General features: G+C 39.3%; 2 protein-coding genes across 2 annotated transcripts in view; both read right to left on the reverse strand.

The window, feature by feature from the left end:
* ADGB (androglobin) overlaps positions 1–30 on the reverse strand; it is a 160083-nt gene extending 160053 nt beyond the window's left edge. The window contains exon 1 of the mRNA XM_047769989.1: positions 1–30. This exon is cut by the window's left edge and continues 320 nt beyond it. The gene's annotated coding sequence lies outside the window, so the exon portion shown is untranslated.
* Positions 31–35371: 35341 nt separating this feature from the next.
* Positions 35372–58610, reverse strand: RAB32 (RAB32, member RAS oncogene family). Its single transcript, XM_047769990.1, has 3 exons — positions 58136–58610; positions 41088–41365; positions 35372–36540 (listed from the first exon to the last, which is right to left on the reverse strand). The coding sequence occupies exons 1-3, from the start codon at positions 58389–58391 to the stop codon at positions 36394–36396; spliced, it is 681 nt and encodes a 226-aa protein (XP_047625946.1). The 5' UTR covers positions 58392–58610; the 3' UTR covers positions 35372–36393.
* Between the last annotated feature and the right edge of the window lie 5067 nt (positions 58611–63677).

The following is a 63677-nucleotide window of genomic DNA, read 5'->3' on the forward strand; positions in this document are numbered from 1 at the left end:
GATAAGGTGCCCCTGGCGTGGATTTGGCCGTAGGCTTGATGGCCAAATCATAAGTTGGATAAGTTGGAGCTTTTCTATCAGGTTGATTCTGCCAGACTTTGCCCTTCAAAACCACAGACATATGTGGACTCTCTCTTGGATTTTCAACTCTTTGAAGATATTCTATGAGAGTTCCCTTCCCTGGGTCTTCTCTGCACTGAACAAGTTGCTGTAGTAATAATTAAGGAGACATTAGGGACACACTGAATTGGCCAATGGCCTGGAAATTGTGGGTCCAGTAATGAATGCAGGGGGAGCACTTCAGGGCAGGCAAGATCATGACACTCTCAGTCTCTTAAGGTTTGATAATGACGATATCTCTGATGAAATAGGTCGGGTGTCTGGGTTGTTCACATGAAAGAATAAATTCAAGTCATGGAATGGAGTAGCTCTTGATAAACTAACATGAGAAGGCAGTGGACCCAGATGTCACAGATTCAAGCAAACCAAGACCCATTAAGCCTGGAGTTTAGTCGTCAGCCAATCCTCGTGGTGTTTATAAGTTATCTTTCCTTGGGCAAGTTCTTCCTTTTGAGCCTCAAGTTTATGTGCTTGTAAACAGAAGATGCTAATACCTAACACAATTCTATTTTGAGGATAAATAAGATGTACGTAACATGTTTAGCACACAATGAAAGCACAGCGAATAGCAGCCCCTATTTCAGAGATGACAGCTCAAATGCCTTCAAGGAGCAGGCAGATAACATGAATCAATGAAGCTGGGAAATGCTTAGACTGGAAAAGCTTTAAAGTACCTTAAAATAAAACCAAATATTGCTCTGGTCCAATGCAACCTCACTTCAGAGAGACTTAACCATAAACAGGCCTGAGGTTTAGAACCCCTTTAACGAGATGACCTCTTTCTTGAGCCTAGAGATAATTAATCATCTTTAAATAAAGACATTCCCTCTGTACTTGGAACTGCTCAGTGGCCCAAATCTACAGGGGAAAAGCAGGTTCCTGCAAAGCAAATCTTTCAACTGCTCTGACAAATGAATGCCTAGCCTTCTCCACTCAGCATAGCTTTTGTTTTGTCAGCCTATCCCAAACTTATTATCGGTTGTTACATAGAAGACAATCAGATAGCAATTTCCCTGTATTCTACATGCAAGATAAATAACTTCAAAGTCATCAGTGTTAATGATATGACTGAAGAAATGCCCTACATACAGCGGTATATGTGAAGACAATGAAGACATCTGGAGGGCTCTGCCTCACTTAGATTTCCAGAGAACTCCCCTAACTGAAAATAAAGGAGCAGGAGTTCCCATTGTGGCTCAGCAGACACGAATCTGACTAGCATCCATGAGGATGCAGATTCTGTCCCTGGCCTCTCTCAGTGGGTTAAGGATCCAGCATTGCCATGAGCTGTGCTGTAGGTCACAGGCACGGCTTGGATCTGGCATTGCTGTGGCTGTGGTGTAGGCCAGCGGCTATGGCTCCAATAGGACCCCTCCATATGCCATGGGTACGGCACTAAAAAGACAAAAAAAAAGGAAAGAAAAGAAAGGACCAAACTTCAAGGAAGTATTGAATACTAAATCTAATCAAAATCATTAATGCAAAGCCATGAGCATATACAAAGACTACGGGGTAAAAATAGCACAATTTTAATCAACCAGCCCATGGACAGGTGAGTTTCCTCTTGAGCAGGGGCTATTGCTGAAGCCATGGCTACAGACTGCAAGATGCCAAGGCCATTAGAGAAGAAAAGTCCTGGAAATCAGAGGGTCTACATCTCACACATATTTTACAGGTGAAGAACCGCAGACCAAGGGAAGAGAAATGTCTTGCCAAAAGTTGCTTGTCTATTTAGGTAGAGTTTGGAGAAGAGGCATTAAAAAGAGGGGCACTGGTTTAAGTCAAACATTTCACTACTTCATGTGGAGATTGTTTTCTTATCTATTAAATTGGTGGTGGGGGGGTAGTTGACATCAAGCTGGAATGACATCATGAGATAATAAAAATCTCTTGCTAGGAGTTCCCGTCGTGGCGCAGTGGTTAACGAATCCGACTAGGAACCATGAGGTTGCGGGTTTGATCCCTGCCCTTGCTCAGTGGGTTAACGATCCGGCGTTGCCGTGAGCTGTGGTGTAGGTTGCAGACGCGGCTCAGATCCCGCGTTGCTGTGGCTCTGGCGTAGGCCGGCGGCTACAGCTCCGATTAGACCCCTAGCCTGGGAATCTCCATATGCCGCGGGAGCGGCCCAAAGAAATAGCAAAAAAAAAAAGCCAAAAAAAAAATCTCTTGCTAAAGTATAAAAAGCTTATTAATTCCTCATGCAGTGTTCTTTCGCTTTTATTACATATGTATACAGCATACAGAAATGGAATTTCTCTTTTTTTTCTGAAGCCAAACTCTGGTCGGGGCATGAGAGTAAGCAGCAAATGTGTTCCTCTATAAAGTGAAGACGGTATTTGTATATGCCAGTGTAAAAAGGACGATCGGCCCTAAATTTATTTTTTTTAAACTCATATTCTTGTGTGCAGGGTCAATGTCATTTTGAAACGTTAATAATAGCTGTGATTCACTAAGTTCCTGTGACATGCCAGGCCTCGGGAGGGAGGTGTGCTAGATCCTTAAACCATAGGCTTTAGAGACAGACCTGAGTTTAAATACCAACTCTTATTAGTTGAGTTACACTGGGTAAGTCACTTAAACTTTCTGAATTCCATCTTCTTCATCTGCAAAAGGGAGACAGTAATGCTTACACCAGATTTTGTGTTTGGAATTTTATCAGCACTCAAATAATGACAGCTAATGTTTTCTTTATTTCACAGGTGAAGAAACTGAGGTGCAGAGAGGTAAAGGAACTTGTCTGACATGGGGCCAGGGGCAGAACAAGAATAGCCCGACTCCATTGCCCTTGCTGTCTGTAGTCCTCCAGACTAACTACCCAGGCTGTAGGCTTTCAGAGACGCCCCTGAGCACAGCAAATCCAGATGACTGCCCTGCAACTCAGCTTAGGGCTTTCCAAGCTCTCTGGCTGTCTAACAACTTTCAAGGGCTGAGAAGCAGGGCTTGTATTTCGTTAGAGCTACCCAGAGTGGAGCCTTGCTGCAGGTTGTGCTTAACTTTTTGTGGAAGAGTTTTGTGTCTTCACACAACAGTAATCCCGCTCCACAGGGAAGTGGTTAGAAGTACTTACTTCCTGGTGCCAGCAGAAACAGAACAGGGAAGGGCTCTCTCCTTGGACTGCATAGGGATCTGACGAAATAGGGAAGTGAATTTTGGTAACCACTTCTCCACCCGACACCAGGAGTTCCAGATGACAGGGCAAGGCGAGGGACAGGGTTTCTGCCTCTTAAAGCCATAGCTCTGGGCAGCTTCAGACACCTGGTCCCACAGCCACAGCAAATTATACAGATGGCGCTACTCAGGCACCTCTTTGCAATTAGGTCAATTACAAAGTTGTTTAAATGTAACCAATTAAATGAGGAAGTGTAAATTCTACCTGTTCTGCTTGCAGTTAAGTTTAACTGCCTGTTCATGTTCTGTCCTTCCATTGTTTCTTTCCTTGGAAATTAATATCCTTCTCCTTATTTTCCAAAGAGCTTTGTTTCTTTTTAAAATTCCTACCATATTCTACACCTCCTTTTTATCATTATTTATGCCGTGGCCCTTCTCATTTACTAGACTGTAAGGGCACTTAGAGCAGGACCTCTTCTCTTTACCAACTTCACTTCAAACTTTGCAAACCTCTTCAACATCTAATAGTTAGAACTCACATTTATTGAGCACTTACTGTATGTTTGGCACTCTACTACACTCTTTTTCTGTATTGAAAACATTTAATCCCCCCATAAATACCCTAGGGATGTTATTATTACAATTTCTCTTTTGTATATAAGAAAACCAGATGAGATCCTAAATTCAGTTGGTAAGTATTAGGCAGGATTTAGGCCCATGCAATCCAGCGCCAGACCCATGCTCTTTATGACCCCTTATTCAGCGTCTGACTCCCTCAGCAATCACAACCCAAGGGATATTACAATCAGCCTATTTTGTAGAGAAGGGATATGAGCTTTTAAAAGCATAGCATCCTGGGAGTTCCTGCTGTGGCTCAGCAAGTTAAGGACACATTTTCTCTGTGAGGATGTGGGGGGAAAGCTCAAAATCATTTTTTTTTTCTTTTTGCCTTTTCTAGGGCCACACCCAAGGCATGTGGAGGTTCCCCAGGCTAGGGGTCCAATCGGAGCTGTAGCCGCCAACCTACGCCAGAGCCACAGTAACCCAGGATTTGAACCGCATCTGCGACCTACACCACAGCTCACAGCAATGTTGGATCCTTAACCCATTGAGCAAGGCCAGGGATCGAACCCTAAACCTCATGGTTCCTAATCGGATTCGTTAACCACTGCGGCACGATGGGAACTCCATTTTTTTTTATTTTAATGTATTGATTCTAGAATCATGAAAGTATTAACAAAAAAGCTTAAAAATCTCTAATCTCATCTTCCAGAAGTAACCACGCATAATTTTTGATGTATAGGGCTTTCTCATCATTTACACAACAATTTTTATAAAATCGAGGTTATATTATTTGGCCTTTTTTTTTTTTTTTCCTTAAATCTTTTAAGGCCGCACCTGTGGCATATGGAGGTTCCCAGGCTAGGGGAAGAATCAGAGCTACAGCCGCTGGCCTACGCCACAGCCACAGCCACACCAGATCTGAACGGCGTCTTCGACCTACACCACAGATCCTTAACCTACTGAGTGAGGCCAGGGATCGAATCTGTGTCCTCATGGATACTAGTCAGATTCATTTCCGCTGAGCCAGGATGGGAACTCCTTATTTGGCCTTTTTCACTTAGCCATGCTGCCAATACTTCCCATGTCATTTAATGATTTTTCTGCAGGATGATTTTTAATAGCTATGTAGTAAGCCATCATACAAATATATGTAACCACTGTCCTATGGCTGAACTTTCAGGTAATTTCCTGTATTTAATGGATGTGAATAACAGGCTGATGAAATACAGGGAAGTATAGATAAACAGGGATGGGAAACTGGAGACTCGGACTCTGGGGCCAGCTCTGAGTGGTTGTGGATAAGTCATTCCACCTCTCTGAGTTCCAGTTTCCTCATTTAAAATTGTAAGGCTGAACTAGATGAAGCTCCAGATCTGCTTTGGTGCCAGCACAGACACCAGCACTTTCAGGATTAAAGAACGGTTGGGTGGGGGAGGTCTGAGTAGAGTGCTATGCTGGAGAACTGCAGACAGCTAGAAGGCAGTGTAAGGTCTACACTTCGTGGGTTGTTTGCAGAACCAAAACAGCAAGAAGTGATCAGTGCACTGGGAAGAGTGGGAGAGCATCAAAACACCTCTGATTCTGCCATCCCTCTCCTCTCCTCTCCTCTGAGAGCTAAGAGGGAGTGACACCCATCTTGAGCCTAGACGCCGAGCACGTATTGGCATTAGAGGAGGATGCTTATAAATGCAACTGGGTATCTTACATTGTTTTGTGCATATTCTCAGCTTCATACATAAGTTTTTAAAAAACAGTTTTAAATGCACATTAATTTAAAGATAACTCAATTAAAATAAGTTTGCTTTATCAAGGAGTTTTTTTTTTTTTAATGGAGTTAAAGACTGGAAGGGGAAGAAGGTCATTAGATTATAAAAGTTCAGTCTAATAAACAGATCTACTCCTTCTTTCATTTAACAAATATTTAGTGACCATCTATGTTCCAGTCCCAGTTCTAGGGGATGGGAAGATATAGGGAGGGCACAAAACAGACAAAGCCCTAGACCTCATGAACTTACATTCTAATAGAGGGGGATAGATAAAAAAAAAAAATATACACATAATATATCATGTTGTTCCTGTATGTCTAATGAGGTTCACTACTAAGGCGGCAACAGGAAGTAGGGTAAAGTAAATAGGAAATGTGGAAACTACTGAGAAAGTTGCTATTCTATATCGAGGGTACAGGAATGGCCACTCTGGTGCTGTGACATTTGATGACAGACCTGAGGGGTGTAAGACATCAGGTCCTGCAGACGTCTGAGGGAAAGAGTATTCTAGGTAAGATGAATGGCAAGTAATTTTTTGAGGTGGGAGGGTATGTGGTGTGTTCTCTGCCACTGTGATTAGAACAAATAGAACGAGAAGAAAAGTAGTAAAAGATGAAGTCAGACAGGTAGCAGGGTGGCAGAACCCACAGGTCCCTATCAGGAGCATGGCGTTCATCTGAGTCAGATGGAAGAGATTAGATGACTGGGGAAGAGACATGACATGCTCTGGTTTAGGCTTTAAAATGATCTTTGAGGATGGCTTTATTGAAAATACATATGGGTGGGTATTGAGAGATGAGTAGGACAAAAGCCAGGAAAAAACTAGTTAAAATGCTGTTGTGGTAATTCTGAGAAATGCAGTATTGGCGCCACTAGGGCAAAAGTGTAGGAGGAGGAGAACGACTCTGATGCTTGGTGCACCTGATGGTACAGCCAAAAGGATCTGCTGAGAGGTTGAACAGAGGTGTAAGATAAAAGAGGGATCAAGGATGACAGCAAGGATTTTAGCCTGAGCCGCTGAAAAATAGAACTGCCAGCCACTGAAGTGAGAAGGACTTTGAGAGCAGAATGTTTGGGGAGAAAATTAAGAGTTCAAGTTTGAACATGTTCGGTTTGAGCTGCCTATTAGAAATGCACGTAGAGAGTTCACAGGCACTTGGATAAATGAGTCTGGAGTCCAGGGGACGGGTCTGGACTAGAGAGGGAAATTTGGGTGTCTTTACCCTAAGAAGAATTCCATAAATAACTTTACCCATACCATAAAAATTTCTTTAATATTATAAGACTGTATGGTAAAAACTCAGGTTAAAAAATGATTAAATAAGGATTTACACTTGAGGCTTCCTGCAAGTCATCACCCAGGTAATTATTTTTAAATCAATCCCATGCTGCTTAAATGAAATTCTACTTTAAAACAATGTCTTTCATTGCTTGAGATAATTACTCCAGCTTATGAAAAACATTTCTCTAATGTTCTCCCTCTACACTGTTGACTTAAATGAAACTCGTATCAGAAAGGAATGAGGTTTCACAAGCAATTATTGTATGTGAGATCTGGAATGGCCTTAATGACTTCATTTAATCTAGGAGTTCATTTTACAGAGAGAGGAAAAAAACGGAAGTTCAAATGGTGAAGTGGCTTCCCAAAGTCATTCAGCTAGTATACTTATTATTTACTTAACATGACAAATTAAGTTGGGTGGTAGTCGCAGGGTTGAAGATAAAGCAGTCAGCAATAAAAACAAAGAGCATCACATGGATTTACAGTAGCTTTGGGGAAGTTAGAAAACAAACCTGTAAATAAATGTACGGTATGACACCAGAATTAATGAGTGTTTAAAAAAAAAAAAGAGTCAGGGTAAGGACAGGGTAATTTATTTATTGGATAAGTTATTTAGTTATTTATTTATTGGATAAGTTATTATTAAGGATAAGCAATTTATTTATTGTTTAAATTGGGACTTTTTTCCTTTTGTTTTTTCAGGGCCCTACCGCAGCATATTGACGTTCCCAGGCCAGGGTGGAATCGGAGCTGCAGCTGCCGGCCTACACCACAGCCACAGCAATGTGGGATCTGTTGCATTGGTGACCTACACTCCAGCTCACAGCAATGCAGGATCCTTAACCCAATGAGGGAGGCCAGGGATAGAACCCACATCCTCACGGATACTAGTCAGGTTCATAACCTGCTGAGCCACAATGGGATGTTTTTTAGAATAAAAGGAGTTGAAAAATAGATGGGAAGTCTGCGCAACAGGTGCAAGCTGGGGCAGCCAGCTTGGACAAATGAAAATGTAAGATCACCCAGTTAAGTTGGATGGGGCGGTGCTGAGGCGCTAAGTCAGGTTTACTTCACACTAAGTGGTCAGGAGTAAGGTGATGTGGTGACGTCTGTAGACACTGAGGGAAGAAGCCACACACCTGTTTGGGGTAAGGCTGTGGCAGGCCAAGGAAACAAGGAAGCCTCTGGGAAGGGAGACATTTGGAGCTGAGGATGATTGCTAGAGAGGGAACAAGGGGAATAGCGGTAGGAGAAAAGGTAGGAAGGTTAGGCTATTAAAATGACTTTGGTGCTTTTATGCTTAACAGAAGAAGCCATTCGTTGGACATGATGTGAAGAGGTCATCTAATTTTATTTTTAATAATAGCAGTTTGGCTGCCCTATTGATGACAGGTTGGGGTAGGGGTGGGAGATTAAAACAATGCCACTTACAATGCCAGCAAGAAAAATTCTTGGTAATATATTTAACAAAAGCTGCACAAGGCTATAAGCTGAACATCTACTGCTAAAATTAAGGAAGGCTTAAGCAAATGGAGAAATACACCATATTAGAACTACTGTAAAAATGTCAGTTTCTCCCAATTTCTCCCAATTTCTATAGATTCAACACATTTCCAACCAAAATTCAAGTAGATTACTTTTTGGTATAAATTGGCAACCTGGTACCATTTATAAAGAAATGCCAGAGACCTAGAATAATTTTTTAAAATATTTAAATAGAACAAATGTATAAGATTTGTATTCAGAATTGCTATAAAGCTATAATAATTACTGATATGGAATGCAAGAATATATTAGTCAAAGTAGGACATCCAGAAATAGATACACGCACAATAAAATGTAGTGAATTTATGTCTATAAAAGTATCGGTGAAATTTAATGTGAACAAAGAAATTATATGTGGTTTTTAATATATTGTACCAAGAGAACTGGCTGTCTACATTAAAAAAAAAAGAAAAAGAAACTTGGTCAATACCTCACTATATATACAAAAATTAACTCAAGATGGGATATAGATCTAAACATAAAAATTCAATCTGAACGGCTCCTTAAAGAGACTATTGGAGTATATCTTGGCAACCTTTGGGTGTTCAGTGATTTCTCAGACACAGAAATCACTAACCATAACAAAAAGTTTAATAAACTGAACTTCATTAAAAGTAAAAACTCCTATTCAAAAACAGTCATTACCAAGAAAATTAAAAGTCAAGGCTAGATGGGATAAAAACATTGCAATATATTTATAAACAAAGGATCCCTATTTAGACTCTATAAAGGTTTTCTAAAATTCAATAAGAAAAAGACAACAAACCTAATAAAAATTAGCACAAAACATAGACAATCATAAAACAAAGAATATTAACGACCAATAAGCCCAGTCATTAGGCTACTGTAAACTGAAACCCAGTGAGATGTCATGAGTATATACAGACCTAGTACCATGCTGCAATGAAAAAGTAAAACTAAAAACAGTATACTGGATTTTTCTATGTCAGCTTGGTTACAATGAAGACGATTTCCTGGAATTTTCTTTTTTGCTTTAGATTTTGCCAGAGGAAAAACTTGTGTATAATTTAAAGCATATACATCATAAAGCAGTAGCCATTATTCTCAAAAGTTCATCAGTGTTGGATTTAGTGCCAGATTTGTGCAGATGTATTGACTGAGTCATGGCATGACCTCATTTTACAAGGCTGTCCAACTCATCTTCCAGGGAGATCAACAGCAGCCCCAGTTCTACCATCAGATGGTTGGCTCTGGACCCACAAAAACACTAACTACACAAAGGCAACAACTCCCATGGAGCCCGCCATGAAATTCCTCTCCTTGGTTCAGGTGCAGTGGCTGGATGTGTCTGGTGTCTCAGATTCCCCAAAAAGCTCTGACTTATCTACCCACAGGGAGACTCATTAATGACTCTTTTTCTGATCCTCCAACAACCCTTTCATTTACTCTGTTTACTTTCACTTTTGTGTAAGGTTTAATTCCTATAATGAATCCCTTATTTCACTGACATTCATGCTGGTTCTGCTTCCGTGACTAACCCTTGATAACTGCAGTTCTTGGAACCACATTTGTGTTTGGATCTGGTTTAGGTAACTAGAGCCTCAACTCTGAGACTGATGTCATCATTGAAAGGAAACTTTGAAGCATTCTGAAATGCCAGTGATCATATTTTTCATGTGAAGAGACTATAAATGTTTGCCATCAAAGAGAAGATTGGGGTAGACTGCTAATAGGCCTCAAATACTTCTTATCCCTGCAGCAATACTCCTTTCAAATGTGATTTTTCAGGTCTTCCTATTAAAAGTGGAGTCCATTTCCCCACCCCTAAATATGTTCTTGGCCTCATGACTTTCTTTGGCTACGAGGACCTTAACAAACATGAACCGAGCAGAGGATTGGAAAGTGGAAGTGGAATGGAGTTTGCCTTCTCTTGCCGATTTTTCTTTTTTTTCTTTTTTATGGCATAGGGAAGTTCCCTGGGCTAGAGGTTGAATTGAAGCTGCAGCTGTTGGCCTATGCCACAGCCACAGCAATACCAGATCCTTAACCCACTGAGCAAGGCCAGGGATCGAATCTGCATTCTCACAGAGACATCGGATCCTTAACCTACTAAGCCACAAGGGGAACTCCTCTCTTGTTGATTTTGTAACCACTTCCCATGTGGATGAGTCCTGGCTAGCCTCTGAAACACACAGGGACACGTCATGCTTGTCTTGCTGGTTGACAATGGAATAGTCATCGAATATACAAACGAGGCTCTCCTAGGCCATCTAATTCCATTGAGCTGGCTCAGTCTGGTGTTATTTTAATGGCACTAAGATATGTAGAGATTTGTTATGAAGAACAAACTAACCAATACAAGTATTCAATGTTGACAGGATAAAAGCAACTCCAACTCTTAGTCACCGATGATGGGAAATGACTCTGGAAAACTGTTTGGCAGTTTCTTATATAATTAAAGACACACCTACCTTAATATCCAAAAATTCCAGTTTTAGGTGTTCACCTAAGAGAAAGGAAAACACACAGTCACACAAAGATGTGTACAAGAAAGTTCACAGTAGCAAAAACTGGAAATAACCTAAATGCCCATCAGGAGAAGAATAAACAAAATGTGACGTATTCAGAAATACCATTCAGGAATGAAAAGGGAATGAACTAGATAGATCCAAGGATAAATCATAAAAGCATAACGTTTATTGAATGAAGCAAGATAGAAGAGTATTTACTTTGTAGTTCTGTGTATATGAAGTTCCAGGAGAAATTTAAAAGAAAAGAGAGGCAGAATTCCCCTGGTGGCACAGCAGGTTAAGGATCTGCCATTGTCACTGCTGTGATGCAGGATGGATCTCTGGCCTGGGAACTTCTTCATGCCATAGGCGTGGCCAAAAACTAAGTAAATAAATAAAGGGAGAGGCAAGGGAGTAATGGTGCACGCAGAGTGTGAGCTGAATGACAAATTACGGAATCTAAGCTGGGTGTGGAAACTGAAGAGACCAGGAGCTGACGACAGTAAAGTGGAGGTGTGGTCTACAGAGTGTAGGTCCTGGAGGGGCTGAAATGGAGTAGAAAGAAAGGAGGTTTTGTGAAAAGTCTGAATGCTTGAAAATGCCACCTTAGTCTTTATTTTCTGTCTATATGATGATTGTTTTTCTTTTCTCTCTCCAATATTTCTGCCATGGTTTATGTTCCAATTAAATATCACTTAACTTCAGAGATCCTTAGAAAAGCAGGCAGACACCACAATCTAAGAAGGAACAATTTTGGACTTCAGGAAAGTGTAATAAAATAGATTCCAAAATTGAAAGAAAAAAATACACAATTCATGGGACAAAAATGATCGAGAACAAAAATGATTTCAATTAAAAAAAAAGGCTTCCTCTTCTAAAATATGTTCATCATATATGATTTTAAAGAACTGTCTTCGAGGTAAACTGGGCAAAGTTTTGGGTTCCTACTGATTCAGATATTGATTAGGAGAGTGTGCTGGTGACTTGCTCAAAATTAGATGTTTCTACAAAGCCATTCCCAGAAGCCGGGTTGAGCTGTGCACCGTGTTTCTCATGGAGTCTGTGTATTGGAAAATGTGTGTGGTCAATCTTCAGAAACACATGTTCACATTTTACTCAACTCTGGGATCTGAGGTAAAATCCATTAGCTTAAAAAGGAGTCACCAATGCAGTTTTAGTCCACTAATTCATTCTGATCTATTATTGACAAAAGACTCACCAAATTAAAAAAAAAATTAACTCAACATACAGGAATTTCTATTCATAGTTTACTGAATTGAAATTTTTCTTTTAGGGCAACTGGGTTTACTGTCTTTGAGGGTGGTTTGCTTTTGTTTAGTTTTAATATATATATATTTTTTGCTTTTTGTTTTTTTTAGGGCTGCACCCACAGCATATGGAGGTTCCCAGCTAAGGGTCAAACTGGAGCTGCAGCTCCTGGCCTAGACCACAGCCACGCAACACGGGATCTGAGCCTCATCTGTGACCTACACCACAGTTCATGGCAACACTAGATCCTTAACCCACAAGTGAGTTTAGGGATTGAACCTCTCTCCTCATGGATAGTAGTCGGGTTTGTTACTGCTGAGCCACAAGGAGAACTCCTTAATCTATTTTTAAAACATGTCAATGACAATATAAAAGTTCCATTTAAAAATTATTTAGTATTCTTCTGTTCTCTTTTTATTCCAAATGAACACTTTTATTGAGATGAAGTTCTAAGTAAAAGCCTTATCTCCATGTTTGAAGTTTAAAAAAGAGATAAGCACTTTTGATGTGTTAAATTGGAGGTAGTTATAGATTTTTCACATTCTTTTTGTCTAGAACCCAGTGGAATATAAAATTGCTTTTAGAAAAGGGATCAGGTCTGAAGGCTATCTTTTAAATTGCTAAAACTCCCTTGGGGAAGTTCTGAGGAAAGATTGCTGACATAACTGTTGATACAGGTCAAATTTACTAATTTTCTATTCGCTCTGCAATCTGTAACACCTAACTTTTAACACAACTTAACACACATCTTTATGCAAGATGTTGTTTTGAAGGAGTTCCCATTGTGGCTCAGTGGTTATGAACCCAACTAGTATCCATGAGGATGTGGGTTGGATCCCTGGCCTCGTTCAGTGGGTTACAGATGCCACACTGCCCCGAGCTGTGGTGAAGGTCACAGACGTGCCTTGGATCCCACATTGCTGTGGTTGTGGCATAGGCTGGCAGCTGCAGCTCTGATTTGACCCTCTGGTCTGGGAAATTCCATATGCTGCAGGTGGAAGAAAAAAAAAAAAGATGTTGCTTTGAGCACTTATTGCTACGTAACAACCCAGACAAAATTTAACTGCTTGAAACAACCATTGTATTACTCCTCACAGTTCCACATGTTAATTGGAAGCACCTGCATAGTTCTCGTCCAGTGGTGTCACTGTGGGACCACAGCTGTTGGGTGGCTCTGTTGGGCTTGAACATCTAAGATGACTCACTCCCATGGCTGTCAGTTGATACGGGCTGAAGGCTGGGAGCTCAGCTGGGCACCTGCACCACAGCACCCCACATGGACCCTCCTGTGATGTGGGCTTTTCACAGGATGGCAGCTGGGTTCTCGAAGGCAGAGTTTTAGGAGTGAGTGAGTGTTCCTAGAACACGAAGCAATAACTACCTGTCAGTCTTCGAAAAGGCTAAGCTTAGAACTGGCCAAGTGTCACTTCTGCCATCATCTATTACTTATGCAGTCACAGGGCCAGACGGAATAAAGTTGAGGGGAAATAAACTCTATTTCTCAAAGGACAGAGTTACAAAGAAATTGTGGCCTTCTTTAATCCAACAACCTTCTTGTCAATAAATACAGCTATGGATTACATAAAAGGTGTTCTGGGGAAAAAGATTTATGTCTTCCATTTTGTCAAATTTTATCTCAATAATATGACAGTTATCGGGCAAATTATGGCACATTCATAATCAACCTAGAGTCCACATTCCGGGTTTTTTTTTGTTTTTTTTTTTTTTTTTAAGATGGGGATTGTTGGAGTTCCTGTCATGGCTCAGTGGTTAACGAACCCGACTAGTAACCATGAAGTTGCGGGTTCGATACCGGCCTTGCTCAGTGGGTCAAGGATCTAGCGTTGCCATGAGCTGTGGTGAAGGTCAGCAGCTACAGCTCCAATTCGACCCCTAGCCTGGAAGTGTCCATATGCCGAGGCTGTGGCCCTAAAAAGACAAAAAAGACCAAAAAAAAAAAAAAAAAGATGGGGATTGTTTACTTCTCTCTGTAGGGTACAACTTTTAATAGCACAACTTTAGCAACCAATTTGTTCCTTCATAGAGGCTTTTTTCCCCCATTTACTTATGTGAAAGTAAAGTCAGAGCTGTCAGAATTTCTTTCGGACCATAAAGCAAGATCTCTCTACCACTAGGTTATGTTTCCCTTCTCCAGTCATCAGCTACATCCCACACAGAGGATTAAATGTGAACCTGGATGACCTCGTTCATTATTTATTCCCAATATCTAGGCTCCGCATGGTAAAATTATAACTGAGTGGGAAGCAATTTTTGTTCAGTTCGAGAATCTGTTGAAGTCATTCAAGTTAACTTCCCACAGCAACAGAAAGAAGCTACAATGTCATACTTGCAGCTTAATACTGAGCTCTGCAAATTGGGCAAATATAGTTTCCTTTCTTTTTTTACAAAGATGAGCAGTTCAAGTGTCAGAGAAGGTATGTTTATATACGAGCACACTCAGTATAAAAAGTTATAAGTTATAAATCTAAATTAAAGATTTGGTGTTTTACCTTTCATTAACATTTACCTCTTATTGGAAAATTAAATTTTAAAATATCCATCAAAGTATTATTATGTTTAGTGTAGAGGAACTTATTTATATAACACAGCACCTATTCTTATGGCTGTGTACTGACTCTATGACTGTCTTGATAAAAAGTGAATTTTGAAATCAGAAGGTGTAAACCCCTACACACACACTTTTTTCTCCTTCAAGATTATTTTGGCTACTTGGTATCTTTTGCATTTCCACATGAATTTTAGGATCAACTTATCCTTTTCTGTAAAAAGGCATTGGGCATTTTATAGGGATTGCATTTTTTAAATTTTTTTTAAAATTACAGTTGATTTACAATGTTCTGTCAATTTTTGCTGTATAGCAAAGTGACCCAGTTTTATATATATATATATATATATATATATATATATATGCATTCTTTTTTCACATTATCCTCCAATATGGCCCATCACAAGTGATTAAATATAATACCCTGTGCTATACAGCAGGATCTCATTGCTTGTCCACTCCAAATGCAATAGTTTGCATCTACTAACCCCAAACTCCCAGTCCATCCTGCTCTTTCTGTCTCTTCCCCTTGGCAACCACAAGTCTATTCTCCATGTCTATGAGTTTGTTTCTTTTCTGTAGATAGGTCCACTTGTGCCATACATTAGATTCCAGACATATGATATCATATGGTATTTGTCTTTCTCTTTCTGATTTACTTCACTTAACATGAGAGTCTCTAGTTCACCCATGTTGCTGCAGATGGCATTATTTTGTTCTTTTTTATGACTTAGTAGTATTCCATTTTGTATATGTACCACATCTTCTTAATCCATTCATCTGTCAATGGACACTGAGGTTGTTTCCATGTCTTGGCTATTGTGAATAGTGCTGCAATGAGCATATGGGTACAAGTATTTTTTCAATGAAAGTTTTGTCTAGATATATGTCCAGCAGTGGGATTGCTGGATCATATGCCAGTTCTTTATTTAGTTTTCTGAGGAAACTCCCTACTGTTTACATTCCCACCAACAGTGTAGAAGGGTTCCTTTTTCTCCACACCATCTCCAGCATTTATCATTTATAAACTCACTGATGATGGTCATTCTGACCAGTGTGAAGTGGTCATTTTGACCACTACCTCATTGTAGTTTCGATTTGCATTTCTCTAATAATTAGTGATGTTGAGCATTTTTTCATGTGCCTGTTGCCCATCTGTATGTCTTCTTTGGAGAAGTGTCTATTTAGGTCTTCTGCCCATTTTTTGATTGAGTTGTTTGTACATTTTGGAGACTAAGCCCTGGTCAGCTGCATCATTTGAAACTATTTTCTCCCATTCTGTAGGTTGCCTTTTTTTTTTTTTAATGGTTTCCTTTGCTGTGCAAAAGCTTGTCAGTTTGATTAGGTCCCATTGGTTTATTTTTGGTTTTATTTCTATTGCTTTGAGAGATTGACCTAAGTAAGCATTTGTACAGGTTGATGTCAGAGAATGTTTTGCCAATATTCTCTTCTAGGAGTTTCATGGCGTCTCGTCTTATGTTTAAGTCTTTAGGCCATTTTGAGTTTATTTGTGTGCATGGTGTGAGGATGTGTTCTAGTTGCACTGATTTACATGCCGTTGTCCAGTTTTCCCAGCACCACTTGCTGAAGAGACTGTCTTTTTCACATTTTATATTCTTGCCTCCTTTAATTGACCATGGGTGCCTGGGTTTATTTCTGGGTTCTCTATTCTGTTCCATTTGTCTGTATGTCTGTTTTTGGTACCAGACTACTGTATGAATACTCTAGCTTTGTAAAACTGTCTGAGGTCTGGGAGAATTATGCCTCCTGCTTGGTTTTTTTTCCTTAGGATTGCTTTGGCAGTTCTGGGTCTTTTATGTTTCCACATAAAATTTTGGATTGTTTGTTCTAGTTCCGTGAAAAATATCACGGGTAATTTAATGGGGATTGAATTAAATCTGTAGGTTGCTTTGGGTAGTATGGGCATTTTAACAATCTTAATTCTTCCAATCCAGGAACATGGAATATCCTTCCATTTCTTTGAGTCCTCTTTAATTTCCTTGATTAATGTTTTATAGTTCTCAACATATAAGTCTTTCACCTCCTTGGTCAGGTTTATTCCTAGGTATTTAATTTCAATAATATATAAAAAACATTGTTCCTATATATCTCCATCCCCTACCTTCATGCTGTTATTATAAGAAATTACATCTTTATACATCGTGTGTCCATTATCACAGATTTATAATTATTGACTTATGCAGCTGTCTTTTAAATCAGGTAGGAAAAAATGAATTAAAAACCGAAAAAAAAAAAAAAACCACTTTATCTCTTATATTAACTTCGGTAGTTAGTTATCTCTATCAGTGTTCTTTATTTCTTTATATGGATTTGATTTACTCTGTAATGTCTTTTTATTTAAGCTTTAATGACTCCAGCAAACAAATGACTTTAGCATTTATTATAGGACAGGTCTGCTAGTGACAAACTCTCATAGTTTTTGTTTACTTGGGACCATGTTAATTTCACCTTCATTTTTTAAAGGAGAATTTTTTCAGATATAGAATTATGAGTTGAAAGTTTTTTATTTCAGTACTTTGAATATATCATCTCATTGCCTTCTGGTCACCAGAGTTTCTAATAAGAAACCATCGTTTATCTTATTGAGCATCCTTTGCATGTGATGTATCACTTCTCTATTGCTTCTTTCAAGATTCTGTTTTTGGCTTTGGATGGTTTGATCCTGATATATCTGGATACAGATCTCTTTGAATTTATTTTACTTAGAGTTCATTGAGCTGTGTACATTAATGTTTGTCATCAAATTTGGGAATTTTGGACCATTATTTCTTCAAATATTCTTTCTGCACTTTTCTCTCTTGTCTCTTCCTGGGACTCTCCTTATGACTATGTTGGCACATTTTATGGTGTTCTATGGGTTTCTAAGGTTCTATTAATTTTTCTTCATTCTTTTTTCTTTTTCTTGGACTTGATCATTTCAGTAATCAAGTTCACTGATTCTTTCTTCTGCTTACTCAAATGCGACTTGCTCTTGAGAAATTCTAATGAAATTTTAATATCAGCTATTATACTTCTCAATTTCAGAATTTTTATTTGGTTTATTTTATAACTTCTACTTTTTTTTTCTTTTTTTAGGGCCAAACCCTTGGCATATGGAAGTTCCCAGGCTAGGGATCAAATCGGAGCTACGGCTGCCAGCTTACACTACAGCCACAGCAATGCAGGATCTGAGCTGAGTCTGTGACCTATATAACACAGCTCAGGGGAATGCCAGATCCTTAACCCACTGAGTGAGGCCAGGGATCAAACCTGCAACCTCATGATTCCTAGTCAGATTCATTTCCATTGCACCATGACAGGAACTTTTTAACTTCTAGTCTTTATTTATAATCTGTATTTCATGAGACATCAGTCTTATCCTTTCCTTTAGTTCAATATTCATGGCTTCCTCTAGCTCTTTGAACAGATTTAAAATCGCTAATTTAGAGTCTTTGTCTAGATAGTCGAATGTCTGAGTTTTCTCAGAGACAATTTTTTTTTTTTTTTTGGTCTTTTTGCCATTTCTTGGGCTGCTCCCGTGGCATATGGAGTTTCCCAGGCTAGAGGTCTAATCGGAGTTGTAGCCTCCGGCCTACACCAGAGCCATAGCAACGTGGAATCTGAGCCGCGTCTGCGACCTACACCACAGCTCACGGCAATGCCGGATCTTTAACCCACTAAGCAAGGGCAGGGATCAAACCCACAACCTCATGGTTCCTAGTCGGATTCGTTAACCACTGCGCAACGACGGGAACTCCCTCAGAGACACTTTTTTTTCTTTGCATGCATTATAATTTTTTGTTGAAAACTGGGCACTTTGAATATTACAGTGGGGAATTTCTGGAAATCAATTTCTCTCCCTCCAGCCCCCCATCTAGGTTTGTTAATGTTGCTGATTATTGTAGTTGTTGTTTGTTCAATGATTTTTCTGAACCAATTTTGGAAAGTATGTATCCTTTGTCATATGTGACTGCTGAAATATCTATTCTGTTAGGTTAATGGTCAGCTAGTGACTAGACAGAGGTTTCTTGAAATTCCTTGAACCACAAAATTGACTAGTCTTTGCCAAGAGGTTTGCCTTCATTTTTTTTTTAAGTGAATTCTTTTTTTTTTTTTTATGTTTTTGGTCTTTTTGCCTTTTCTAGGGCTGCTCCCATGGCATATGAAGGTTCCCAGACTAGGGGTCTAATCAGAGCTGTAGCTGCCAGCCTATGCCACAGCCACAGCAATGCAGGATCCATCCAAGCCGCATCTTCGACCTATACCACAGCTTATGGCAACGCTGGGTCCTTAACCCACTGAGCAAGGGCAGGGATCAAACTCGAAACCTCATGGTTCCTGGTCAGATCCGTTAACCACTGAGCCACGACAGGAACTCCGCCTTCAATTCTAAACAATGGCAGTTTATAACTCTACCTTAGACTTTATGTTTTACTTTTACATAGACTTAAGAGCCAGAGTTGAAAGCTTAGAGCCTTTATAGGTCTCTCTTGACCATGCACACAGTCCTGAGAATATGCGTGGCCTTATAAATTCCTAGGAATTTTTTGGAGCTTTACAAAATTTTTATGAACACCTCGTTTCTCAGGCTTTCCTCCTAAGCTTTTTGAATAGTCTGTCATTTGCCCCACTGTTATCAATGCATTAGGCAGCAGGGTCTTACATGTTTGCCTGCTAGGGTTCTAGACAAAAGCTCCCAAGTAGTAGCATTAGCATTAACCAGTGTGGAGTCAGGTAAAATAATGATTAGACTTTTGAGTTCATCTTCTGGGACCCATCAGACAGGGTAAAACAAATAGGTTAACCTGGAGGTATATAGGGTATTATTTTCAATGTTACCCCTGAGCTGGGAATGGGGAAGGGGTGAGGCTAGGATAAGTTTCAATGCCACAAAGTTTGTTCATACTGTGAGGCAGCGATTTTTCTTGAATAGGCACTCCTTGGGTTGTTGTAAACCTTTGGTTCTTTTCCAGAGTTCCAAAAAAGTAAATTCTCACAGTTTGAGCAGGTGTTTTTGGTTTTTGTTTTTTGTTTTTTTCCTTCTATGGAGGAGCATAACTTTGGAGTTTCTTACTCTGCCATTTTTGCTGACCTCAAGCTCTTTAATGTTAGTATTTAATATTTAGCAAAACTGTTGCTGACCTAATCTAAATCTTTATTATATTTTACTTGGATTTTCTGAAATCTTTTCAGGCCTTGCTGGTCCCAATCACAACTCCCTCTAAACCAACAATGGCACTCCCCAATCTGTAAAGTCTAAGCTCTGTATTATGGCACAATGCCTTGCTCCTAACTACTCCCCCAGCCCCCCCATAAGCCATAGCACCTTCACTTCTCCAGCCTCGGTATTCCCCAGGTGTCCCTCTCTCCCTGCCTCTCTGACTATGCTCGTAGAGTGCCACTATTTGGAACTGTATTTCTTCCCTTCTTCTCCATTACTCATACATACTAGTACCACCTACAAAAAGCTTTCCACACACACAGGATAGTTTAGACACCCTTCCTGCAAATCCAGAGAGACCCATGCCTCTATCACGTACTTCCCTCATGGAATTAGTACAAGGACTGGATCCGTGAGCATATATAAAGTGTGTGTATAAAAACTATATCAATGTTCATTGCTATTTTTATCATCACACAAAATACTAATTGTTGGCATATTTTTCTGCCCTCACTAGACAGGCACGAGAGAAGAGATTCTATTACTTTCCGATATTCTCAGTTCCTAGCACAGCGTTTGACATATATTTTCTTCAAACATTTATTTTGACATTGTAAAATCCTTGAAATTCAGATATAACTTGTTCATTTTTCAAAAAATGTTATTCAAGTATAGCTGAGTTAAAATGTTGCATTAATTTCTGCTGTACAGCAAAGTGATTCAGCTAGACATACATGCTTATCCATTCTTTTTCAGATTCTTTCTCCATATAGATTATTGCATATTATTAAAAGTAGGTTAAATAATCTTTTAAACTGCTCAGCACAGTTTGTGGCACAGTGTAAACAGCAGCAACCACAACAATAACTGTCCCTCACGGCTAAGTCACGGCTATAATTGCCTACGAAAGGTTTTAGTTCTACCATTCAAAATAGACTAGAGTTGCTTTAGCACCTAATTTTCGAAATACTTTTGTATAACTTTTGTATAACTTATGAAATTGCTATGTTCCCACATAAAGCGTTCATATCTTTTGTATATCAGTGTTTTTATCTGACTGCAAGATTCTGCTTCTAATCCATGATTTCCAGCTTTTTGCTTTTATAAACATTGCTGCAATGAATATCCTTGCAACATAAGTTAAATTCACAAGTGTTCAAGGATCTGTAGGATACGTGTCTATGGGAAACTCAATGTAAAATCACATCTGTGATTTTGATTGGTATTGTCCATTTATCCTTTATACACATTTTGTCAATTTTCACTTGCTTTAGCAATGTGAGATCCTGTCTTGAAGCACTCTACAAGTTTCAGTAAATACATTTTTAACCAACCTAATAGATGAAAAACGATATCTTATGTAGCGTATTTGCATATTGGTGGATGCATTTGAGCATCTTTTCATCAGTTTAATAGCCAATTGTATTTCCTCTTCACTTAACTGTTTCTGCTTATCTGTTGCTCATTTTTCTGATCTTTTTGACTTGTAGGAGTTCTTTGAAAATCAAGGATAATAGCGGTTTAACTATTTTTCAGGATTATCTTTTGAGTTTATGGTGAGTTTTGGCAGTGTATTTAATTTTCATGGTTGAATGTATCAGATTTTATTGTTTTGGTGTCATACTTAGAAAGGCTTTCCCAAATTTCAAGATTTCAAAAACTCATGTTTTATCTTAGTAACTTGTTCATTTAAATTATTCATCTGAAATTAACTTGGATAAAAAAAAATTAGAGATAGGGAGCCAGCATTTTCCCCTAGGTGACTACTCAGTTATCTCAACACATTTTATTAAATAATCAAATTTTCCTTGCTGATATGAAATAACAGTCCTTCATATACTACATTTGCAAATACTTTTATACTCAATTTTGAACTTTCTAACCCTGTGATCTATTTGGCTATTCTCATGCTAGCATCAACTTTGTTTGTTTGTTTGTGTTTTTATATTTAGAGGGATACAGAATGTTCATTTCAACAGAATGTTGAATAACTCACCTTATCATCATCACAGAAGGAAATTTCGGTATATAGACTGAAATATAAAATTGCATCAAAAATGTAATGGTCACAATTTTATTGCTAAAAAACATTTTAGGAGTTCCCGTCGTGGCGCAGTGGTTAACGAATCCAACTAGGAACCATGAGGTTGCCGGTTCGATCCCTGCCCTTCCTCAGTGGGTTAACGATCCGGCGTTGCCGTGAGCTGTGGTGTAGGTTGCAGACGCGGCTCGGATCCTGCGTTGCTGTGGCTCTGGCGTAGGCCGGTGGCTACAGCTCCGATTAGACCCCTAGCCTGGGAACCTCCATATGCCGCGGGAGCGGCCCAAGAAATAGCAACAACAACAACAATAACAACAACAACAACAACAAAAAAGACAAAAAAAACATTTTAGTAGTCAAATTCTAGAAATTTAATATTAGAGTGTAGAGAAATAGTTTGTCAGTACCACCAGCAGTTAGAGTGTTCCTGTCTACTATATGTAATGTGTGGTTTTAAATTGATGTTCACTTCAACTGAACAAACTGAGGGTTTTTTGGCCAGTTCTTCTAGTATAGATTACCCATGATGGTGATCTTGCTCTTTTTCCTTTCAGATAATAACAAAAATAAGCATTTATTCCCCTACAGCTACTGAATGTGAAGACTCGACTTGTGATGATGCTATTTCATTGATGCTATATCATGAAATAAGACGAATATTTTTAGAAGTAGATGCCAAGTGTTGCCCTTAATTGCAATGCTTATTCCTAAAAAAAAAAATTTTCATGCATCCCCATTTTACATTATTACTGGAGAAAAATTTGTCCTTAAACTATGGATCTTGAAATGGAACAATGGAACAATGAACAGGATAATGAAATTGTCTTTTAATTTTTATCTGCATCTCAGGTACAGTGGTACCTCATCAATGTTATTATTGTCCTAGAGTTGAATGATAAAATGATGTTTAGCAAAAATCATGTTAGAAATATGTATACTGTCAGGCATATGAGCTCAGTTGTTTCATTATCAGGTCCTAGGAAACTAAATACATCCTTGGCCAGCAACCATTGACTATGAACAGAACTTATGCTGCTTAATAATTAATGCTTTTTTGTAGTTTTTATTTAGAGTCCTTTTTACCTGTACTAGCTTCCATTCTATCTGTTTAAACATCTTACATAAGATCAGAACAGGCAGTTTTAGTATCTTGTTTGTCGTATGATTTGTCTTTGACTAAAATCAAATGATTAAAATGGCTCACAATTGTTATGCTTCTCGACAGCCAATATTACTTTACCCAATACTACAATTCCTCTTTGATCACAAAAATGAAGTGTTACTAAAATGCTAACCCTCTCATAGGCTCCAACATACTTGTTTTGTTATCAATGACAATTTCACATTACTGGGACTTTTTTTTCTTTTTCTTTCTTTTTTTTTTTTGCTGTTTACTGTTCTCTAAACATACTTTCAATCACTTCCACTGTGTTGATTCTGTATAAGACTTAGATTCCTCTCCGTAAGGAAAACAGAAGCATTGCTGAATTTATTATTAGTGTACCATGCTGTCAAACAATATTCCTACATGTCCAAATTCCTGCAATATAAGATTCACAAGTACACTTCATGTTATTAACACTAAAAAAATTATTTACACACCAGAATATAATTCAGGGAAAAGAAGTTTTTTTAGTAATGTCTTCTAAAAGGAATTTTTACTATAATTTATGACATGGGAAAATCTATGAAATTCACAACTACTGAAAATGGAAGTCCATAGCAATCTTTTTCTAAGTTCTTAGTTTCTAAAAACTCAAAACTAGAAAAATATCTCATTACAACATTCCAGCCAAGTTTTGGTTTTGAAGGTTGACTAATGGAAAAAAGATGTTTTGAATACTCGGTTTTTCTCTGACTTATTTTTTCTGCTTGTTACTTAGATTCTTTATTACATCTGGCTTCAAGATTATTTATCACAGATGTCACTGTACATGATTTTGGAGGTTTTGTCATCTCAATTCCACATGTAGCAAAATTAACATTCTCTTTTTATCTTAAGCTTTGAAGATTTCTCAAAACAAACTTTTTCTTGAAGGACTCTTGTTCTAAATGGAATCAAACAACAAAAAGTTAAATGCAGCTCTTAAAGAATAATTGGTAAATGTCATGAAACGAACCCGCTGATTTAAAAACTATACAATGATCAAAAGTGTGCAACTGAAAAAACTTTCTGCTGCTAATAGCAATGTTCTTGGGTTCAAAAAGAGAGACTGTAAGAAAATAATGGTTTTATTCAGTACCAAGTTTATGTAGCTTTAGGAAAGGATATAGGACAGGCAATAGCATAGAATGCTTACAAAGGCGTGGCTGTGGTCCTGCAACTCCCAGGAAGTTTTCCACATCCCAGTCACTCAGCACTTAGAGGATCCTAGAAGAGGTTGAGTGTGTGCCGTCTTGTCTCAGAAAGCCCTCAGCCTTGATTCCCACGTGGTCATTGCTGTCCCCTCTGGAGTTGCTTCATCAACACTGGGTTTTTTGTTTTGTTTTGTTTTGTTTTTTGTCTTTTCATCTTTTCTAGGGCCGCACTCGCGGCATATGGAGGTTCCCAAGCTAGGGGTCAAATCAGAGCTGTAGCTGCCGGCCTACACCAGAGCCACAGCAACGCAGGATCCGAGCCGCGTCGCGTCAGCGACCTAAACCACAGCTCACCACAATGCCGGATCCTTAACCCACTGAGCAAGGCCAGGGATCAAACCCGCAACCTCATGGTTCCTAGTCAAATTCGTTAACCACTGCACCAAGATGGGAACTCCAACACTGGTTACCCTTTATAAAAAAATATTGACTAGGAAGCCCAGTAGCTCCATCTTCTAATGGTCCTCAGTCAAAGTCTGATCTATTTTGGCTCCAGGGTAGGCACACTCTTAACAGTTCCTTGAGTTAGTATTTCAAGGAGGATTTGACCAAGGGTAAAGTCATCAGGAATCATCAAGGCTGGAAAAAAGGCTACCAGACCAGCATTAACCCTTTCCTTCTAAAAATGTAATCAGTTGTATTAAATTTTTATAAGCATATTAATAAGTATGCTTCCTCATATTACATTTTTTATAAATATATTACTTTAAAAAGGGCACACAGTGCTTTAGCTAAATATGATCTTTTAGTATTGGTATTAACTGTCAATCTATTTCTATATTTAAAGGACTTTTTTTGGGGGGGGATTTGAATTATCATCATTTTTTTAAAGGACATTTGTTAATAACTGTTTTGTACATAAAATTGTTTTCACAACCATTAGGTATGAGGTGTTTAAACAAGATGAAATAAAATATAGTACATGCCATAAACCTGAACGAAAACTACCAAAAAAAAAAATCCTTTATTATCAAGTAAACTGTGTTTTGCTAAAAATAATGGTTGCTTGCAGAGAATGTAATTAGTTTGCTGGAGCATGCTGAAGAAGTAACTAAACTAATTACTTACTGTGAGAGTGCATACCTCTCTTACATGATATTTGCTATAACTATCATTTAATCTGTCAATTCCAGGAAAAATATTTTTAAATTTTACCAAAGAGCAGCTATATAACCAACTATATTTCTAAGATTTATTCTTTTTTGATTAGTTAAGCAGCAAGATACGTCTCACCCTTCAAAGCTAACTTTCTTTAAAATGGAGAGTTTTCTTTCTTCTATACTTCAGAAGAGTTTAAATAGCATTGGAAAGATGAATTCCTTAAGCATTGCATTGAGTTACCGTGGTATATTCTAGACCTGGTGTATTTTTTTGTGATGGTAGTTACCAGGAGGGCTGAGATAGGTAAAAGTTAGGTTTTTAAGCACTTATTCCTCAAATATAAAAATTGGAGTTTTTTTTTTTTTTTCACTGAAGAAGTTTAAGAAATTTTTTTCCTTTGAATTCATTTGCATAGTGCTAAGCAAAATTTTCAATTAGGATATTTTACTTTCTCATGTAAACGCCATTATTTTCTTTATACCGTAATTTTCAGGTTTATCTATTTTATCCTCCCCCTTCAAACATTTTTACAAAAAATTTATGTTTTCTAGTAACACACTTCTGCGATTAACATTAATTTCTTCCTTTACTGATATTCTAAATTTTTGCGATGAAAGTTTATTCCATTCACTTTTATTCTTTAATCATTTAGAAGTACGCATTTTGATTTCAGCATTGTAAACTGCAGTTCAGCAGTTTCTGTATATGGTGTCTTTATCATTGTTACTTTCCAGACATTCTGTAGTTTTAGGTTTGATTTTCCCCTTGGTCTGAGATATACGTCCAGGTTAGTTTTTATTTAGTTGGTCTGGCTGTGTGCCATCTGCTGTTTTCTGATCTTATTGCTTTGTGATGAAAACTGTCAACTCTGTTTCTTTGGGAATCTGACGTTTCTTTATGGCTAGTCCATGGTAACTTTGCGATCAATTTTTCCATAATTGCTGGAAAATAAGATATATCTTTTTGTGGGAGTGGGGAGTATGTTTGTGTCTGTGGAGGATCTATCTTATATTATTTCACGATTGAGGAGAGTGCAACTGAAGTCTTATACATTTTTTTCCCCTAATACTTCCTAGAATTTGTTTTTTGCAATGTTGATAATAAATGACATCTATCAGTTAGATTATGGATCCTTCTCTTTGTAATAAAATGTTTGCCTGTGTCTAATCATTTGGTGGGTTTTTCCCTTCACTCACCTTGCTTGATATTTGTGCCTTTTTTGGTTGTTGGTTGATTTGCATTGCCCTGGTGTGTCTTTAGCATCCTATTATTTCCAAACATGAATCACTTTATTTGAGCATATTCAGAGTATACCAATGGTTAGAGCTCTACTGTCCATTTTCCCTTTGTTTTCTCTGATTTTTAAAAAATTCTGTTTCCATTTCTTTTTGCCATCTTGAATTCTGAATCCCTTACCATGTTTTCAGCAATCTGTCATTTCTACTGTTTCTAACTTGACCTTCATTTTTCTGACTTTTTTTTCCCGCGTTCACTTCTTTCTCTAATAAAATTTAAGCAGAACTTGTGTTGGGGTGTATATTCGTTTCCTAGAGCTAATGAGGTGAGCCCAAATGATGAAGCAATGAAGTGTCCCAAGTTGGGTGACTTAAAACAACAGAAATTTATTGTCTATAGTTCTGGGGACTGAAATGCAAAATCAAAGGTTGAGCAGTGCCACGCTCCCTCCAAAACCTGTAGAAGAATCCTTCCCCCACTCTTTCTAGCTTCTGGTGGTGTGCTGGCAGTGCTTGGGGCTCTCCAGTCCTCTGTTCTCACATGGCCATCTTCTTGCGAGAACAGCAGTCCTGCTGCAGTGGAGGCCCACCCTGTTCTAGCACCTCCCGAACTAATTCCATCTGTAACCATCCTGTTTCCAAACAAGGTCAAGATCACACACTGAGGTGCTGGGAACTAGGACTTGAACCTACCCTTCCTTCCATGAATTAAGGGGTGGACATAATTCAATACTTAACAGGGTGCATCTGTCCTGAGTTACTCTCTTTTAAAAGAAAAAAAATCTTAGAAACATGGTTGGTTATATAGCTGCTCCCTGATAAAAATTTTCTACTTAAGTGTTTATCACTATCGGTTCCTGTTTCTACATATTTTTTCTTATATATTTGTATAAATTCTGATCTGGTTATAAAGTTGTGACATGGTTAATAATGTGATTCTTCTTAGAAATGCCAAGTTATTATACATCAAGACGCCTTTTAAGAAGAAAATAATCATGGTTATTAAATAGGACAATGATTTTGAATTCGGCATACACTACTTCATTCTTACTTCAAACTTATTTTTTAAAGCATTAACATTAATTTCCCCAAACTTAGGGAATATACTAATGCTGCTCTAGAAATAATGAACTCCAACACCTTAAAGTGAATTCTAAAATAAATGTCGGAGTTAACCAGCCATGACATATTGGATATTTTGTTCAAAACATGGGGCCTGGGAACAGAATGAAAAATTACTTCAGAAACTAGTGGGATTTGGCTAAATTTCTTTTCTAATATAAGCAGATGGAGTGGGTGGAGAAGCTCGTAGGAAATTCCATTTGACAGACCTGTTTCATTTTCTTTTTCAAGTTCACCATTAACTTTGGTTTGAAAAGAACAACGAGCCTTCAAAAATGTACTTACAAATACATCATTTACTAAAGGCTAAAAGACACTAACTCTTTCATAATGTGCAGTTCCAAAAATATCACTACTAGAAGTGGCCATTTGGAAGCTTATCCAACTCATTAAGAAGAAATAAGTATCAGCTTTCCTTCTTTACTTTTATGTTGATTTAATATGTTCTATACATTGACTTAATATATCACATGGGGAATTAAAGGAAAGCAGAAATCCTTCAGATGTCTCCTTTGAATTACAAGCATAGGATTTTGATGCGGACATTCCAATGCAGTACGTACTCCTGTGTGACCACTGATTTGAGTCAAGTCTTAGTTATCACATCAGATTCTGTCTGGCACCCGCAATTCTGTATAGTCTTAAACAACAATGAGTCAAAGATCTAGGTACAGGAGTGGATTTCACATACTCTCAATTCAGCTTAGCTTGGTTCATCCTAGAGCTATCATAAATTTACATGAGGTAAATTCTTTGAAGTCCTTCACTGAGTCATGAAATGCCATAAAAGTCTGCTACAGGCTCAGGGACATGGACAACAGACTCGTGGTTGCCAAGGGGGAGACACAAATATAGATATAGATTCTTATATCTGAAACTAATATATGGCACAAATATAGATATAGATTCTTATATCTGGAATCTAATATATGGCACAAATGAACCTTTCCACAGAAAAGAAAATCATGGACTTGGACTATATTCAATTTTTAAAGGTGTTATGCTATGAAAATGAGACTCTACTCCCAGCTATTACAATCATTTTGAATCAAACCAGTATAAAAGTACTATAGTAATTTACAATACTAAATTTTCACAAGAGAAAAAAAACTTTGGAGAGTATCACAAGGGGGAGGAGATAAAGAGTGGGATGGACTGGGAGCTTGGGGTTGGTAGATGCAAACTATTACATTTAGAAAGGATAAGCAGTGAGGTGCTACTGTACAGCACAGGGAACTATATCCAGTTTCTTGGAGTAGAACAGGATGGAAGACAATATGAGAAAAAGGATGTGTGTGTGTACACACACACCCACACACACACACGTGACTGGGTCACTATGCTATACAGCAGAAATAGACACGGCACTGTAAGTCAACTATATTCTAATAAAAATTTTTTAAAAATCACTCATTCATTTGTTTAAAAAAAGTCTGCTATAGAGTGAAGTATTCATTTCATATTCCCTGTATAAATAAAAATGTATGGTGAGAAAACATTGAAATATTATAATATACAAATTAAAAACATAAGAACATAATATTTTAAACATAACATTAAACATGATTTAGCAATTAGTCTCCATCGTATACTGAGATGTGTCTTTAAATGTTTGAATGTAAGTTGATTTCTGGTTAACAGTGACCATTATTTCAGAACACAGTATGCTTAGCATTATATGTATTTGAGGAATGACATATATCTATCCTTTCACCCTGTTCCTATTTTAACCATGATTCCTTTATGTGTGGAGTCAACTATTACACATATTTCATATCATTTACAAAATACACTGACTGTATCATTAATCATCGCATTAATTAAGATTGAATAGAAATAAGCTCAAGTAGTACCACAAAATAATCTAGAGTATATATTCAATTTTTTTATATAATGATTTTTATTTTTCTCATTATAGCTGGTTTACATACATACATAACGGAATACTACTCAGTCATGAAAAAGAACAAAATAATGCCATTTGCAGCAATATGGATGGAACTAGAGAAAAAGAAAAAATAATGCCATTTGCAGCAATATGGATGGAACTAGAGACTCTCATACTAAGTGAGGTAAGTCAGAAAGAGAAAGACAAATACCGTATGATATCTCTTATATCTGGAATCTAATATATGGCACAAATGAACCTTTCCACAGAAAAGAAAATCATGGACTTGGACTATATTCAATTTTTAAAGGTGTTATGCTATGAAAATGAGACTCTACTCCCAGCTATTACAATCATTTTGAATCAAACCAGTATAAAAGTACTATAGTAATTTACAATACTAAATTTTCACAAGAGAAAAAAACTTTGGAGAGTATCACAGCTTGTAATCAATAAAAGAAATCTGAAGAATTGCATCTTTAAACCACAGAGAGTGAAGCAGTATGTTGGGTTGAAATTGAAGCCAGGTTCAACCAGTGTCATTATAAGACTTCACTTAAAGCAATTACTGTATTTCTTTAAAGTTCTATAGGCTCTCAAAACATAATTTAACAGCATGACTAAAGCAGTATTAAAGACTCAAAGCGACTCAAAAGCAAAGGTTTCTTAAAAGGAGGGAATAGCAGGTATAAATTTAGTGTGCTTCAAAAAAATCAGCAAAATAATCATAGTACTAAAAGATAGCATTACATGTTAACTTAAAGTGAACATATAATTTATAATTTATAAACACTTAGACCCCTAGAGCAAGTTTGGCAGTAGGAAGGAGATTGAAGGATAATTGGTTTGATTTGGGAAATGCTAATGGATTAGTAGGATGATACCAGATGGTATACAGAAGGCTTACTGGAGGCAATAGATTGATTTACTAATATGTACATAGTTCCAGCAGTATTTTATATATAACTCCAACCTCTCTTACCTACATTCCTACCCCCTCAACCCGCCATACACACACAACTTGGGGAATCAGAAATAAAAAGAATGGTAGCTTTATACTTTCATGCTTCAAAACGAAACCCTGTTTTGTAAAAGAAATGGGTAGTTCATATGATTTCATACGCCTATAAAGTCTGTCCTTTAAACTGCACAATTGTCTATTCTTGAACACTGGCTAGAGAGAACAACAAAGATTCACCCCACGTAAACAAATGTACATTTTAAAAGCTGAGCTGAATAATTCCAGCTATTAATCTTAGGAAAGTTAACTGATTCAGCAAGCAAACTAATGTACGTAAGTGCCAAGAAGGGTCAAAATCATAAGCAATGTTATTAAAGGTAGTAAAAGTGAAGATAATTCAGAGCAGTTTTTATTTTTATTTTTTCAGTGTTATGATTTAAACGGAAACGTGATAATGTAGGGAACATACTGACCAATGGAAAATGAACGGTGCTATAAAAATGCATAACATTATCTAAAAAGCTCAGTTCAGCCTTGACCAATATTTGCAATTCTAGCCCTCCCCTGAGGTATTATAACCAGGGATTTGGTATTTATCCATACGAAGTCTTGCAGCTATTAATACATTTTAATGTAAATGTTACTATACTGCTGTACAGTATCTCCTTGCACAGGTAGTCAATTATCCATTTCATTTTTCTCCCTACAGATAAGCAGTTAATTTTTTTGCATGTCCATCCAATCAATTCTGCGGTGAACAAGCTTCTCTGAATTCTCCCTTGTACTTGTAAGCATATGTTCACCCGGGTTGAGAATAAGGGCAAATACAAATTAAAAGAAGCTTAATTCTCCCTTTGGAAAATAAGAGACTCTCCCTGCCTCTGCCCCCGCCCTTTTCTGAGTGTTTACATTCAAAAACTTGTAAGTTCTTTCTCTGCCCTTTTGCGATGTATCTAAATCACTTTTATCTTCATTACAAAATTTTTATTAAAATATAGTTGATTCAGTGTTCCTTCAATTTCTGCTATACAGCAAAGTGACCCAGCCATATATATACATATATATATATACACACACACATATATACATATATATATATATACACACACATACACTGATTCTTTTTTTCATACTGTCTTCCATCATGTTCTAACCCAAGAGATTGGATATAGTTCCCTGTGCTGTACAGTAGAACCCCACTGCTTATCCACTCTAAATATTATTAAATCATTTTTAAAGCTAAGACTCTCATCAGCTTGTTCAAGGATGTCTACCATCTCTTTGAAATGTAATCAAGGAAGATTGGGTCCAATCTCCTACTTTCTGTGGGAGGGAAAGAGCCTAACTTTGGTGGGAGCCGCCCACTGACTTGAAAAACAACCTCCTGTCACAAAGACAGGAATTTATTTTTCCTTTGGATAAACCCAGTTAGCTAATGCAAATGCTCACCCTGATTATAAGTGAATTTAGGATTCACACCGTGTGACAGTGCCGCTAAGTCCTCTTACCTGAGGACTAGTGACCTTGTCCCCAGAACACATGCATGGAACAGGTGGTATCTGCTGGGCTCTACAAATGGGTTAAATTTCTTCCTGTCTTTACAATCTCTTAGCATACAGCCTGTGTGAGGAGCACGTCTGGTCTCACGTTTATTCCACAACTGCTCGCTTTTGTCTCCACTGTCCTTGTGGAGACGTCTTCTGGGTTGGGAGGAGGTTTTATTCATAATTCTCTTCCCCCCAAAATAGCAGCTCCACTTCCAGTCAAGACATAGGTTGAGAGTGGAGAGTTCACAGCAACCCTGGAGGGACAACTCAGAGGCATCTATCAAGACAAATGTATCAACCGCAGAGCATGAACATCTACTTTCCTGTGTGTATGTTCATCCAAATCAGGGATATAATCAAACTCATGGTGAATTTTCCTGGATACTAAGATTTGACATGTGAATTGTCTCTTCCATAGTGCTGGTCTTACATTATTTGCTTATTTTCACTCATTGCCTTATGGAGGCTTTTTTTAAAAAAAATTATCCAGCTTATTAATCCTCACCCAACTAAATGAATCACAAATATCTTCTTTGCTGTAGCTCATTATAACTTTACTTATACCATCTTGCTCCAAAAGATATACTGATTTAACCAAATGCATTTATTTTTTCTTCTGTGGCTTTAAGAAACATTTGGGCATTTAAGGATTTTCTTAGCCCAGAGTCAACATCTTCCCATACAAGTTAAAGTTTTTGTAGTTTTATTTCTTGTTTTTACACTTCAGTTATTAATTTACAGAATGGACCATTTTGGGGAATAGAGTAATAGAGATATGACACAGAGTTGCAACTTACTTCCTGTTTTCTAAATGGCTACACTGCTTGCAGATTAGCCTGTCAGAACCCTTAGGCCTCTTTTCTTCAGAGGCTGAAAGCAGGTTTATTCTGCTTGTCCACTGTGTAAGGGGTTCAGACTTCTGAGTAAGACTGATTTATAAGTGGAAATGAAAGTGCTATATTTTAAGAATGTTCATGGGTTTAGTGAAACCATAGATTTCAAACTAATAACACTTTAACTATAGGTACCTACTACACAGGGTTTTCAAAATGCACATCACTAGATTTTTTTTTTTTTTTTACGGGTACACCTATGTCACATGGAAGTTCCTGGGCCAGGAGCTGAATCAGAGCAGCAGCTGAGACCTGTGCCACAGCCACAGCCACACCAGATCCGAGCCATATCTGTGACTTGTGCTGCAGCTTTCAGCAACATTGGATCCTTAACCCACTGAGGGAGGCCAGGGATCAAACCCATATCCTCGCTGAGATAACGTTGGGTCCTTAACCCACTGAGCCACAATGAGAACTCCTAGATTTTTTTTTAAAGTAGATTTCCGAGCTCCATTTCTATAAAACTATTTAAGTCTGAAGAGAGGCTTAGTTTTCATTCAGCATGTGAATAAGGAATTTCAAAGTGTTCTCTTCTTTCCTTTAATCATTTATGTAGCTTATCCTCGTAGGGGAGCAAAATCTGTCACCCCAAAACATGCCTCTGGCATTAGAATCATACTAGGCTGACTATTTTTAAGGAACCCAAGACTTCGGAATTCTTTCTTTTTACCTCCCCTTTATCTGCCTAAAAGAATTCAGATGGAGGGCCTGGCCCAGGACAAACACTGTCACCAGAGACCCTACAAAGAACATGGGCCAGGTGTTGGGGGAACCAGGCAGGGCCTGGAGACCAGAGCCCTCCCTGAGTCCCACCTCTCTGCATGGTGAAGCAAACATTTGTTACCAAACATTTGTTTTTCCATCTCCATGTGAACTGCCTTTCTCCCTTTTGAAATCACAAACTCTTACCTCCTCCTCCTGTTTCTCTCAGATGGTAAATAAGCCTCCACTGCCTAACCTGTCCTTGGGATCTTAGCATCCATAATTCATTTTTTCTTCTGTTATTCGGTCTCAGGTCAATTTATTTCTTAGCCCAGCCAGAGGAACTTTGAAAGAGGAGTGGAAAACTTCCCCAACACCCTAAATTCAAGTTTTATGTTCAAGTTGCCAAAAAAAAAAAAATTATAGTGAGAATTTAGGAGTACAGCAAAAATTACTCAGTTTTACTTCTAAAGGGTAGGAAATAATTAATAAACTATCTCACACTGATTTACAGAACCCTGGAAAATAACTATTTAAGGTACCGTCAATTCTTAAAATTATTCTAAGATAAGAAAAGAAATGGTAAAGAGGGGCACAAAAAGTGCAATACTCCTGATTTTGAATCCACTGCTCAATCAATTTAAACGTGATAAATTTCCTGTAAAAAATAAAAGTCAATATATGAAAAAAGAACATTCTAAGCAGACTTCAGTCTTTCAGTGACTAACTTGAATAGGGTTTATATTTCTAACATTTTGGTTTTGCCACAAATATTTTATAATACTAGACTACAGGAAACTGGAATTTTAAAAAAGTTGAAAAAGTTGAACTTTATACCTATTCTAGAAAAAACTTTAAAGTATGACACCTATGTTTCCTAGAAAGCAAGATTTAATACATTATTTTTAAAAGGTTATACTAATTAAATAAGTATGACTTAAATCAGGGTCTGCTTTCTATTCCTGGGCCTTGGAAAATCTGATGTTATAGAGAAAACATGTCCAAAGAGGCTAAAGAGTTGATTTACTTAAATATATAATCTGTAAACAGATTCAAGGTTCCTAGTCAAGGCGCTGGTTTAATGAGAGGAGCCAGAACATTTTATAGCCTGTTACAACTTCTACTTCTACTCAGAAGACACCTGTCAGAGCAAACACAATATGCTAGTTTTTTTCCCTGCTCAAAAATGTACAGATCTTTTCTATCCAGGTTTTATGCTCAACGTGTAAGACCTCATTGCGTTAACTTTGTTATGTCACAAATACCTTTAGATTTCCATGGAAAGAGGAGTTGGACCTTTCACATGACATCCTCAATTCCCTTAAAAATAAAAGGCAAGGGAGTTCCCATTGTGGCTCAGCAGTAATGAACCCAATAGTACCCCTGAGGATGTGGGTTCAATACCTGGCCTCGCTCAGTGGGTTAAGGATCTGGTGTTGTTGTGAGCTGTGGTGTAGGTCGTAGACAAGGCTCAGATCCCGAATTGCTGTGGCTGTGGTGCAGGCCAGCAGCTGCAGCTCCCGTGTGACCCCAGCCTGAGAACTTCCATATGCAGCCCTAAAAAGCAAAAAAAAAAAAAAAAGGCAAAAGGGAACAGACACAATTTTTTCTAAGTTAGAAAAGTATACCCCATGTTAACATTTCTAGAATGACATGAATTCAAAACAAAAGTTTCAGTCAAAATATTTATTCTTTCCCTTAATTGGGTTAAATGAGAATACAAATATCATGAACCTGCTTTAAGTTTTTTGGGTACAATACTTCAAAACCTTGTATAGAACCACCGGACTCAGTTCCTTTCACAATGCATACTATAGGAAATCTATTTAATTGTATATGTTTTGAAATAAATGTTCTCCTTGACCATTATTATTAGAGGTTTGAAGACTAGCTCTCTTTAGAACTGAAGCAGTAATATCAATCAGGCCCTCAGTTAGAAACATAAACACACAGGAAGAAGAGAGGAGAGAACAGGACAGGGAGAGAGAAGAAGAAATGTTTGCATATACTGTTTCCAACTGGAAGCAACCAGATCAGAATACCAGTGTGGTGTGAGCACTTCCTGAATCATTAGGCAGGACACTTTAATGGATTTGAGAGGAAGAACCACATGCCACACTAGCTAGCACTACTGAAATTACAGTATTCAAAGATTCGAAGTTAACAACTTTATGTGACGTACCAAAGTTTTGACTAGGCAAAACAAACACACAAAACACGAAATGGGAACGTCCCAGCTTTCCTTGGCTAACAGAGTCTAAAATCCTCCCTCAAAAGTGAGAGTGGGAAAAAAAAAAAGATAGGATGAGATACGGAGTCAAAAAGACAGACTCGTGAAGTTAGAGAGCTTTATCACCGATGCAGGGAGAGTTTTATTACCACCTCAGTGTTCACACTGAAACGTAAATCTTAACAAATCCTGAGGAACTGTCATTTCAAAAGATGCTAAAAAGGACGTAAACATTATCCTGGATAAGATTGCAACAGCAACGGAAGCCTAAGTGTTCCTGTGTGAAGGTGTAGAGCTGGGCTCCTTCACCAGTGTCCCCTTTCTCTGCAAGCTCTCTGCCACCCTTGTCATTTTAAGGCACAGCCCCGGGAAGGTTCACACAGCAGCACATCCGCCACTGCGATCCAGGAATGTGCTTCCAACCAAGTCAGGCTGCGTCCGCAGGAGAGAAGCAGAAGCCAAGTCAGCAACACTGGGACTTGTTCTCTTTTTTCATGGTCTCCTCATCCAGTTTAATTCTGCCATCGTTTTCTTCACTGGGGAAGCTTTGGTGGTTTGCAAGAATGTTCTCCACTAGGAACCGGGCTGCTTCATCTATGTTTATGTTATCCTGCAGTGCAGAAATGAGGACGAGGATCAATTCTCAGGACTAATTCTTAGAAGGAAGCATGAAGAGTATTAACAGGCACTAGGAAACTTTGTCAGAGGGGACATTAAAAGGACACCAACTCCATCTTCTGCTCCAATACTAAGGTGTTTGCTACAAGTTCAATGCTATACTCAGTACTGTGACTGTGGAACCCACTTCTTTTTACAAAGGATCACGCTTTCTGATGTTCCTGTTTTGTGTTTTTGTTTTTGTTTTTTTAATGCTTTAAACTTCCGCCCCTGAGGTTCAGTGAACTATCTCCATGGTTGAAAATGAATCTTCATCCTGCTCTAGGGTGCCAGCCACATAAGTGAAAGCACAGAGATTAAAAAAATCCTGCCCTGAACATCTCCTTCAAGTATTCACGATACATTGTGGAAAAAAAAATGTTAAAGGGCTCAAACCACATTAAAAGGTGATAAGGCATCAAGTCACTTCCCCACCTCTGAGTATAAGTTATGACTTTTCGTTGACATGCACAAATTGAGCTGAAACAATGCTGTAGGCGTGATGTCCATTAAGGATGCTCTAAGGAATCACTACCTATCACATTTGTGTGGCTGATCCATAAACTGTCATTAACTATACAATAAGTAATGTAGCCAAAACTGTGCTTCTTTTTTAAAGCACTTAACTTTTCATTTTAAAATAATTTCAGATTTATAAAAATACTATAAAAATAGTAAAAATTCTCTTCACCCATCTTCCATAAACATTAGCATCTTAGGTAACCAGAGGTCAACTATCAAAATCAGGAAAGGAGGTGATGGTGGTGTGCCAGCATAGAGTTAGCAGCCTTGTTCAGATTTCACCACCTGTCTCATAGTTCTGTTTCTGATCCAGGTGGGCAGCTGTATTTCGTGTCCTGTCTCTGTGGTCTCCTTAAATCTGGAACGGGTCCTCAGTCTCCTTGCCTTTCAAGACCTTGACACTCTTGGAGATAACTGGCCAGAGAATATCCCTCAGTTTGGATCTGTTTAATGTTTCCTCATCATTAAATTTAAGTCACGTGTTGCTGGCAGGAATAAGATATAAGTGATGTGCCCTTTTTTGAAGAAGGCATATCTGCCAGGCTTCTCCAGTGAAAAGTTACTATTTTTCACTTTATACTTAGTAAGTACAAGTATGTGAACACCTGCTTTTCACCATAGCTTTCCCCACTCACTTTAGCATCAATTAATTCTTCTCCCAAACATTACTGTTGTTGTGTTTAATGGCTTCATATTTCCATCATTCCTTCTCCATTTATTAGTTGGAATTTTACAGTTAGGAAGAGCTTTCTCTTCTCTCCCATTTATTTACTTGTTTATTCATGTTATGGATTATTATTTTATTCTATGGATTACATATTTTTTTGCTCAAACTGTCTGCAAATCTGGAGCTCCCAGAAGCAGGCTCCTGTATCTTTGACACGTCTCCATCGCTTTGTGAGTGTTCACTCAGTTTCTGGCGTCACAAAGTATCTCTGGCACATCTTTACTTTCTGTGTGCCACTAGTCCTGGAATCGGTCATTTCTCTAGGGAGCCCCAGTTCTTTTTATTAGATAAAGTATTTAAAAATCAAATTCTGAGGACTTGGTAAGTTCATTGGTTCTTTGGCGTCATTGCTTCTGAACCTTTTCAGCAGACAGACCTGGTAAATATACGCATGTATCCATGTACACATGGGTTCTACTTCTATGTTTATCACTCTGCATGTAACATGATGGGTGTGTGCATGCATAAAACACAGGATTTTATAAAGATATATAAAACATTAAGTCCATACTGACCTCGCCAATTCCAATCCAATACCACTAGGTTTATTCTAGCCTTCTCTCTTATCCGTCATACCCTTCTCAGATGGTGAGAAACCTGCAAGCCCTCTCCTATTTATTTAGGTGTCTTTTCTAGCACCAATACAAGCATTTTTACCTTCACTCCCAAGACAGGCATTAACTTTAATTCCAGTATTGATTTTTAAATGCCTAAGTGTCACTCAGTCCTCACCATCCCCATTATACCAAATAATTATAATGTTCTCTAACTACATTTAATTGTTATTGATTAGAATAGAAATTCCCATACTGCCGTGTAGTCACACATTCTCTTACTGGAAATCCATTATTTGCTACAAAGGTGAAAAGATAAAGTGCATGAATTTAAACTTGCTTTTGGCCGTACACCTATTAGGATTCAGATCACTAGAATTCAAGCAGAAATCAGATTTGAAGTTAGCTGCCTGCCAGCTCAGGAGCATAGGTATTAGCAACACTCGGCCAGTACTTTAAGCCTTGACTAAATATTTTAACCTAAATTTTATATTATCATTATTTTCTTGAAACACTCCTGGTTTACCATTAAGGAAATTCAGCAGATTATTTCTAATATATTCATAGGAAAGCACAAAACATACATTTTCCTTTTCACCTCTACATGCAACCCTGCATGTCTTATAAATATAATGAAGCTGAAACAGTCTCAGGCTACAGGTCACATGATACTACTGCTTATGAATCTTCCTTCTAGATTTTGGGGAGAAATTTGGATTTATTACTTGATTGATTAATTCAAATGAAGCACAAAGAGGAACTTTCTTTTTTTTTTTTTTTTATTTTTGCAGCACACCTATGGCATATAAAGGTTCCCAGGCTAGGCGCTGACTCGGAGCTGTAGCTGCCAGCCTACACCACAGCCACAGCAACACTAGATCTGAGCTGCATCTGTGACCTGTGCTACAGTTTGCAGCAACGCCAGATTCTTATCCCACTGAGTGAGGCCAGGGATCAAACCTGCATCCGTATGGACATTATGTTGGGTTCTTAACCCACTGAGCCACAACAGGAATTCCAAAAGAGGAAATTTTAACTGTAATACATTCATCTTCTTCATCAAATCTCATGCTCTAGTAAACATTTACACATGCCACTAATGTTTTTCCAACAAAGCTGGGAAGTAAAGCAAATCCCTTGATAGGTGCAGAGAGCAGACAGAGAGCTTGGCTTCCAGAGTCAGTGTTTTCATAAAAAGCTTACCTTCTGTAATCTTTTCCTTACTCTTTGGCTAAGTGCTTGTGCAGCTCCTATGGGATTCATCTCTCTGATACCGCTACTTTTTATTTATGAAACTAAATTTTTAAAATAGTAGGATATATTTATTTAAACAAATAGCCTTCGGCTTAGGAGTAAATACTTCTGCCTCCAGTAGACACTATTTTTTCCAATGACCCCACCATCACAATATTTTCAGAGTGCTTTCTGTGTCATTTCCTATAGTGTTGCTTTCATTATTCTGATCATCAGTGGCAGCAAATCATCTTCCACTTTTAGAGCAGGTTTCTGGTAAAGCTAAAAGTAACCTGGTAATAAGTGGGTGCTTTAGAGGAACAATGCAGGTTTGCATTTTTTTTTTTGATATGTGCAAGAAAATCACAGAAGGCATATTTAAAAGCTGGAATTGCGTTAAGATTATACCACATCGGAGTTCCCATCGTGGCACAGTGGAAACGAATCTGACTAGGAACTATGAGGTTGTGGGTTCGATCCCTGGCCTCGCTCAGTGGGTTAAGGATCCGGCATTGCGGTGAGATGTGGTGTAGGTCGCAGACACGGCTCAGATCTGGTGTTGCTGTGGCTCTGGTGTAGGCCGGCAGCTATAGCGCCAATTAGACCCCTAGCCTGGGAACCTCCATAGGCCGAGGGTGCGGCCCTAAAAAGATAAAAGACAAAAAAAAAAAAAAGATTATGCCACATTTATGGTTTTGAGTTTGTCATCACAGAGTCTCACCAATATTTTCTCATCCACCCTCTAAAGTGAAACTTCCAGTGCACACAAATAAGGCCCCTCCCATGCAATACCTTGTGCTTGGGATTTTCACTTTTGCTTCCTTGCATATCTAGCCCATTAAGGTTTTCAACACCCAACTTTTTCGTTTTTTTCAAAAACATTTTATCCAGCGTCTTATAACTGCATGAAAGAAAAAATTCTCTATTTTCATTGAAAAGTATGTCACAAATGTGGATACTTTCCTCTTGATCAAATTCTTTCATACACATTTGATCTAAAAAAACTCTTCAAACATCACCTGAATGCCTTTCTCTGACCTGTTGCTTGTCTCTGTTAGTCCTGCACGTGACCCACACCTTCACTAGGGACATCTATGTCCCTATGCACATCGAAAATCCCTGTGCTTGACTTGTGCTTGTACCTCATAGCCCACAAACTCCAGCTGCATGAAAAGTACTTCCTTTAAGGACTCAAACTCACAGAAAAAGTCATTTGTGCTTTGCTCTAATAATACTCATTCTTACTTTCATGTAAAATCTGCCCTTCTATCCACCTCCCCACTAGCCAGTTCTGAAAGCATTCCTGCTGCTGACTGCAAGAAGCTATAACATATCCATGCTACACATCACTTTTTTTCTAAGCTTCCAAAAACCATGCCAGTACATCCATCTAAACACTTTATAGCAGCAGTTCAGATTTACAAGTTAACAGAAGAGCAGATATAAATGCAAAGCACAGCTCACCTTTGCAGAGGTTTCAAACCATCCAGTAAAGCCATGTTCTTTGCAGAACTGGTCCATCTGAGAAGGATTCTGGCCACTGTCCTTTTTCTGGTCACACTTGTTAGCTAAGAGAACAGCAGGAATAGGGCTGCCGTTTGGAAGGTGGACTTTACTGTCCAGATCATTTTTCCATTTTAAAACGGCTTCAAACGTGGAGCCTCTCGATATATCAAAGACGACCAAAGCACCAACAGCTTCTTTGTAATATACTCGGGTCATGTTGCCAAACCGTTCCTGTCCTGGAAACAATACAGTAAGAGATTAAAAGCTTATAATTCAGACAAGAGTCTATATTTAGATATAACCTTTTGATCCTAGAAATAATGCTGTAAACACATACCTGCCATTCCATAGCAACACAAACTGGCGGGATTAAGGAAACACACATGGAACCATGACCCGCAAAGCAGGAGTGGCTGATCATGTGGTCTGAGCAGCCGGCTGCCTTGTCTTATGTCTGTGCACACACACCACATTCCCTTAAACATCAAGGTGACAGTTTGTAAAGCTATGGGGTCCATCACCTGCCCCCTTCACTCCCCTTGGTCTAAGAGAAAAGAAGTACTAAAGGAAAAGAGGAAGCTGGGAGTGGAGGGAAGAGACGAGAATAGAGAAAATGAGACTTGCAGGAAGAAGATAAGTGTGGTGGGTAAAATGCTAGCCAGAGAGATTGGGACTGGACATGAGATAAAGGAGCTCCTGCTCTTAACTCCGCACATCTTCAGCCAAACCCACTTTTGACTCAACATGCAAGACTGCTCTCCTCTAAGAAGGCAGACATGCAACTGTGTTAGAACAAGGTGGTACGACTGGTTGTGTCATTCAAAGAGATCAACTGCAGAGTTCTTCAGATATCACTGCACTTGTTAAATCATTTAACATGTTAAATACTTTGGGGAAAAATGCACTGTTTTAATATACCATATAGGACCTCACAAAGCTTTCTCTTACGATCTGATTTTGTACTAATCTCTGACATGAGAAGAACCCTTATCTTCATCTGACAGATGGAAAAACACGCAAAAGGCTGCTTGGCCAGGATTCCAGTGGCACTGACCAAAGAAGATAGGAGCAGACGCGGGTCCTCTGACTCGCACACGGACATGGAAATATGCCAGCCACTCTGCACTATCTTAGAGCTGTCCTGCCTTCTAAAGCTCATACCTTCGGGCTGTCAAATTACTGAGGAAAGTGCTGAGGAAAAATGACTGGCAATCACTGCAAATCTAAATTTATTTTTCACTAGATTATAGTTGATATACAGTGTTGTGTCAATTTCTGCTGCACAGCATAGTGACCCAGGCATACAAACATATACATTCTTTTTCTTATACTGTCTTTCAAGATGTTCTATCCCTAGAGACTGGATATAGTTCCCTGAGCTCCACAGTAGGACCCCACTGCTTATCCCTTCTAAATGGAATAGTTTGCATCTGCCAACCTCAAACTCCCCGTCCATCCTCCTCCCCCCTCCTCCCCCTTGGCAACCACAAGTCTGTTCTCTATGTCTGTGAGTCTGTTTCTGTTCTGCAAATAGGTTCATTTGTGCCATATTTTAGATTCCACATATAAGTGGTATTTGTCTTTCTCTTTCTGACTTACTCCACAGTCTAAAATGTATAACTCTTTGTCCAATGATAGAAACATCCTCTGTGACAGAATACTTTCCTACTAAAGCATATGATGAAAAGCAAGCTTAACCTATATTTTATTAGCAGTAGCAAATGCAAAGCTACACCCCACATTAATGTTTTCTCCTCCAAATTCTGTGCCATCGTACAAGTTTAGATATTGCTTAACAGGATAATGGAAGAAGAATACAACAGTCAAGCGTAAATGGATAAACAAAGGTCATTTGGTTTTGATGACTCTTCACAGGGGCCTTGCCTAAAATTGTATTATGATAGTTCACAGTTCTGAATTTTATTATAACAAATGGTCACATGAGACATCCCACTATCATGGTCATATTTTATTGGCAGAGTAAATCTAACTAGCCCATGATTTAGCTTATTCAATCACCCATGCTGACATTTATAAAAAGTTAGCATTGCACTATTTTCCACAAACATACATTTAGTTATCATACAGGGCATGCTCACAGAGGCGGGACCAACTGCTCAAAGTCAGTATCACTATTTTGTAAACACTGTGAGGATGTATTCAAGTGGTTCCGACTTCAATTTTACCTGGAGAGTATACACTACTACTGATTTTCACTTTTTCTGAATTTTAATTATTATATATGAAATGACTAGAGCAATAAGAGAAATGAGTCTCACTAAGTCTAGATTACAAGAAAGTATTCCTTTGTTTTTTTTTTTAATTTAAAGTATAGTTGATTTACATTTCTTCAATTTCTTTTGTATAGCAATGTCACCCAATCACATACAGTTCCCTGTTGCACAGTGGGCTCCATTGCCCACCCATTCCCCAACCATTCCAAATGTTAAACAGTTTGCATCCACCAACCCCAAACGCCCTTTAATTTAGAAAAGATGGCAGGCTGCCAAACTAGTAAAAGTATAGAAATCCAGAAGTTATAAAGAGCTATTAAACTCTAGTGACTTTTGTTTGATTCACAGAATCATTTATAAATCTCCCCAAATATTTCTTTCTACCAATCATGCTAAAACAAATTCAAGTCTGTATTTATATAAACTTTCTGGTTAAAGACTAAGAAAACCAGGAAGGCGTTCCCGTCGTGGCACAGTGGTTAACGAATCCGACTAGGAACCATGAGGTTGCGGGTTCTATCCCTGCCCTTGCTCAGTGGGTTAACGATCCGGCGTTGCCGTGGGCTGTGGTGTAGGTTGCAGACGCGGCTCGGATCCTGCATTGCTGTGGCTCTGGCGTAGGCCGGTGGCTACAGCTCCGATTAGACCCCTAGCCTGGGAACCTCCATATGCCGCGGGAGCGGCCCAAAGAAATAGCAAAAAGACAAAAAAAAAAAGAAAAAAAAAGAAAAAAAGAAAACCAGGAATGTATATGACAAGGCATTTTTGAGGAGGACCTTGTGTCTTAGAATATCAATATCCTTAGGTTCCAAGGCTCGGATTCAAAACTCGCCGAGAGTCTCAACATCGGGGAGTGTTCTTTCTAACAACTACCATATATGACAAATCAAAACAGTGCTAATTACACTGCTAAGCAAAGGAAAAGTAAAGGCAGAAGCCGGGAGAAAAAATTACAGAGCCTATGTCTGATTAAAAAAACTTGTACTCAGAATATAAAAAGCTCGCAAAACTCCAAGTACAAAGATAAAAAGATTAAAAAAAATTAAAGCAAAAAAAGATTGGAACACTTTACCAAAGAACTTATATAGTGACAAATATGCACAAGAAATGATGCTCAAAATTATTAGTCATTGGGGAAATGCAAATTTAAATCACCACAAGCTGATCCTTTACACCGAAAAGAATGGCTATAAATAAAAAGTCAGATTATACCAAGTGCTGGTGAAGATGTGGAGCAGCTGGAGCTCCAATATACTGTGCTGGTGAGAATAATATAAAATAGTACAACCACTTTGGGAAGCAATTTGATAGCTTCTTAAGAATGTAAACATATACCTACCATACAACCAACCTATTTCACTCCTACGTATTTGCAAACAAAACAAAAATTTGTGTCTACACTAAGGCATGTTTGTGAATGCTTAATCAGCTTTATTTTTAATACTCCCAAACTGGAAGCAATCCAAAAGTCTATTCACACAGTAATGAATAAACTATGATGTATCATACAATGGAATACAACTCAACACTAGAAAGGAAAGGAACAAACTATGGATACAAGTGACAACATGGATGAATCGCAAAGTAATTATGCTGAGTCCAAAAAGCCAGGCCAAGGAGGGAATAGGGAATACTATGAGTCCACTTAGACTGAATTCAAAAAAGTTAAAAACTATAGTGCTACTGCAAGAGAAAGCAGATCAGGGATTGCCTTGGGCAAGGCAGAGGGATGGATTACTAAAGAGCAAGAGGAAGTAGTTTGGGGGTGAGGACCACGTTTGCAATCTTGATAACAAGAATGTTTCACAAGTGTATACATACGTCAAAACTTATGAAACTGTACATTTTACTGTATGTTTAACTATATCACAGTAAAGCTGTAAAAAAATAATACCTACCACACATGGTCACTGGGAAGGTTGAATGTAAAATGTCTGCCCAGGAGATTTTTGGGGCTGAGTTTGGCAAACCATATAGCTCATGGTCAAATCCAGCTCGGTAAAGTTTTATTGGAAGGAAGTCACCCTCATCTGTCCATGTATTAGATGCCTGTTTTCATTCTATAATGGCAGGGTTGAATAGGTGCAACAAAGAGTAAATGGCTCACAAAACCTAAAATAATTTTGAGCAGGAACTTTACAGAAAAAGTTTAATGATTACTGTTCTAGGGGGTTAAAACGGTCTATACCTTGAACTGGAGGTGGTACATAAAGTTCATGGAGGAATATACTTAAGGTCTCTCTGCATGTAGGCTGTGGTTCAAGTTCAAAGAGGATAAAACATAAAGTCCACAGTAAACACCGAACAAATATTAGCTAAGTATTATTATTATTATTAAGTGCCCAATAAACTTATTGCATGATGAAAGCCTGAGTTTTCCTTTTTAACTGGTGCCATTACACACGGCAAAGCCTTAAATTATTCGCTGGTTATGTGCTGGACCTTGTACTTTGCAGAGGAAAGAACAGCTGTACTAGAGAATCAAGCATCAAGCTCCCAACAGTCAAGCTCTCCCAGGAAACGACTCCGCCTAAATCATCCAGTTGTCTTTAGAGATCTTTAGGGATCATCAAAGTCCCTCCCAGCTCTCATATTTTAGGTTTCTGTATTATAACTCTAATGTTATAATGATCTTCTGAAGATTCTGCAGCCACCAAGTCCAGACAGCAAATGTAAATGACTCAGTGTCAAAAGGTCAGGTCTCTGCATTTAGGGAAATAGCTTATTTTCCAAAAGAATAAAATACACTTCATATTTTACTAAATTCATGGCCTCTTCTTAAAAAAAAAAAAAATTCAGAGGTAATTCACTTGTGCTTCAGAGATAAAAACAAGTAAAAAACACAAGTTTCTAAAGCAAATGAAGTTTAATTAGGGAGTGGAAGAAGAGAGGATGAATTTGTTTCAAATGATAATCTTGACATAAAATTAAGAATTGTTCTCCAAAAAACTAAAGACGTAAAACCTAGTTTTAACTATGTTGTTGTAAAGGTTTAAATGCATAGATTTGCTAAGTTCTTTCAGCTGTTAAACTGGAAAGTCAAGTAAACTTTGCTACTAGAGGAAGAGTGGCAGCCTATATCTTGGTTTCAGTTTTCCCTTGGGTAATTTTAGCTAGTCCCTCGTTACTGTCTAAAACAAAGGATTCCAGTGGAAAATAAAACTCACGTTCATGAATATTCCATTCTCCTCTATTTCTAAATACATGGAGGAGCACACTGCTGGGCCTCTGCTAAATCAGTAGTGTCCATGGACTCATCCTGGCCAGTGACAGTGAACAGAAGTGTGGCTTCCAAGCAGAACTCCTCAGCTGACAGTGTTCTCGTCCCGCAGCACCAAGACTTGAACCCTAACTTTGAGATGATAGTATTAGATGGCACAAGTGCATCCAATGAGAAGTCACCCTCACGTTCCTCCCCCCACCATGAAAATGCAGAAAGTGAGAAAATCATCATTTGAATGGTGTTGGCACCCCAACATAACCCAGTCTCTCTTGACTGGTAACTCCCAAATACCATTTTATCTCTCATATCTAGATCTGACCTCAACTAAAAAATATGTATTAGGTTCTTCCTGTGTACCAGGCACTGGGCTAGATATTGGTGAAAATAATAAAAGGATGAATACGAGCCTAAGAACCTCCCAGTCCATTTGAGGAAACAGACCAAGTGATACCATGATGTGTGAGGTGTATTCAGAGATACAAAGAGCATATTAAGGTACTCATTGAGGGATGTAAGCTAATCTTACTAGTCTTTTTGAAAGATACGTTATCAAGAAACTCCATTCAAATGTTTACTCATCATGAAAGTATAACTTCATACATCTCTTTACTTCTTGATTTCCATACTGTGCCTTTCGGGTTGCACGCCCATAGGAGCGGTCAGCTTAGTCAGAACCATACTAGCCACCAGTGGACTACGAGGCTCAAATTTAACCACTGGAGGCAATTTCCCAGCAGTGCTGCTCTGAGTCACAGCGGGAGAAACATGCTTTTTCCTACTTCCCCTTTCCCAGCACCTCAGGAGCAGGCCTACCTGGGTTTAAGAAAGGGGTGAGGATCAAACTAGTGGGAAAGACTTGCATGTCCAGGCTAGAATTCCATTAGACTCCCACAGAATCTTGGAGATTTTTCTTTTTCTTATTTTAGAAAAGAATATTAAAAACACTCTGAGGGGGGGCGTTCCCATCATGGCTCAGCAGATCTGACAAGCATCCATGAGGACATAGGTTTGATCCTGGCCTCGCTCAGTGGGTTAAGGATCCAGCGTTGCTGTGAGCTGTGGTGTAGGTCACAGATGTGGCTTGGATCTGGCATTGCTGTGGCTGTGGTGTAGGTGGACAGCTACAGCACCAATTCAACCTCTAGCCTGGGAACTTCCATATGCCTCGGGTGCAGCCCCCCCCCAAAAAAAAAAGAATAACAGCAAAAAAATACTCTGAGGGGTAGCCAATCAACCATTTTAAATTTAGTTCAAGAAATATTATTTGAGGATTTTACTTTCCCCAAGTACATAAATAAAAGCAGGAAATTCCTGCCATGCTGAACGCCCCTGGTTTGTGTTCCATGAGGGGCAAGGACTGGGTGCAGGAAAAAAATCTAGGGACAGTTTTTCATCCATATCACTGTGGGCACATTGCCTGCATATTCCAAATAACCCTAAAATGTGTCCTCCTTTAAAAAGATGTGTTATTTCCTTCTCTAGAAGAAGGAACCTTGATTATAACTAGACATCTTGGCAATGAGAACGGGAAAAAAAGAGCACAGTGCTAGTCATCTCGGCACAGAGATATTTAAAGATGCACAACTTCGTACATTCCAGAGGGATGAAACTTAAAGTACAAATGTTGGCAAAAGGATTCAAATGTTTATCTGATATTTGGAGTATCCAAGACCAATGACTTTGAAAAGGAGGGGCCACAACTTAATACATTTGCCAAGAATGTGTATCCCAATTAAGGAAAAGAAAAACCAAAAAACAGTATGCCTTAACTCTTTAGGAAAGGAAAGGTCATGGAAAATTTCAAAGGCAAAGCATTTCCTCTCAAATTTGAAAAGGAAAGTATTGCATTTTGAACTTTTATCAGAAACACAGGCCAGGGAGCTTCTCTTATGATTTTCATCACTGGTTTTGTTTGTTTTTTTTTTAATGTTTATCTCAAAATTTTATGTTTATGCTTCCATTTGATAAATAATCTAAATGTCTCTTAATGTTATTTGAAATTCAAAACATAAATTACACAAGGAAAAACAAATCAAAGCAATAGGACAATTGGTGCTTAGCTTTCCAATTATAAATGCTTATCTTCTCCCATCCACTAAGAATCACCGAGCTACATATTCTTGCTCAAGGTGATTGGGTGAAAATGTATAGTTCTAGTTCGTGCATATAAAGTCCTTTAAAAACAAATCCTTAAATTTCAGTATGCATCTCAGAGATAATGCACTTCTAACAAGTTTGTGTGGTTGGTGAGTAACAGATCAAGACCCAGTCAAAATTTAAGTCCAGTCATTGGTTCTAGAAGGATAATTACCTATCCACTAAAAATGTTTATAGCTTGATACGGGTAATAAAGTGATATCATAATGGGTCTTAGATTTCATATGTAAGAGGCTAGAATTTGTAGCCACACAGGTTATTTTTAGGGCATCTAGTTCATGACTCATTATACTACTACTTTATTACTAAACGTGCCTTATAAATGGGCCCCAGAATTACACCTAAATATTTAACGTGATAGAATTATAGGCATTGTTAGAAGAAAAGAACACATATTAAACAACTACCATAATACTAACCAATAAAACAGTGTAATTAAAAACAGACCCTATCGTTAGTTGCCCATTTTCCCCCAACTGGCTTGCAAGATTTTCCATAAAACAGTGGCTGTGTTATCCTCAGATAAAACAAATTTAAAAGATAATGCATCAAATTAGCATCATCTGAATCTGGATTTGATACACTAAATTTCATATGTTAATACTGTACCTCGAAAAAGGTAAAAAGAATCACATGATTTTACACAATACCTTTGCTTTAGCTGGTTTTCCTTCTTATCATATGTAGATGAGAGGAAGGTAATATAACATGAGACCTTTGGAGTCAGAAATACCTGGATCTGTGCCCTAACTCTGCAGGTTATATGTGTACAAACCTCGAGGAAAAGCCCTTAACCTACCTGAGTCTCAGTTTACAGTTACAGTCCCATTTCTACAGATGATCTTAAGTGAAATGAGAATAAAAGTAAACTGAGTCACAGAAACCAGAAAACAGCTTTTGGTTTTTGTTTGTTTTTTTTTCTTTTTTGCTTTGTAGGACCACACCCGCGGCATATGGAGGTTCCCAGGCTACACCACAGCCACAGCCATGCCAGATCCAAGCCACGTCTGCAACCTACACCACAGCTCATGGCAATGCTGGATCACTGACCCACTGAGCAAGGGATCAAACCTATATCCTCATGGATACAGATCGGATTCATTCCTGCTGCGCCACAACGGGAACTCCCCAGCTCTTGATATATGTTAACTGTTACTATGTGAGAAGGTCAATGACCAAAAGTTCCTAACTGTGGGATTCCATGCCTACACTTAGAAATATACTTCCACTTGGAAAAATAAGCTATAAAGGAAAAGAGGCAAGGTGCTATTTAAATCATGTACAAAGCACCATTTTTGTGTTCATAGCACCACTTTTTGAGATTGAGATGAAACCTGTAACAAAAGAGTAACAAAACTGAATACAAAAAAAATTTTTTAAACTAAAATGAAAACAGACGGCTTTTGAGATGGTAGCAGCAGTAACACTAAATCGTCTTCAAAATTACCTATTCCCAGATACAGGCCAATCCAGACTCTGGGTCTTTTTGCTCATGTAAGACGACTGGGCTTTTGTGGTATTTAGGTGGCGACTGCAAAAGAACAGCTGACTTTAATCAATTTAAAGGAGGGAATAAGATCAAAATATCTTTTTGGTTTGTGTCCAAAGTCATAATAGTTTTAAACGTTAAAGATACGGCATTTTCCTTCCTTGAGTAAAGTGTTCAGGGAGAGCAAGACCTGTGTCATTTCTGTCCTGAAATTTATCTTGCCTCCGTATACCACCTCTTGAGACAGTCACAAAGATAAGGAGCAGGTGATGCCAAAAGGACAGGGACTTAAGGGCCAGGAGGGGAGGGTGAGGGAGCATGGCGAGCAGCAGGCTTGTCCTGGCAAGTGGAGACTCCTTGTGCGCAGAGAGAGGATGGTTTGGGTCGGGGGCAGTGGTGGGGGGCAGGCTAAGGCAGAGCAGCTGTTCGCAACTTGAGCATAAAGCAGATCACACACGGTGCTTGGAGAATTACATATCTCCAGGCTTTACCTCCTGGAATTCCAGCTCAGTAAGCATGGAAGACCACTAGCTGCCTCTCCAATTTCCCCTCACAGAACTGGACTTGAGGAAGCAATGGGTCCAATTTAAAAGCAAACAAAAGAAGCCCTAGATTTCCTTGCTGCCCTTGCAACAAGGTGTGTGCATTTGATTGGGCTGCAAAGACAACGGCCAGGGAAGAGCAGAGTGGTAAAACCTTTGCTTTTGTCCAGGAAGACTTTACGGTTCTGCTCGCCAGCCTTGGACTGCCCAACCACAGACCTACACGAGGTGAGAGACTTTAACTTCTCTCCTGTTAAACGATGATGTTTGGGGATGTCTGACAAAGACAAATCTGCTTATAGCTGATGCTAAAGAATCTGCATTTTTAAGCACTTCAGATGAGTCTGACAGAGGAAGTTCCATATAATCACAGTAAACATCCCAATATATTTATTTAGCTTAATGTCAAAGCAATCAAAAATCACTACAGGAGATGCTTAAGGAAAATATCTGGATAGAAGTGAGTGAAAAGAATGGGGAAGAGCTGAATGTAAGATCATCTGTCAGTGAGAAAGACCACCAGAGAGCCGTAAACTAAACCCGTGTTCTCCATTTATCTTTATGTGGCTTGTCTCTCTCAAAATATGAGTGGAGAAACCACATGTTTCTAGACTCCTCGACTGCAAAAAGTGCAAAAAGCTCTTTTGAAAATATGATTAAGAATTCCAAAGCACTTTTTCTTGATCTTTTATCTCACCCTACAGCAATCTCCCCACATATGTCAGCACTTTCTTCACCATCCAAGAGAAGATCTCTACAACCATAATACAACGTGAAACGTGTCGCCTGAGCCCACTCTCCATTACCTAAGTGTTGATTAAGTGTGAAATCCTCACTATTTTGAGGATATGCTATTCCTGGGCTCCAAATCTAAAGGCCTTTAAAGTTTTCTTCTCTGGAAGAGTGCTTTCTCTCATCTCTCGACCTGTTTTAATAAGTGCCTAGAAATAGGCATTACCCATGTTTTTTGCTTTCTGCATTTTATGATGCTTTGACCTCTTAGGGCCCTGTGGACCAGAAGAGGGACTGCCCCTTCCACGGGGTTAGCTAGTTCTCAGAGAGAGCGGACAACGTGCTGAGAGCACGTCTTTGATATACAAACCATCCAATCCTGAGTCCTTACCCTCTCCCTGCTTTCTTTTTCCAGGCTCCTGCAGTCCAGGACCCTATCCATCCTCCTGCCCAGAGTCACCCCACGGCCAGGAACTAGACACCCGGGGACGGTCCCTCTAACCCAGAGCCCACTGAAATCTTTCAAACTACCCAATCCTAAACTTGCTCCACCTGCCTATGCTGCCTTGTCCATTATTTCCTGTGAAAACCACAAAACAGCTCTAGCCCTTGCTTTGCTTTCTCCCAGCTCCTGGTACTTCCCTATGTGGTCCCTCAGGGTGTGGATGGCCCCTCCTCTTGGGAACTATGCATAATAATTGATTTCTTTCAATTGCAATTGTCTCCTGATGTGTTGGTCTCATCATACTTGAGTAAAAATAACATCTTGAGTTCATTTTAAAAGGGAGTAAGGGAGTTCCCATCGTGGCACAGCGGAAAGGAAACCAACTAAGAACCATGAGGTTGCAGGTTTGATCCCCGGCCTCCCTCAGTGGGTTAAGGATTCAGCATTGCTGTGAGCTGTGGTGTAGGCCAGCGGCTACAGCTCCGATTAGACCCCTAGCCTGGGACCTGTCATGTGCTGCGGGTGCAGCCCTAAAAAAGGACAAAAAGACAAAAAATTTAAAAAATTAAAAAATAAACAAATAAAAGAGAGTAAAGATCATCAAAATATACATACTGTAAGCTTAAGAAACCTGGAAGGTCAGAATAACATATACATGATAGATAAAATTTCTCCTAAAATATATGTGAGGAGTTCCCCTCATGGCTCAATGGTTAATGAATCTGACTAGGAACCATGAGGTTGCAGGTTCAATCCCTGGCCTTGCTCAGTGGGTTAAGGATCTGGCGTTGCCATGAGTTGAGGTGTAGGTTGCAGATGTGGCTCGGATCCACCATTGCTGTGCCTCTGGTTTAGGCCGTCGGCTACAGCTCCAATTAGACCCCTAGCCTGGGAACCTCCATATGCTGCAGGTGCGGCCCTAAAAAGACCAAAAAAAGTTAAAATAAAATAAATTTATGGAGTTCCCGTTGTGGCACGGTGGTTAACGAATCCGACTGGGAACCATGACGTTGCTGGTTCGGTCCCTGCCCTTGCTCAGTGGGTTAATGATCCGGCGTTGCCGTGAGCTGTGGTGTAGGTTGCAGACGCGGCTCGGATCCCGCGTTGCTGTGGCTCTGGCGTGGGCCGGTGGCTACAGCTCCGATTCGACCCCTAGCCTGGGAACCTCCATATGCCGCGGGAGCGGCCCAAGAAATAGCAACAACAACAACAACAACAACAACAAAAAGACAAAAAAATAAAAAAAATAAAAAATAAAATATATGTGAACATGACGCCATACCTCTAGCATAATGCATGGCATACGGGCTTAATCAGTGAGATCACAGAGCAGACCAGACACACATCTTTAATTCTGATCTTGCTTTTCCAAGGTAAGCTCTGCAACCATACCAATAAAACAGCTCAGGAAAGTCCACAGTTTGGAAATAGTCTTTCAAAATGCACAATTAAAAAAAAAAAAAGACACAGCCAATCAAAAAGTGTCTACCTTGGAAATACTGTGCTTCATGATTAAGTGTAAGAACTGGAAATTCTGGATTGATAACATAAAGAGATGGTAATTATTACAATGGGTATCAAATATAAGTCATATGCTCTAAACTAGGGGTGACCAGAACATTTGCAAATTTAGACAAGAATTTATGCTACTGTTCTGAAACCAGTGAACCAAAAATCCACTCTACCATTAGAAGCTTACTGTCATAGTTCAGAGACAGGAGACCTATCTCTGCATAGGCCCATGGATTACCTGTGTGTTCTTTCTCAACTTATCACACATTTCTATATTTAAACCATGGGGGCTCTAAAAGCCTATAATCCAGTTCAAACAGTAGAATGATTAGGCAATTGGTGGGGAGCCAAGTTTTGGTACTTCTTATCAACACCGGGTTATCTCTCCCTCTAACCTGAACACTCTTCAGCTTCCGTGCACTAAATGAGGCAACATAGAACAGTCACGAATTAAAAAAAAAAAAAAAAAAAAAAAAGAGGGCAACAGGCATATCATTATCAGAGGAATTTTCGCATGTGATAACACAAATATGCTGTTACGCTGAAATTCCTGCCTGGGCAATTATGAAAGCACAGTCCAGGCTGAGGCCCCCAGAGGTATGCCAGAACTCACAAAGAGGAAAGATGTGAAGCATTGCTTGTTGTAATCGAGCACAGAAACTGAGCCAGAGCAAGGTGAAGATAGCAAGACGATACAAGAGTCAGATGGATATCAAGATTTTCTTTAGGTCCGTTTAAGTGAGATATTAAATCACTGGCCACCGGGAAGCCCTAAGAGAGCTGTTGCAGTACTCAGTGTTTAAGACAGAGATGACAAATAATAGAGACTAACTCCTCAAAGCATCGCTTCTTTCTATTTAGAAGAAACTTGAGTATTAATAATCCCTGACTGACAGATACTTTGAAGGTCAAGAAAGCATGAGAAATAATATTCCAGATTCTTGCTCATAAAGAGTTGTAGGGCTACAAAAGAAGACAAGCAGAGACCACAAGGTAACGTAACTGCCAATATGCAAGATAGAGCAAGGAAATCAAGACACCATTCTATTTCTGGATGGGAATCAAAAAAACAAAAAGTGAATCTAAGTATGGTTTATATAATTTATAGTGTCTTCCAAGCATGCATTTGATGCTCTGATAAACAACAGTGACATGAATCTCAGGATACATTGTGCCTGACTTGTTCTTTGGCCTAAAGGGGTATTACTCAGATTTTTATAAAGAAATTTTGATCCTAAAAAGTGAAAGTAGTAGAAAAGGCCACCCTCCCAAAAATGCCTCTTTGGCCTAAGAATTGTTTGAACTAAAGGCACTTAAAAAACACAAAGTGCACAGATGGTGCTCTCATTTCCCCCTTTTCTTCCTTAACTCAGAAGATAAAACCCTCATGTGAAAGATGTCCTCCTTAGACTGGGAGTAAGGAAACACTCCTGTCATTCAGAGATGGGGAGTCAAGCCGAGAGAATTCTTCACAAACAGATGTTGTTAAAATTACTCTTCTTTTAGCCTCTCCACAGAGGGTGGTTTTTTTCTACAACTACCTCTCTTTGTTCAACCTAGTATAAAGACATTTAGGTTTTACTACTTTGCGGGGGGGGGGGGGGGGTGTCTTCCTTTCCTTATGAGGGCTCCTATGTCACGTAAAATTTAGATTAAATAAATTTCTCCTATTAATCGTACATTAAATTAGTTCTCAAGCCCAGCTGAAAGCTCAAAGAGAGCAGAGATAAAATCCTGCCTCCCCATACAAAAGCATATCCCTTCAATGAATACCTGAAGACTAAATTTCATTAGATGTAAATGGAAAACTTAAAAAAAAAAAGTTAGCCTAGACCAGCCATTCAAGCGGAAAACTCTCTGCTTGCTAATAAGTTTATAATAAGTAGTGAGCCAAACACTACTTCATCTGTAATATGTGTTAAAGGAAGATGAGATGCTGCATCCTAATTTAGTATGCATTTATTAAACTCTTTAAAATTTTATCGACTTCAATATTTTACTATATTTCAGTTGAGTGTTGAGCAGCAGTCTTAAAGCAGATATGAAGTAAAAGACAGCAATTGTCTAACACAAGATGGTATAAATTGCATCTGTATTTTAAAGCTACACTCTTTTGAGTAGCTTAAGGATTTGTAAAGCCTATACCCCACAGTCACCATGGCTCTCAATTCGAAGAGTTCAGCTTAAACTTCGTGGCCACCTTTATAGAAAACATTTGGATAACTCCTGCCTGTCACACTTGCCAAAGCTCTCAAATACAGGGACTTTTTATTTCTTTGCCACCTCTCCCATCTCTAAAGCTAACAAACAAAAAATTAACAATTAACACCACACCTTCAGTTAGTCACATCAAGTGACCCACCCACCTACTATTTTGCAATCAAGGAATATCTCCCTCCTCTGAGAATTAAATATGATTCAACTTTATTAGTACATAAGGCAAATATGTTTGGCCGTTGGGGAACTCTTTGGAGCAGGCTTCAGTCTGCCTTCATTATATCATTACTATTTAACTCAAATAGTATGAGCTAGGATTCACTAGTAGCACAAATATTCAAATTAAACGTAGTTAATGATGCAGCTCCCTAAACCTTAACTTAAACCCATGTTATTTTTACTCTCAGTTTATTATAGATTAAGACTCCATCTCTGAAAACCTTATTTATGAGTCTATTAATTTCCAATCATCTCATAAGTTTACCTCTAATCTTGTTCATTGCTGGTGTGTGCTTGCAGAATGGTACCTAATCCCCAGGAATCCTTTCTAGCAATCTTAAAGGTCTGCTTTCCTTCCTGGAAAAGCTCACGGTTTGGACTTGGGCAAAAATGCAAGGCTATTCCATCTAGGCCTATGTCCCAGAGTCTGGTAAAGATTGAATACGTCCCTTTCCTGGCAGAAGAGGTCTGTTTAAGAAGGATGAAAAAAGGGATGATACCCCAAGAGAAAACTCTTACTCATGCTTTTGCTTTCCCAAGTCTCCAAATATAAGATTTCTCCTTGAAACTTAAAAACACAACTGTGCCATAAAAATCCTTTATTTACCTGCAGTAAAATCATAGGGCCCAATCATAATTTAATTGCTAAATGCCACATTATTCTACATGAAGAATAAGGCAAAGTCAACAATCCTCCTAGGCCAGGATTTAAAATCATCTTCACAGACATTCACAGCTCCATTCCAGGAGAATGACTTATCTCGTGGCAAGGCAACCTTTAGAATCCATGACTTTGTCAAGAAGCAATACTGCGTTCATAAGCACTCTGTGAAAAAGCAGGAAGTGTTTCGAAAGAAGCCTCTGGCTTCAAAAGATGACTTTTCAAACGAACTTTTGGTTTTCCGTGACCAAAAAAAAAAAAAGTTGAGCCAAAGGCTGATTATCCTCTGAGGGACTGCCATACCTAAATTTATTTCCACATCTGAGGCAAAAGGCCTATTCTTAAATAAAGCTTCCTCAATACTTGCCCACATGTAATACGCTGTTGATGAAAAGAGCAGAACCCAGCAGACGACCTGTATCCCTGCAACTCTGCTACCAGCTGAGCGACCACATCTTCTACCTGCCGCAGTTTATGCATCTGGAGGAAGGATAGCCTCGCCAGCCCTGACATGCTCCCATACAGGCACCTACTGCAGACTGAGCTTCTTAACCATGGATAACCACTGAACAGACACCTATTGCAGACTGAGCTTCTTACCATGGATAACCACTGAACCACTGAAAGTTAACATCTTTTTAAAGGCGCACATCCCACCCCACACACCAGCCAAAGTTCAAGTTTTCATATGTTAGTGCAAGAAGAATATGCACCTCCCCCCAGCAGAGAGGTATTATGCTCCAAAATGACAAGGGAAAGCAAATGCCAAATACTGGGGGGAGGGGAGGCAGGTGCGGAGTTAAGGTTGGCGGAGAAGGGAGGAAGTGAGGTTTCAAGAGAGCATTCCCAAATCTGCTCCTGGGTGGCCTGCCTTTGGAGTGAAAGCATGATATATGAGGAATGGGATTTTACTCAAATAAAGAGTCTCAGACCCAAGGTGGGTGACTGAAAACCTGAAAAGGAACCTGCGAGAATTTCTAGTTTGGGTTGTGTTACTAACTAAGTGTGACTAGGTGTGTAACTTTGGGTAAGCTATTCAACCCCTCAGAACCTCAGCTCTTAACTGTGAAATGTTAAAGCTAACAAGGAGCCAGTCCTCTCCCCTCACTTTTCCTGGTCAAGATTCAGAGTTAAAACTTCAGGACAAGCCCCCATGGCTGCCCACCCACCCCTGGTCAAGTGACGGCCGGAGTAGCGGGGCCGACGCGCAAAAAACTAGAGAGCGATCCACAGACTGAGCTGAGGCATCTAACCAGGGTTATTCATTTACCATGTATTTATTTTGTCCTGCTTTTAAATTCTTCAACTTCTACTGCCCGTTCCACTCTCCTGATCTCACTGGAGGCCACAGGACAACCCCTTCCATCTTTCTAAGTGATTTCGTCCCTTTCTTCTAAACAGAGACAGGCAGGCGAGTTCAGGCTGAGGACAGAGTTAGAAAGGAGGGCAAAAGGAGCCGGCCGAAAGGCCCTGGCTCCCAACCGACGGCTGGGAATCCCGGCGCGCGCCCCCTGCCCGGAGGCCGCCGCCCCCCTGCCTCGGGGTCTCCGTCCGCGGCTCGCGCCACCCGCTTACCCGCGATGTCCCACAGCTGCAGACGCACTAGCGTCCTGCTGTCCCAATTGAGGACCTTGAGGGCGAAGTCCACCCCGATGGTGGCCCGGTAGTGCTGGGAGAAGAGCTGGTGGACGTAGCGCTTGATGATGCTGGTCTTGCCCACGCCGAGTTCGCCGATGACCAGCACCTTGAAGAGGTGCTCGCGGGTCTCGGGCGCCGCGGCGGCCGCCGCCGCCGCCCCCTGGCCGGGGTCCCCAGCTCCGCCGCCCGCCATGAGCGTGCCCGGCCCCGCTCAGCCGGCCGGCCGTCCTCGGCGAGCTCGGGCTCCGCGCCGGGGCCCCCACCCGGCCGAAACCTCCCCGCGGCGCCCTCGGAGCCCCTGCCGGCCGTCGAAACTTCCCCGAGGCCGGCCGTCCTCCTCGCCGCGCCGCCGCACCGCCTGACCGGTCACAGGACCTGGAACCCGCCGCCGCGGGCAGACGCGGGGGGCGGGGAAAGGGCCGGGGGCTGGCCTGGCGGGGGAGGTCCCGGCGAGGAGGCCGCTACCCGCCGCCTGCGCTGCGCTGCGGGTGGGCCGGGCCAGGACGCGGGGCACTTCCTCTCCCCGGGGTTCCCTTCTCCTCGGGGCGGCGCTGAGCTCGGCCGCCCCCTGCTGGCCTCGCGGAAGCCGAGAACCCGGGGCCGATGGCGAGCGGGCCCGGAGCCCGGGCGGGTCAAGGTCGGCGGGTAAAAGTGCCCAGGCCACCGAATCGAGCGGTGAAAGCCAGCCGGCGGGGCGCGCAGGGCGAGAGGTGGTCGTCCAGGGAGCGGCCCCAGCCGGGAAGGTGCTGGCCTGGGAATCAGCTTCCTTTCCTGGCTCTGCCCTGAGGGAGTTTAACGCTTGTATATCATTTGCTTGATGGACCTCCAGCTGCCCACTTTTAGAAGTGCGAAAGGTGGGCGACCTACTCTGAACTTGACCAAGTTCTGATACCGATCTTGTATAAATAAAGGAGTGAGTCTGAGGAAGACAACGCGAGGTCTCTAAACGATCTTATTTTACGTCCCCAACAAACCGCAAAAGCCTTTTTAAAGTGTTTAGGTGGTAGAGACTCTCTGAGATAGATCCTAAGAATTGATTGAAAAATAGTTGGTAGCATCGAGGGCTTTTACTTTCAAAAAGAAAGGCAGGAAGCCTGACTTCGCCTGCTGTGTTTATAAAATCGAGGGTTGCCCTCCCTCAAAATATTTAGAAACACCTGGAGCTGTTACGCTGCGGTAGCTTCCTTAAATAAACCAGAGCGGCTGCCCGCCCTATCCTCACTCTGACAATCATGAAAAATGTTTTTCAGAGGTGGAGGCGTTTTAAAATTTAGAAGTCAAAGTGGGAGTAAAACCTTTAGTAGAATAGCTATTGAAAAATCATGGATATGTCTCTAAAAACATTTTATGACCAACCAGCTTATGGCTTTTATGTTCACTCGACTAGAGAAACCTTCCAATATGCCTCCAGCTTGGGGAAAGAGGAAATCTGCCAATTACTGCCATAAATGCAACATCTTGTTCCATAGGTACATATTACCATAGACTTGTATGAGTTTTTTGTTGTTGTTGTTGTTGCTGCTTTTAACTCTCCTAGATTTCCGCTGGCATTAGGAATAGAATTGAAATTCACACATGGTCCCAGCTAAAGGCAGGGTAATATCTTGGATCTGGTGGTTCTTAAATTTGAGTGTTACACCCGAGGCCCACCTCCAGAGAGGTTCTGGTTCAGTAGATCTGGGGTGGAGCCAGATAATCTGCATTTCAAACAAGTTCCTAGGTGATGCTCATGCTGTGGGTTTGGGAGCATGGTAGTTTGGATCATCACTACTGCTTCTCAAACTTAAAATTCGTATGAATCGCCTAGGGTCTTGTAAAAGAGATTAAGTACATGTTGGATGCGGTCTGAGATTTCCAATTTCAAATCAATTCCCAGTGAATGCCATTGGTGGACAACACTTTGATTAGCAAGGGTTTAGATTAGAAATCAGTAGTTCCCACATTTGCTTTGTACCTGACTCCACTTGATGTTTGGGACTGAATGTGTCCCCTCCAAATCTGAAAGTTTTGTGTCCCCTGCCCCAATATGATGGTATTAAGAGATGGGCCTTCCAGAGGGCATGAAAGTAGAGCTTTCATGCATGAGACTAGTGTTCTTAGAAAAGGGACTTCAGCAAGCTTGCTGCTCCTTCCACCAAATGTGGACACAGCAAGAAGACAGTGGCCTATGAGCCAGGGAGTAGGTCTGGCCAGACATTGAATCTGCTAGAGCCTTAATCTTGAACTTCCCCAATTCAAGAACCGTGAGAAATAAATTATTGTTTAAGCTGCTCAGTAGATGGTAATTTGCTGTATCAGCCAGAGCTGACTAAGACACCTGGGGAACTAGCTGTCTAATTTACCCAGACATTCTCTTTTAATCTTTTAGAAGGATATCCCAGAAAGCTGTATTAAAAAAAAAAAAAAAATCCGAAACAAAAACACCTAGACGAGCATGACTCACACACTTGACTTCAAGTACTGATATAAGTAATGCCAAGTAATGTAAGTAAGCAGAACAGCATCTGCTTGTGCAGCCCTAAATTGGAAAAGGGTGAGAGTTGGGTGGGGAGAATGAACAAATCTTAGAACCGTGACCAATTTTGGTGGGGAAATGAGTTTTTTTCATACATAAAATGAAAAAAAAATGCAAATAATCTGAGACTTCTGACTGAATCCCTAAAATCTGGGTTTTGTTTAGTTTTCCACCCCTGCAGCCTGTGGAAGTTCCTGGGCCAGGGATGGAACCTATGCCACAGCAGTGACCTAAGCTGCAGCAGTGATAATGCCAGATCCTTAGCCTGCTGTGCTGCAAAGGAACTCCTTAAACAGACATTTCCTTTTACCACGTATAGGGATGTCCCATTTAAAAAGTCACCCTGAGATATTCTCTCACACATTTGTTGATCTTCTGTACTTGCTATGCCCCCCAACTGGAATATATTCCAAACTTTTATCCCACCCCAGGGTCTCCCAAGTAAATTCATCATTCAAGGGCTAGATCAAGAGATTATCTACCTTTCTCTGGAAGATTCACACATTCATTTATTAAATTTTCCCACTGTGCTGGGAAATGTTCTAGATATTCCAGGTATGGTGCTATGAGCAGAATAGGAAGATTCTTGATCTCAAGCACTTTATACTATACTGGAAACAGCATAGATAATTAAAAAATAATTAAATACATGAACTAATTTCAAAGAGTTATACATTTTATGAATAAAATAGAAAAAACACCATTTAGCAAGTAATTATTGAATGAATAATAAAAGCCGCACTAATCAGCAGGTCTACCCTAAAGGAAACATTGAAAGGACAAGTCAAGTTTCACTGGTTTACCATGTAGGTAACCAATGAACCCAGGATTATTTATTGAAAAGACCATCCTTTTTGCATTCTTCTGTGTTGCTATCTTAGTTTTTTGGGGTTTTGTTTTTGTTTTTTTGTTTTTTTGTCTTTTTAGGGCCATACCCTCAGCATGTGGAAGTTCCTAGGCTGGGGTAGAATCAGAGCTGTAGATGCTGGCCTATGTCACAACCACAGCAATGCGGGATCTGAGCTGCATCTATAACCTACACCACAGCTCACAGCAACACTGGATCCTTAACCCACTGAGCAAGGCCAGGAATCGAACCCAAAACCTCATGGTTCGTAGTTGGATTCATTAACCACTGAGCCATGACGGGAACTCCCTGGTTTAATTACTGTAGCTTTATAACAAGTCTTCTTTTCTGGCAAATCAAAACCTCTCATTTTGTCATTCTTTTTTCAAGTTTCTTATAGCCAATCTTGTTCCTTTGCATTTAGATACAAATCTTACAGTCAGCATCTCAGTGCTCACAAAAGTGCCTTCTGCCACTTTTGTTGAATTGCATTGAGTCCATAGATCAATTTGAGGAGAAAAAAAATTGAATCTTCAAAAATATTGACAAAATATATCTATCATTTATATAGGCCTTAATATCATTCAGTCATATGAAGAGGTTTTGACTTGTATGTAGTCAGCATATAAAGATAAAAATAAAATTGATTTGTGTAGAATGAATTTAGTTTCGATGACCTTCATAATTCTAAAATTTTATAGAATTTTTTTTCTATGTATAGACACATATTGTTTTTTCTTATTTTCATTGCTTATACATCTTGTTTTTCATATTTTGTTTCACTGGCTAGAACTGCCAATAAAATTTTGACTAAAAATGGAAAGAAGCAAACCAGTTTTTGAAAGTTTTCAACATATCCCCATTAAGTTATTTTAATAAACTTTTCATTTTAGAATAGTATTAGGTTTACAAAAAAGTTCAAAGATAGTATCGTCCTCTATACCTCAAACCATTTTTCTCTGTTGTTAACATCTTACATGATTATGGTAATATAGATATAGACCACACCTTCTTTACCCATTCATCCATTGATGGATACTTAGGCTGTTTTCACACCTTGATTATTGTGGAAAATACTGCAGATATCCCTGTGATATCCTGTTTTCATTTCCTTTGGAAATACACCCAGAAGTGCGATTGCTGGATCATATGGTAATTCTATTTCAGACAGCACTGTTATAGAACATAACATAGGAAGCATCTTTATGATTTATGGTAAGTTAGGATTTTTAAAATGGTCACAAAAACTACTAGTTATAAAGGAAAATGTGCTAAAATAGACTAACATAAAACTTTAAAAAAATCCCTTAAAAAGCCAATGAGAGAGTGAAAGGTAAGTTAACAGAATAGGGAAATATATGTGCTACACAATTTTTAAAAGCTCAGTTTTGGAATATATAATTTATAAAACTTATTAAGAAAATACATATGACAAAATAGAAGAATGGGAGAAAAAGACTTAAAAAATATTTCACAAAAGAAGATTAAAATAGCCAAGAAACATGTGCAAATATGACCAGCCTCATTAGTCATCAGGGATATGCTAATTTAAGCTATAAATCAATATCATTTCACACCTTCTAGATTGGCTAAAATTAAAAAGTGCTGACAATACCAATTGTTGGCAAAGATGTGGAGCAATCAGAGCTCACATACACTATAAATAGAGCAAGAGAGAGAAAGGGAGGGAGTCCTTAATTTTAAGGAATTGCCTTACTTCATGATTGTAGAGGCTGGCAAGTCCAAATGTGCAGGGAAGGCTGGCAGGATAGAGACCTGGGAAAGAGTTGATGCTGCAGCTTATATCCAAAAGTCAGTTTGCTGATGGAATTCCCTCTTCCTCAGGGGAGGTCAGTCTTTCTCTTAAGGCTTTTAATATTTTAAATGAGGCCCGACCATATTACGGAGGGTTATCTGCTTTACTCAATGTCTCTTGATTTTAATTGTTAATCTCATCTAAAAAATATCTTCAAAGCAGCATCCAGTGCTGGACCAATATCCGGGTATACTAGCCTAGGCAAGTTGGCTCATAACATTAACCATCACCCCTAGTAATCCAGGATCTATACTAAAAACGAAAACAAAACTCAACCTTTTCCCAAATGTTTGCAAGAAGT

This window comes from Phacochoerus africanus, chromosome 2, assembly GCF_016906955.1.
Source record: "Phacochoerus africanus isolate WHEZ1 chromosome 2, ROS_Pafr_v1, whole genome shotgun sequence".
In the NCBI taxonomy this organism is placed as follows: domain Eukaryota; kingdom Metazoa; phylum Chordata; class Mammalia; order Artiodactyla; family Suidae; genus Phacochoerus; species Phacochoerus africanus.

Bases quoted from the DNA above. Each gene is read 5' to 3' on its own strand.
- RAB32 (XM_047769990.1), bottom strand. From the start codon at position 58,391: ATGGCGGGCGGCGGAGCTGGGGACCCCGGCCAGGGGGCGGCGGCGGCG. The intron at 41,366-58,135 runs GTAAGCGGGTGG...TATTGTTTCCAG, and splicing joins GCAGCTGTGGGACATCGCGG to GACAGGAACGGTTTGGCAAC. The intron at 36,541-41,087 runs GTGAGCTGTGCT...TCTGCACTGCAG, and splicing joins GGTTTGAAACCTCTGCAAAG to GATAACATAAACATAGATGA.